Genomic DNA, 70717 nt, shown 5'->3' with positions numbered 1-70717 from the left:
GCAGTGGAGATGTCTGCTTCAGTGACAGGGCTTGAGGGTTTGTTCAAGACTTTCTTGGCGGAAAGCGATGAGGAGAAGGCTGACAAGAAGGCTGACGGGAAGCCGAAGAACCCTCCTGAGGACAAGAAGGATCAAGCGGTGCCTTCACCTCGTGACACTGAGATGTCGGACAAAAACTCTGGCGGGACGCGCGTTTCTCCTATTCGTGAGGAGACGGCTGGCACCAGGCATTCGTCCTCCACTCAACAAGAGAATGATAACTTGAAGCTTATTCCCACCCCCAAAAGGCAGAGGGCATCCTCCAGCCCTGAAGGAGTTCTCACCATGATGGAGAGGAACTTCGACGCTGGGGCCTTTATAGACTCCCAGTTGCTCCCTGGCACGGAGGATCACTTCCTTGGCACCGAGCTTGCGGGTCAGGTGAGGTGGATGTACCGTACCCTTCTCCGTGGTGCCGCAATAGCTCGGAAGGCCAAGTTCAAGCTGTCGGGGATGCAGTCGCTGCGCAGGAAGCTTGATTCTGCTGCCAAGTCCAATAATGAATTCAAAGCTCAAGTTGAAACGCTTCGGGAGTAGCTGTCCAAGATGGGGGAGAAGCTTAAAGCTGCCGAGGAGAAAGCTGCGTCTGCCGAGGAGAAATTGAAGACCTCCGATGCCACCGTGTCCCATCTAACCAAGCGGGAGATGACTTTGGAGAGCCAAATCAATGCCGCGCAAGGTCGGCTGGTCGCTTTGGAGAAGGAACATGATGTGGCCGTTTCGTCGGCTAAGGCTGCTCAAGCTGAGGTCGAAGAGCTTAGGAAAAACATAAAGAGACCGTGAAACAAGGAAAGAGCGCGATCCTGATGACTGAGGAGGCTCTCAAGGCCCAGGTGAAGATCGTGGCTCCTGATTTCGACACGTCGGCAATTGGGGTCTTTAAAACAATCAAGGATGGCAAGATTGTCGACATGCCCAAAATGTGATTTCTTTGTACTTTTTGTATGGATCTGTGATTATGTTGTAGAACTTTGTGGAACTTACTCTTGTTATACTTTAATAGTCGCTTGGTCGACTTGTGATTATCATTTTTTCTTCGCTTATCTGGTAGCATTTTCGTTTTGTTTTGTTACCGTTTTGCCGGCGTAGGCTTGTCGCTCGTGTTCGTTTACCCTTATGTTGGTAACTCGGCAAAGCCAGGTCGTGGCTTTGCTATTGCTGTAGCCGTTTGTTATGGCTTTAACTTAGTTGGCTCCCGGGGTGATCAGTCCCGGGGCACCGTGTCGTTGTCCCATTTACCATGCATTATAAGGAACATGTTGTCGTGGGACGCATAAATGGGAAAAAGTAGATGGAAAAGTAATTTTGACAAATAAACATTAATTTTTTGACAAGTAAACATTAGTCGATAGCTAAACAAAATTATTGCCATGACAAGTATTCAAGAAAGTAAATTACTGAGCTCGTCAGATCGCCTAGTCGGCGTGTTTGAGCTAAGAATAGAACCTTCTTAGGTTACCTGCATTCCAAATTCTCGGGATTTCCTTGCCATCGAGCTTCTCCAACTTGTAGGCGCCTTTGCCAATTACCTCTTTGACCCTGTAGGGGCCTTCCCAGTTTGCCGCGAGCTTGCCTTCCCCCTGAGTCGGGAGACCGATGTCGTTGCACCGTAGGACGAGGTCGTTTTGTTCAAACTCTCTCCTAAGCACTTTGGTGTTGTAGCGTAGGGCCATTCTTTGCTTTAGTGCTACTTCTGACAAATGGGCCATCTCCTTTGCCTCGTCTACTAGGTCCTTCTCTACAGCTTCTTCCACTCTGTTTAGAAGTAGTCGTGGGATCGGCTCGCCGATCTCTACGAGTATCATTGCGTCCACCCCGTACGTCAGGCGGAAAGGGGTTTCTCCCGTGGAGGACTGCTCGGTTGTACGGTAAGACCAGATAACTGAGGCAAGTTCGTCGGCCCATGCACCTTTTTTATTATCCAGCCGCTTCTTGAGGCCCAGCAAGACGACCTTATTCGCAGCCTCGACTTACCCGTTCGTCTGGGGATGCTCCACCGAAGAGAATTTCTGTTTTATGCCCAGACCGGTGAGGAACTCCACAAACTTTTTATCAGTGAACTGCGTCCCGTTATCTGAGATAACGACTTCCGGGATGCCGAATCGGGTTATCACCTGTCTCCACATGAACTTTTGACAATTGGATGAGGATATACTGGCCAGCGTTTCAGCCTCTATCCATTTGGTGTAGTAGTCAATGGCAACTATGAGATATTTGACTTACCCCGGACCAACCAAGAAAGGTCCCAAGAGGTCGACCCCCCACTGTGCGAAAGGTCGGGAGGACGTCAGTAAGCTCAGTTTGGTAGCCGGTGCTTTGTGGAAGTTGGCATTCTCTTGGCACTTGACACACTTCTTCACGAATTCTTTGGAGTCCTCCATCATTGATGGCCAGTAATATCCAGCTCGGATGAGCTTTCTTGCTAGGGCTTTGTCCCCGATGTGGTGACCACAATACCCCTCGTGGACTTCCTTGAGTACGTAGTTCATTTGGTCGGGATGCAGGCATTTCAGCAAGGGCTGGCTGAGTCCCTTTTTGAACAGTTGCCCTTGTATGATCGCATATTTGGCTGCCTCCCTTCTCAACGTTTTAGTTTCCTTCTCATCTTCAAAGAGTTTGCCGTTTTCTAGGTAATCAGTGATGGGGTCCATCCAGGAGGGACTTATCTTTGTCAGGTGGAGGACAACTGCTGGTTCTTTTGTCATGCCTTGAATGAGGGACTGGTTGCCGGCCCCCGGTTTCGTGCTCGCTAGCTTGGATAGGAGGTCTGCCCGTGTGTTCCTTTCCCTTGAAACGTGTTGGACCGCGACCTCCTCAAACTGTTTGCTCAGCTCTTTGACCTTCTCCAAGTACTTTTGCAATAGCGAGTCTCTGGCTTGGTAGCTTCCATTTACTTGCGAGGTCACGACCTGTGAGTCGCTGCATACTTCCAGCCTCGTAGCCCCGACTTCCCGAGCTAAGATCAAGCCGCCTAGAAGGGCCTCATATTCCGCTTGGTTGTTCGATACGCAAAACTCGAACTTGATTGATTGTTCGTATATGACCCCGGCAGGACTTTCCAAGATGATCCCGGCACCCCCGGACATTTGGTTGGAGGCCCCGTCCATATGGAGCCTCCACCGTATGCCCGCTTCCTCGGTCGGGTCCCCCGCTACTTCTACCAAGAAGTCTGCCATTGCTTGTGCCTTGATCGCATGTCGGGGCTCGTATCGCAAATCATACTGAGATAGCTCGATGGCCCAAGTTATCATTCTTCCTGCTAAGTCGGATTTTGGAGCACTTGGTGGATTCCCTGGTCCGTTCTCACGACCACCTGGTGACCTTGGAAGTATTGCCATAGTCTTCGGGAGGAGGTTAGCAGTGCTAGAGCCAGCTTCTCTAGTTTGCTGTATCTCAGTTCTGCTCCTTGCAGTGCTCTACTCACGAAGTAAATTGGTTGTTGAACCTTCCCTTCTTCCCATACCAAAACTGCTGCCAGCGCTTCATCCGTTATGGCCAGGTATAGGTAGAGCGGTTCTCTGACTTTGGGCTTCCCGAGCACGGGTGGTGTGGCGAGGATCTCTTTGAAATGTTTAAATGCTTCCTCACATGCCGGGGTCCATTCAAATACTATCCCTTTTTTCATAAGATTGAAAAACGGTAGCGCCCTAGCGGCCGACGCCCCGAGGAAACGGGATAGGGCGGTGAGTCTACCTGATAACCTCTGAACATCCTTGACGTAGCTCGGACTCCTCATTTGGAGTATTGTTTGGCACTTTTTCGGGTTGGCCTCGACCCCCCTTTGGGTTATCATGAACCCTAGGAACTTTCCTGCCTGCATCGCAAAGGCTCATTTGAGTGGGTTGAGCCTCATGTCGTGTTGTAGGAGGGAGGCGAACACATTTCCCAGGTCGCTTATGAGGTCCTCGGGTCGGGTGGTCTTTGCAAGGATATCATCTACATACACCTCCACTGTTTTGCCTATGAGGTCACTGAATATCTTGTTCATTAGCCTCTGGTACGTGGCCCCAGCGTTCTTCAGGCCGAACGGCATTACTTTGTAGCAATATATCCCTCTTGGCGTTATGAACGCCGTTTTCTCTTCGTTAGGCCGGTGCATCGGTATCTGGTTATAACCAGAGTAGGCGTCCATAAAGCTTAGGTACCGATATCCCGCCGCGGCGTCGACGAGTGCATCAATGTTGGGCAGGGGGTAGCAGTCATTGGGGCATGTTTTGTTGAGATCAGAGTAATCCACACACATCCTCCATTTCCCATTGTGCTTTTTCACTAAAACTACATTCGACAGCCATGTTGAGTAGTCAAGTTCTCGAATAAATCCTGCTTCGAGGAGGCTAGTCGTCTGCCCGGCCACCGCTTCCGCTCGCTCTTGCGATATTTTCCTTCTTCTTTGAGCTACCGGTCTGGCCTCCGCCATCATGGTCAAGTGATGTGACATGAGTTGGGGGTCTATTCCCGGCATGTCGGCTGGCGTCCATGCAAATAGGTCACCGTTAGCCCTGATCATTTCCATCATGGGCCCCTTTCAGGTCGTGTGGTAGGTTTCTGTTCACGAAGGTGAACTTCTCCTCTGTGTCGCCGACTCTGAATTTCTCCAAGTTCCGTTCCGGCTCAGGTCTGGGTTTGTCTTCGACTCTAGCGTCTAGGTCGGCAAGGAACACTCCCGCTGCTTCCTTGGACGTCTTCCTTAAGGAGAGACTGGCGTTGTCGCAGGCGACTGCCGTTTCCAAATCTCCTTTTATGGATCCCACGGACCCGTCGTCAGCCACGAATTTCATTACCAGCATCGTTGTGCTGATTACTGCCCCGAGATCGTTGATGGTCTTCCTCCCCAGGATGATGTTGTAGGCTGTGGAGTCACACAGAACCACGAACTCGGCCATTGTTGAGCCTCGTCCCTGCCCGTGTCCTACTGATAACGGCAGGGAGATTATCCCGTCTGGCTTGATGAAGTGGTCGCCTAACCCTACAACACCGTGCTGGTGGGTTTTCAGGTCGGCATCCCGCAGTCCCAAAGCATCGAACACATTACGGAACATGATATTTGAGTCAACACCGGTGTCTATGAGGATGCGCTTGATGAGGCCGGTTCTCACTCAGGCCATGATGACCATAGGGGCTTTCCGCGACCTCATCAAACCACTGGTCCTCCGGGCCGAATGAGTTGGATGGCGACCTCGACCTCTTGGATTTTCTACAGATGATGAGAAAATCGCCAGGACTTTGGCGTCTTTCTTGTGTGTCAACTTCGACCTTAGGGGTGCGTCTCTCGCTGTTACGACGTTCACTATGGTGAGACCTTGTTCGCTGTCGCCCTGGTCATGACGTCGCTTTACCACGCAAGTCTTGTCCTCTACCTCTCGGTCGTGATCTCGTCTTCTGGGCTCCCTGATGAGATGGGAGAATTTAGCCAGTTTCCCGTCCTGGATTGCTTGTTCTAGCGCATCCTTGAGGTCGTAGAAGTCCTGTGTCTTATGTTCGTAGCCCTTGTGGTAATCACAATAAAGGCTCTTGTTTCCCCCGGTCCGGTCCTTCAGTGGTTAGGGCTTCGACAAAATTCCCTTCTCGGCTATCTGCTGATAAACTTCTACGATGGGGACGGTGAGGGGGTGTAATTGGTGAACTTCCCGACTCGAGGGAACGGCCTGGGCGTCCTGCTTGGACCGCCGTCTCTGGCGTGTTCCTTCTGTCTTTCTCCGCTTCCGTGTTGCCGGGTTTAATTGTAGGAGGGCTGCCATTTGTTGGCAGCCACGACCTGGCTGACTTCTTCATCATTAATATATTCCCTGGCTACACTTTGGATCTCCTGCATTGTCCACACCGGCTTCGTGGTGAGGTGCTTTCTGAAGTCCTCATTTAGGAGTCCATTAGTTAGGCATAAGCTAGCAACCGAATCAGTTAGCCCGTCGATCTCCAAGAACTCGTCGTTGAACCGGTCTAGATATTTTCTGGTCGGTTCGACGGACCTCTGCGTCTCCCCGAGCAGATTGATCGGGTGCTTTGCCTTTGCGATTCTAGTAGTAAATTGGGCTAGGAAGGCGTGGCTGATATCCGAGAACCTGGCCACGGAGCCCCGCGGGAGGCTGTTAAACTATCGTATCGCAGGTCCCGCGAGGGTGATCGGGAAAGCGCGGCACCTTATTTCGTCTCCCACTCTCTCCAGGTTCATCCTGGCCTCGAAGGCCGTAAGGTGCTCCTGCGGGTCTTGGGTTCCATCGTACCTCATGTCCGTTGGCTTGTCAAAGTGCTTTGGCAGCCGGACTTCGATGATGGAACGATGAAATGGGGTTGCGCCCATTATCACTGGTCCTCACGTTCTTCTTGTTCTTTCCTCGCCGTCTTCCCGTCGACCTTCTTCCCGAACTCGATCTGTGGTGTGCCTCCTCTTGTGCCGGGTGTAAATGATGGGATCGCGGTGTCTTCTCGGGCGTCCTTCCTCCCTGGCGCTCTCGGACTCAGATCGTGGGCTAGCTGTTCGCCGGGAGTGGCTTCTCGGAGGCGAACGGGAGTAGCTTGATTCGGGAGTTCGTTGGCGATGTTCTCGATTTGTCAACCGGTGCTCCAGGTAATACATCCTGTGATGCAGTTCCTGCATTATTCTGGCGCTGTTGTCGCCAGTTCCCCCGAAGAGGCGTCTTTCTAGAGATCGTGAGATTCGTCGTGGAGGGGACCTCGTGCGCTCCCGGGAGGAAGCCACGGAGGCTTCCCCTCTGCGCTCGGTCTCGTGGCCTGTTCCTCCGGGATCTAGTACAACGTCCATTCTGGCGTTCCCACAGACGGCGCCAATGTTCGATAGGTCGGGTACCGGACGGTTCGGATTGATACTTTGGTTGGTAAAAAAGGGGGGGAATCGCCTGGTCTTGGGTTGCTGGATCGGAGGAAGTGAAACCGACTTCCCGAGCTCTTCGTGTGGAGAAGGGGTTATCACCTGCAAAGACACTCTGACGCTCTAGTCAATCAAGTGTGCAGGCGAAAAGTGAGAGAATGATGTGTGACGTACTTTGGGGGAGGGGTAGGACCCTCCCCATATATACCATATTAGAAGTGGGTCCCACAAGAGTAGACCCACCTTCCTCGAAACTTCCTTCACACAGCTGTAGCGGAGCTATCAGGGACGCGTGTCCGAGTGAGAGGTTGAGCAGCTCTAGCCCGACCGTTCGAGTCGGGTAGTCCACAGGTCGGATCGGCCCGTATACTGTTTATATATATCAATTTAATATGAATAATATGGATTCATAAAAAGTATTTATTCTGACACACATAACTTAAATAATTATTTAAATAATAGCCTGTTAACAATTTAACATCAAAAAATTAAATTTATTAATTAAATATAATTTTAAAATCAATTCATAAAATAAAATAAGAAACCGTTAGAAAAAATAATAATGAAACCATATATACATATAACATACTACTACTGTTTGGACTATAATTTTTTTTTTATTTGTGATAAAATTAATTACACAAATAAAAAAAATGTGTAATAAGACATAAGACATAAGAGTTTTATTTTTTCTACATACATGAACTAACTCTTACTTTATTAAAAAGACCTTAAATAAAATTATATTAAAAAAATAATCGAAGTTATCGAATACTTGAAGTTATTAATATATTTAATCGGAAGACATTAATTTTAGAAATGAAGGTAACAATCACTCACGTAGTCTTTATAAGGTCCACTTTAGAACACAAGGCCTCACAAGCCCCCCACACTCACTCACACATCGATCCGGTTCCGGCTCTGATACCATTTATAATAGTTCAGACCACCCGCTAGTACGATATTGTCCACTTTGACACACAAGACTTCACAGTTTTGTTTTTGACGATAAAGATGATAGCCAAAACTCCCCATACTCACTCGTTAAAATACGTCATGTTAAAAAGAGGTATCCACAACTAATAAGACATGCTTTGTTTCCTTTTCCAACCGATGTGGGATCTTACAGTCTCTGTAACAAAGCAACATTCGGAAAAGAAACGGATAGTAAAATTGGATATTTGGATTATTTATACAATTGTATGTTAAGTAAAAAAAAAGTTAAAGAGCAAAAAGGAAAAGAGTTAAATGAGAAACAGAAGCTTTAAGAAATTGGAATTATTCCAATTGATTAGATTACTATTATTAGTTTTTTTAATTGTTTTTATTAAATAATTAATATAATATTTTATAATATAGTAGAGTCATTTAATCTCTTTTCTTTTCATTTGTGTATGAATGCTCTGAATCCTGTGACCAAGAGAATAGATAAAGTGATGAGTGGGTCAAATTTATTTATTTTGTGGGAGCAAAAAATATTTTTGTTTACTATATATTATATGAAAGATTTTTAAAAATCAGTGGGAGCACTTGCTCCCCACATACTAAATGTAAATCTATCTCTGCTTCCAGATATAGCTAAATGACTTAATTAATTTTATTAAGATATTTGTGTGTATATTATAGTTTCTCAAGTGTATATAAATCAAAGTTTCATTTTAAGATTTTTTTTTTGGTGATTTGTAAAAGAAGTGCAACACGAGAACTTTTCAAGAAGTCACCCATTCTAGTACTACTCTTGCCCAAACACGCTTAATTGCGTAGTTCTGATGGGATCCGGTGCATTAGTACTGGTATGATCGCACCTAGTTTGATTTTAAGATTTATCATCATCAACAAATTTCTTGTTGCATACACAATACTAAAATGAAAGTGTAATTATTAAACTGAAAACAAGAAATTAATTAGTGTTTTTATTATGGTCCCGTTTCTACAGCATAGCAAATATGCACGTCATGCATGCATTATGCTGATATATAATAATGCATAGAGACAAATAAACCAACTAACGGAGAAACTAACACTCGTTAATAATTAGGCGCGGTGTTAATTAATTAATTAAAGCTAATGTTAAGGGAGAGTCTAGTAATTAGTCTATAATGAATAGGGGGAGGCGTCAATTGAGAAAAGAAGAGTATAGTATAGGAAGCTACCTAGCTAGTTTTATCATATACAATCCAAACACGTGAAATTTGGGGTTTGGTACTTTTTGTTGTTGTTGCTTTTAATGGATTGAACGTGCGGGTTAACTTGTGTGGGGTCATTCTCGTGAAGCCTATCTTTGCGGCTATTATCTTTTTTTTTTCTTTTCATTATTCTCTTCTCTTTTCTTTGAGGCTTGTTTGTGTGCGTTCGTGCGTGCGACTGCTTAATTTAATGTAATTGTTGTTCATGCATGCAATATTAATGGCCGCTATTCTTTACTTTCGATTCTCTTTTTCTCTTCTTCTACCTTACCCTTTTGACTCTCCATTTTATAGCTCTGCACGTAATACAACCGCCAGCTAATGAAACAACTTTCCATATCAACTATATATGTTAACTTTTAGTAGGAGTACTGTTTACCGATTGAGTCGCATTCGAATTCATCAAAATCATAATGAGAGTTTGATTGGTATGTGGATATAACACATTTTAACATTTTCTTAAAAAAGAAATAAACTTTGTTTTTATTTTTTTTTTTTTATGATTACACAATTTTTCTATATGTTTTATTTCAAAAATATTAGTCTAACATTATTTTTTAAATAATAGAAATAAGTTAATTAATATAAAAAGAGAAATAAAACAACCTAATAAATAATATTTATCTTTCTATCATATCTATAGATATAATATCAATATCCAGTATAATATATTTGCAGATTCAATTGGATAATATTCACAAAATTCAAATAAGATACGGAACAAATCAGAACCTTTTTTTTTTAAATCCCTAATCATTAGTGTTATGTTTCTATATATCCATTCTTTAATTTCTTACTAAACTATATGTATTTGAATAATTAATTGCACTCATAAAACCTTTTGTTAATTTAGTTTTTTGGTCCATGTGGTTTGATGATAATATGTATGTATATCATGGTTTTGATAATCGGACCAGACTGCCAGTCGAACCGGTTCAACCGGAGACCGGTAATAAAATGGTCCGCTCCTCTATGTAAAATTGTTGGAAGAAAAACTGCTTAAAAACTGACGTACCGGCCAAGAATCAGTCGATTGGATCGGACCAATAACCGCCCGGTTCGTATTAAACGGTACCGTTTTATTGATTTGTATTAAAAAAAAAGAAAGCAGGCCTGTCGCGAACCGAACCTCCCCCCCCATCCTTTCTTCCCCAATCATTCGTCATTGGAGAAGTCCGAAGCAAAGGGAAAAGTGGAAAACCCTAGCCCTTCGTCGCTGCTGCCGTTCCTAGATCCTCAGCGCCATCGCCTTCTTCCTCTTCCTCGTGTCCAGAACCCAGTAGTTCAGCACATCGTCTCACTCTTCATCGTCGCTGGCTTCTTGGCACCGCACCCAGGTTAGTGGCTTCTCGTCTTCATTTCCAGGAATGTTCGGTCTTCTTCTTAGTTTGAACTTTGAAGTTTTGAAATTGTTGTTATTCGGTCTTCTTCTTCGGTCTTCTTCTTCAATTTTTGTTCCATTTTGCTTGTAATGTTTTGTAAATTGTAATTACCCGTTGCTGATGAATTTGTCTTGTATGATGGCTGGTTGGTGATGGCTGTAAGATTTTTGTTCAAATTTTCTGATGAATCTATCTTGTATCTTGATTTTAATTGTTAACCACAATTTTGCTGATGGATTGATTGCTCTGTTAGTCACTTAGTCTGTTATTCTGTTTTAGTGTTTTCTAATTGTTCGATGGCTCTGATAGTGTTTGGCTGTTTTACTAGTTGCTGATGGTTCCTAATTTTTTGTTCAGATTTGTTGTTCTACTGTTCTACACTTTTACTGGTTGCTGATGGCTTTGTTTGTTGCTTAATGCTGTAAAGTGTAGACAGAATTTACTCAATTTAGATATGGTGTCTTGTTGATGATTTTTTTATTTCTCATTGTTTTGCTGCTGTTTTAATTTCGTATCTGTTTTATTAATTTCATTTATGGATAATAGTATTAATCAAGAAGCAGATAATAATACATCTGTAAATAATAACTTGTCTGTTAATTCTCCTATTTCGAATATAATGATGTTGGAATTTAATATTTAGATATTTTTTTATTATTTAATTTTTAAGTTTGTATTTTGATAACATCATATGAATTTAGTTAATGATATCTTATATAATATTTTTTAAATTTCGAAAATATTTTAAAATTTATATTAGACTATAATTATATTTTAAAATATTATTTATAATTTATTTATTATTTTATTCTAAAACGATTTTTTCAATTAAACTATCGATTAAACTAATAAATTAATAAACTAATAACTAAAACGGTTCAATAATCGATTCGATTTTAAGAACCTCTATGGATATAGTATATACGCGTGCGCTGTGCTTGTTTTATTGTGGGATATTAATGTCATATCAATTAGCTTGCCGCTTGGTTATTTAACTCTTGGAAGGAAAAAGCTGCCTCGCCTTGGTTATTTTACTCTGTTAATACTAGTTACGGTCATATTGATGATTTCTTTAATACTTTTGTTTTTATTTTAAAAAATTTTCATATTTTTTTCCATCAAAATGTTTTAAATAGTTACAAAAAGACATCTCAGTCGTTGTTTTCAATTCTCCTTATTTTTTATTTTTTTTTGTCCAACTTAAAAAATGTTCTTTCATTGATCTTGGATAAGATCATTGACACTCAAAATTTGATATCCAAACACTTCATACCTACTAAACATATACACAGCCTAAAAATAAGTAATGTACATGTTTTAAATTGTTATTACATAAAATACATACATTATCTTCGTAAATAATAATCTTAAAATGATTTAATCTTTTTTTATATTTACTCCTCCTATCAAAACAAATTAAGTAAATAACTTGAAAGAAATTAGCTAGTATTCAGTTAAGTTATATTATAAATGTATTAATATAATCTTTTTAATATGAAAAAAAGGAGAGAGATTAATGAAGCGGGTGTGTAGCTAGAAGTCATAGAATGATAGAATGATCGGTTGAAAATATCAAAATTCTAATCTAAATCTCTGGAAAACCTTTGTCAAAATGATGGACAAATAAGGAAAGAGATTAAAAAGAAATTTTATGAACCTGCTGCCATTGACTTGGAAGTTATTCAATTATGGTATATTTGTTTGATAAACATCGATCATCTTAGTTTAATTTGTAACTCATCACATCAATGGTTATTATATATTTATCAGTCAATAAGTCTTTTATATTACTATATAGACCATAGAAAATGCATGCTTTTTATTTATAAGATGATAAGTTGATAAGATACTTATTATTAATGAATTAGCTGCGCTAACTAGTCCACGAGAGCAAGAGTTACGAAAGAAAACCCAGCTGGATATTTATTTATTTATTATTTATATCTAGTCAAGTTGCACCATTATTCAGATCTCATAATCTTGAGTCAATGACTTCATTTTCCATACCTTGACAATAATTAAAACCACACAATTTATATTTCTAACAATTTTTTATACATTATATTTGCCCATTGCATTGCTTGACCAAGGCTTCATATTCTACGGTTTTCCGTTTTCGCCCCTCTCTAGAAGTTTTTCTTTTCTCCTCAAAAAAGAAAATAAAAGATAAATAAATAAAAAGAAGAAGAAGAAAAAAGAGTACGCGGGTTCCAAAATTTTTCAACATAATAATATAACAGCTGGTTTCTGTATGAAAGGGACATGGAAATTGATGAAGAAAGCTCAGCAGAACGTATGCTGCACGTGAATCGGATAATATTTGCATATCTGCAGTAATTATTTGCATTTAATTCGAATTTTGCGGATATTATCTGATCGGATCAGATCTGATTTGCATTATGATAGGATCGGATTGTAAATTTGGCAGTGATATCCGATTCGCAAATTCGCATATTCACACATCTCATATAAATAATATAGTTTAAGAAAGTAAACCTAATGTGATGTGAATTTTAGTGTGTTATTTTATGAATATTATGATATATTGTTTTTAATTTTTTATGTTATACTTCAACTTAGAATAATTAAACTTAAATCTTGTGTTATTATTTTGTTTTTGTTATTCAAAAAAAATTTATTGATAATATTTTAGAAGTAAATGGGCTTAAACAGGTGAAAAATGAGTTTTCTGGATATTTTTTTTTGTAAAAACAGCCAAACAAAATCTTAAAATAGTCTTTTTGAATTATGAAGATATACCCGATATCCGATCCGCAAGTGATCGGATCCAGTCTGAAAAAATGCAGATATCGTATCCGATCTGATCCGATGAATGCATTACAGATCGAATAAAATTTTAGCCTATATCCGATCCGATCCGATCCGTGTACAGTCTTACCAGAACGGACCAAAAAGCAAAAATATTTGATAAAAAAAATAAAAAATAACTTAAATTTATTTTATTTAATATTTATTAAATTTATTATAAATATTAAATAAAATAAATTTAGATTTTTAAATTAATTTTTTATTATCTCTTTAACATTATCCGTTTAATTACCCAACTCTATTTCCGAGCAATACTCTGCTAGAGTAGAAATTTGTACCAACTCTGAGATATGCAAATCAAATATGTTGTTGCATAGTCACCAAAAAAAAATATGCTGTTGCATAACTCTACAATTATATAGCTAGCTTTGCGCCCATGCCATATATTAAATTACAATTTTAAATAAGAACTAATTAATATCATTGGTCAATGCATATGTAAAATGCAAAAAATTGTTTTTTCTTTAAAGTCCTTAGATGTAAAATTTTTTATTTTTATAAAAATCATGGTTTAGGACGACGAGCAGGATCATATGGAATACAAAATAATTTAATTTCAATTTATCAATTTAAAAAGTTTCTTACAAAATCATAGTGTATTTTCGTTTCCACACTAAATCTTTTTGTATATGGCCATATGAGTTAGGGTTTTTCAACGATCAATTTTTTTTAAGTCTTTTATATTTTTGAAAAATTTTAAACTCGGACATAGAATTATTGATTTACAAATTAATTTATATAAAAAAAATTTAGAATTAACATTATACAACTAATATTGCAGTTAGAAATGATAATTTTTTTGGCAAAACAGATATCTACAAAAATTTATCCGCAAAAAGATAAATACAAAAAATCAGATATTGTTGCTTAGGGAATTGAAGCATTTGGAGATCTCCTTGATGCAATCGACAATAAAGCGAGCGAGGCGGTATAACAGGATGACAGGGAAGATAGAGACGGTGACGGCGTTAGGATCACGAAAGCGGAAATCAGCATGGATGCCGCAATAGACAATTTCTCAGAGGTTTGTTAGTGTTGGAGTTATGAATGGTAAAAAAATTTATACTGGCGGTGATTATTATCTACGACGAAGAAGCTAGTGGGGACTCACAAAATTCTCACATTCTCACAGGAATGGAACCCGTCCTCACTAATAAATGGGGATGGGAGTAGGATTGAGATATTTCATTTATGGGAACTCGTAAAATTTTTGAAAAAACTAACTTAAATGTTTTTTTATATATAAATTGTCTAAATAACTTCTAATTCATTTTATTTTAATTGATATGTTAAAAGTTTTGTGTATATATATATATATATATATATATATATATATATATATATGTTATTATGTTAAATTTGTGTTTAAATTATGTTTGATTTGGTATATTTAGTTGAACCGTATAAGATTTTATTATGTTTGTGTTAATTTTCTTAAAAATTAATAAAATTTAATTATTCATAGATATCCACAAATATCCGCCTTTTTTACAGAGAAAAGTAAATAAAAACTCATGACGAAGATAACAAAAATGGAGATAGAAAGTGTTAGTTATACTTCAACTCAATAAAACTATAAATCAGAATTTAGTTAAAACTAAATACACACGTGTTATATTAGGAGTACGTGTAGAGTACGTGTTTTGCTCTTCAAACGGACTTACCTAATAAAATTAAGTAACTATGTGCCAACCCAAATGGGTACAAAAATTTTTTCGCAAATCTTTCTAAAGAAGCTCACTAAAGAGAGCACTTTGCTCTAAGAAAAATCAGTTCGAATATCACGAGAACGAGCTATATTTTGGAGTCTATTTTTACACAAAAACAGAAAGTATTTTACTAAATGAAGATGGAGGAAGGCGAGACAGAAAAAGTCTCCATTTCTGTAGAAACTTATTATCATCCCTAGTTAAAGTGTGAATAAAGAATTATTTATTGGAGCTTGAATTCATGATGCCGGAGGTGGAATTTGAACAAAAAATTTTTTTTTTCAATTTTAAATTTTTTTTTCCAAAAATGTCCATGAATATCAACAGGGACTTGAATATTTAGTGAATATTGTGTATCTGTTGTTATCTTTAATTGTAGCTAATTAACATTTAACATTAAAAAATCTAAAATTCAATTAAAAAATATCTAAATTTTAAAATTAACAAAATTTTATTTTTAATGAACTTTATATTATCGAAGATGAATATGCAAAAAAAACTTTCTTTGTCTAAAGACCTTATCTCTTAAACATGCTATTATCAATTTTTTTAAAAAATTTTTATTTTATGTCTTATTACTTTTATACCCCTGGCCTGGTTGCGATAATTATAAGCAAATTCCTTTTATTGCAATAAAATTATTATCTTTGAGAAAAACAATGAACTTCATATTAAATTTATTTAACAAATTAATATAGTATTAGTTGAAATTGACTGCTATAGTATTAATTTCTAATTATTACTCATTTATTATCACTAGTTTGACTTATCTCTTGATGATCGGATAGTTAACATTTTTGCTATGCAAATTACACTCTCATGACCAGGGATGGACCTATGTATATAGTAGTACGGGTAAGTGTTCCCAGTTCAAATTTGGAAAATTACTTAATAGCATATATTTATTTATCCTCGCTAGTTTGTTAATTTTGCTTCCACTTTATTAGATGAATATACAAATTATTTTTTTAGATTTGGCTCTATATATAAAATTATAGTGTTAATTAAATTGATATCATAAAATTACTTTATTAAACTAAATTATTTTATTAGAATTAATTTTAAGTTAAAATATTTTATCAAATAATTAATATATAGATAACTTTATTTAGATCTCAAGTCTCAACCGTTATTTCATAAAAATTATGTTTATCTGTTAGTGATTTTTATTTTGAAGTTATCTTTGATTTTGGCAACCGTAATTGAAGGAACTATTTGCTAGAAATATTATAAGGAAAAGTTTAAGGCCAGCAACTTTTTTAAATTTTCGCCATCATGTAACCAGTAAATAAAAATGAGTCATTGGATAAAATTTCACACCATTAAAATCAACATTAATGACTATTTGATAACTACAAATCACAAAAATTGCTGGTCCCTAACACTCCTCATATTATAATAAAGAATCTATTTTGTCATTGTAAGAAATATTTTTTTTAATAATCATTTTAAAAAAATATGAATTATGCTCGTCTAAAGTGAACATATTGATAAAAAAAAAATTAATCGACTTTAAATTAAGATAACAAACTCGCAGGGAACAAAAATTATTATAAATTTATTAGTGATTGAAATATTATTTTCTCACTTTAAAAACTCTTATTCTTAAATCGATGATGTTTGATTGAATTAACAATAAAATTGTCCAATATATTTAAAATATAAGACAAGAAATAGATACATTTTAAATGATATTTTATAGTTTTAGATTATTAATTAAGTGACAAAACCGATTTTTTAAAAAAAATATATTTTGCAAACCTAATTTAATATAGACAGTATATATATAGCAATAGAAAAGGTTTAGAACTAACACTTTTATTTAAATTTAACCAATATTTAATTAATAAAAAAAATAAATAATTTTATACTATTAAAAATATTAATAATAACTAATTGATAACTACAAATCAGCAATAATGAACTATGATGCATGTATCATGCATGTTTATTGTACTAATGAATTTAAGTGAAAGAGAGTGGTGTAGTTAGTTGACGGGTTTACGAAAATAAATGCAATGGTATATATATATATATATATATATATATATATATATATTTTTTTTTTTTTTTCCTTGATGGTTGGTACGTGGTAGCGTAGCAATACATGCATAGTAGAGGAGTATAGTTATAGCCCTTGAAAGTCACTGGGATTAGGTTATTCCAAATCACGCGGGCCCCACCGTCTCTAACTACCGTCCGATACACAGAGCCGTGCCGTCAACTCCGTTGACCTCAGGGGACTCCCCTCCACGTGCACGTGCACTTCCTCCTTCTCCCATCCCCATACAATGCACAATCTCCTTCCTTCCTTATTCAAATAATCTTTCCATTTTTACATTACAACTTGGTAACAAGAGTACTGTCAAGTGTGAACATAAAACCGGATAAATTCGTTGCAGCGTTGGTGGCCTAAGGTTGACGTCACTTCTGCCCAAAACGGCTGCTCACTTGCCATTTCTTCCTCTTTAAAATCCTTCATCTTACTTTTCATTCACTTAAATTACTTACTTTGTTTTTTACTACTATCATCTTAGAAAAATATTTAAGGTTTAGTTATTTTAATTTATGTTAATCAATCATTTTAGTCTAATAATTTAATATTATATTTATATTTAATATTTTTAAATATTAATAATTAATTATTCATCGAAAATAATGTTATACTGATATTAATATTATTGGGTAAGAGGAGGTGGGGCCCATAGGCCATAGCTCAAGGTCGAAGGAGTGCGTGTGTGTACGCGCGAGCTACCCCCATTTAAAACCACTTCCCCAGTTGAACCCACCACTTTCTTACTTCTTCTTCTTCGTCGTCGTCTTCCTCTTTCTCTCTCTCTCTTTCTTTAATTTCTATTCGTATAAGAAATGGATAACCCACACCCCCGTGAATTGACTTTCTTACCCTCTAGGGACGTCAAAGAAGTGGATTTCTTCTCATCATCATCATCAACTGCTGCCGATCATCATCGTCATGGCACCACCACCAACAACGCTTCATCCTTCCCTCATCACCCTGTAAACGTAACTAACTAACGTTCCATCACTTTAATTTTTGTATCATCTTTATTTGTTAGCTAATTATTCATGCTATATATGCAGACTGGGCTGAACTTAACGTGTGCAACTACTGGAATTTCAACTTCAAAGGGATCACCTAATGCCGAAAATACTGAATCCGAGGTTTGTATATAATAAGCGCACGTAATTCACGAGTTCCGTGATCATACAATAATTTTTTGAGTGTTGGAAATATATTTTTCAGAGGAAAATGGTGGAAGGTGAATTACGGAGACTGCAAGAAGAGAATAGAAAGCTGAGAAGTATGGTGGATCAGATCGCCAAAAGCTATAGCCAACTGCAGGCACAGCTCTTCATGGCTTTGCAGAAACAAAAGCTTACTCATCATCAGGTTTTCAATATTTTCAACATTTAATTTCGTCAAGATCAGTATTAATTTTAATTAAATTCTTCCTTCTTCTCCTATATGACGGAAGCATTATTTGTTTGCTTGTGCCAATTTTTACTCATTTCTCTTCTCTCTCTCTCTCTTAGTCAGTGAAGGAACAAGGTAACGTGCCTCACTTAAATTAGAAAGCGTGCGGATCCTCTTCATTCACGGCCATTTTTCAAACTCTTTCTACACTCCTTCAATTCTCTATATATTAATATCCAGTACCTGCAAGTTAGGTGTATTCATTTTTTATCATCACATAACCAATAAATAATACACCACCTCCTACTATATATAAACCCATCCAGTATACATTTCTTATACAGTATATATACAAATAAAATATGTATTCTTTATTTCTACAGACGTATATATATAACCGTGATTTCAGTTTTCACATGCTTACGAATATATAACTAATAACCAGGCCAGCCAGCTGAACTGAGTGATATATATTGCATTAAAATTAATTGGTCTCATCACTCTTATCTCTTTTAATTATTTAAAATGCGATATTTGAACTAAAAAAAATGTATACATCATGGACTAATAAATTTAAGCTAAGTTTTTGTTTGATAAATTTCAAAGGATAAGACAAGAAAAAGAGAGGGCGAGGGGCAATCTATTTTCATAAGAGACAATCAATCATCATTCACAATAACAAGTACGCGTCTCATTGACTTGGTCCTCACATATCAAAAAGAGATCTCAATTATCTCTTTCTTCTATATATGAAGTTCTTCATCGTTTATATAACACGTAATGTGTTCAACAAATAAAACGAATTTCAATATTGGTATATTTATTATTACAATAAATCAAACCTTACACTCACCTTTACTTAAAATATCAGTTTATTATATGTGGGAAGTGCTAAGTAATTCCAAGTAATAACACATAGATGTGATTGTGGGAACAGAATACTGGTGTCAAGAGCAATGGGATGATAAGTGGAGAAAAAGCTGTGGAGGGAGATGGAAGGGCGAAAGTAGAGATGAAGAATAACGATGCTTCGGTGTCTGGTGATGAAAAGAGAGAAAGAGAGGTATCAGCATCAAACAATAATGGTAATAATGCAGAGGAAGTAATGTCAAAGAAGCATGATGAGAATGATGATCATAATGAAGATGATGAAGATCGTTTGACTAAGCTTCATTTGGGAAAGCAAGTAGCAGCATCTGCTACAGAAGAAGACGTCCTTGAGCGATCTTCTTCTCAGAGTTGGGGATCATGCAAGACTCCCAACTTAGAAGAAACCAAGCTTCCTTCTTCTGACCTTCCTTTCAGGAAAGCCAGGGTTTCAGTGCGCGCAAGATCAGAAGCTCCTCTGGTAATTATATTATCCAACTCTAAACTTTTAAATCAGACGTGTATAAATGGTTATATCTCTAACACAAATGAAACGCAGATTAGCGATGGATGCCAGTGGAGGAAATACGGACAAAAAATGGCTAAAGGTAACCCCAGTCCTCGAGCCTACTATCGGTGCACCATGGCTGCTGGATGCCCAGTTCGGAAGCAGGTTCAAAGATGCGCAGAGGACAGTACAGTCCTAATAACAACCTATGAAGGTAACCACAACCACCCTCTTCCGCCGGCAGCCACCGCCATGGCAAACACGACTTCAGCCGCAGCAGCCATGCTACTATCAGGATCAACCTCATCATCGTCGAAAGAAACCCTAGCAGCTTCAGCAGGATACTTCTCTTCATCAATGCCCTACACATCAATGGCGACGCTATCAGCTTCCGCGCCATTTCCCACCATCACTCTCGACCTCACACACAACCACCACAACGCACTCCAACTCCACCGTGTGGTCCCTCCTCCCGGTGTTACCTTCCCTCTCCCATTGCATGCAGTTACTCCTCCACATCAGCTTATAGCAGGGCACCCTTTCTTAATCTCTCACCACCAGAAGCTGATGCCTCCTTTGGTTCATCGACAACAACCACAGCCTTCCAATAATTCCCCGTCTATGGTGGAGACAGTGAGTGCAGCCATTGCTTCGGATCCAAACTTCACTGCGGCCGTGGCTGCGGCACTCTCATCAATCATTGGAAGCAGTAACAATGGTGGAAGTGCAAGTACCGTTATTCACCCTAATGCTATTTCTGTTTCACCGAATGGATCACCGCAACTTCCTCAGTCATGTACTACATACTCTACCAACTAGCTTCTTCCATTCAACACGACACGTGTCACCGCTATCCTGCAATTTTATTTTCTTTAATTTTCTCATCATAATTATATTGCCTAGTTAACTTAAAAGTTAAAACCAAGGTATATATGTACAGAAATTAAAGAGAATATTACTTATTATACTCTTTCTATTACGCAAACAGATTAAAGAGTTAAGTTACTGCTCTCTCTCAATGCCTAATTAACTGAATAATAAGCAATATCTATAGCTGGCTATATCGTTGAAACTCATGTTATGTGGCTTTTACACTGAAGAAATGAAGAATCAAGAAGCCAGATTTTCTAAAAAGAGAAAATATTGATTTTGGACTCTCTCTCTTTATTTGGCAAGGATTCATCAACTAATATTTTGACAAAATAAATAAAGGGTTCAAGTCTTGACTATGATGTTTTAGTCGATGTCATGGTTAATTTATCTTAGACTTATTATTATTTGAAGTGTGAATAAACTCAACCAGATAAGAGCATACAATTTCTTCGGACCAATATTGATTCCCCGATTTTTAAAATTCAACGTTCGTTCATTCAATGATGAGATATGCAAAATTTGAAGATCCCGAAAGGATATCCATTATCGAGGAATTCTTGGTAGTGTCATCTACCAGTTTGTCTAAAAAGATATATTTATATTATTTACAAATGTTTGCATGCAGAAATTCGATATATTGGATCTTGAATCTGACCATTGTTTTACCCCGTTATTCTAAATGCTGGCATGCATTTGCTACTGCTTTTCTCTATTGGAACATTATTTTACAATTATATTAAGGGAAATTATAAGGTACAGATATGAATATACAGATATTCTATTTTAATCAATAACATAGCGACACGTAGTGTCTTTTCTAGTGCAATGAGAAGTGGCTTCACAAAGTATTAAATGGCTTAAAGTTTCACAGGAGCTAATTATTATTGCTAGCTCATAGACTTGCACACATAGTAATAATCAATTTTTGTTTTTGTTTTTTTTCCGTAGGAAGAATAGGATCATAGTAGTTAAATTAAATACTACTTGAGAGCCAATGAAAAACATTAAATTTCTTGTAGCAAAAATCAAGTGTATATTAACAATTTAACATTGGCTTGTTCACAATTGCCATGCTATTTGTTATATTAAAATTTTTTGCTTTGATATAATTTAAATAATTGTTTTGAAGATTATTTTTGAGGGAAAAAAAAAAACGTTTTATCAGGATTTCACACAAAATTTAGTTTTTTATCTTCATAAGATAAATAAATTCAAATGTTCAATTTTAATTTGAACATCTTAAATAATTTTAATTTTCTTATTTAAATATGCATAGCACATTTTTGTCATACATTTAATAAATACTAAATTTATGTTATCGTAAAAAAAAATTACAAAAAAGTATGAGTTTTTATGCAAATATTGATAATAAAAAAATTAATTAAAATTATAATCTATATCTAAAGATGAAAACAAATCAGTTTTAATTTTTAAGTGGTATTTGAATGTTAATTTTATTTGGCACAAAATTATTGATTAAATATTTATTATGAAAATAAAATTTTTTTGGGGATAATTTGGTTTCATTTTTGTAATGATCAATTATGTTTATATTTTTTAATAGTTGAATTGCTCCTTTAGTATTAATCAACATTAAAGGTGATAAATATTTTTTTTGTTGAAACTTATAGTTAACAGTGCATTGTAAATAATATTTTTTTATAAAATAGTGTTATAAAATATTTTTTTTAAGTATTCTCAAACTAAATAATTATTCAAATCACTAAAAGATTTAAGAATATTAGATATTATTATTGCATCAAGTCTTCTCAAACTAAGCTTAATCACTAATAGACCGGATATAAAAATTCAATAATTTTATCTATGAACTACACATAAAAAATTCGAAAGTTAACTTCAAGACATAATAAAATGTAAGAATTTCTAAAAAATGTGTTTACTAATCAAAAGAATTCAAAAGAATCATAAAAGTGTGTTGTTCAAAAAATACTCTAATTAAATATTTATCATTTTAGTTCTAATATTTTATTCTTTACTTTGTAAAATCCCTTCTAATTTCATAAGAGACTTTTTGTAGTTATTTTAAAAATATTTCAATTTATGATTCTTTTGACTAAAATAATCGACATAATATTTTAGTGTTTTAAAACTTCAATTTAAATTTCTAATTTATAATTCAATAAAAAATCATGATATTTTTGTCTTTTTAAATTAAAATTTAATTTTGATACACTAACAATGTAAAATATTTTATATAGTCGTTCAATTACATTCTTTTTTTTAATGATTATTCATACTATTAATGTAAAACGTAGTTATTTTTCTAACATATTCCTATATAATTGGATATGCATGTATAAAATTATTTTACAGTATTAAAATAAAATTATTTAAATTCATGCTAAATGACATTTTAGTCTCATCTTTATTTTAGTATTCTTAAAAGTTGAATTTTATAATTTTTAATATAATTAAATAATCTTAATTTTAAAGGGTTAATTTTAATGTTTGTAGGATTAATCTTAAAATATTATTTTAATTCTTTTAGAATTAAATAAAAGTTATTTTAGAATTTTAAATATTAAATTTAAATTCATAGTTGCTAATACAATCAATCAACTTCAGTTAATTATATAAGAATAATTTAGTATTTTTAAATTAATGCTTAAAAGGATATCTTAATTCTTTAAGAATAAACTAAATGGTATTTTAGTTTTTTAAAATCAATCTTCAAAAATTGTTTTGTTCTTTTAAAAATTAATTATGAAAGTATTTTAATCTTTTTAAAATTTAAAATTTTAAAATGAGTTATACTACGTGTATACCAAAATTAACTACCAAAATCAGGTATCAATATAAAATATATGTTGAAATACAAAATACACATTAAAAATAAATTAAACTACACATATATTTATGCACAAATATATTAGTAGCTGATTTTAGTGTACAAATAACATTGTTGTTTTGAAATATGTTTGATGTGGCATTTTCATATTGCCTGTTTCTTGTATTAATTTTTCAACTAATTATTTTCTATTTTTATTTAAATCTTATATAAGAGAAAAAAAGATTTTACAATTTCAAATTGTATTTACAATTAAATATATTCTAAAAAATGAAAAAGAAAATCAATTATTCTCAACATGCTTTTTTTATCTTTTTTTTTTCCTAGTTCAATAGACTTGTTTTATATGATTATTGTTTTCTGCTTTTAAGTTAACCCAACTTTTTTTTTTCTCACTTTCTTAATAAAATCCAAAATTCGTGATCCGAGTCCAAGGGACACTTGCTATATCCAAGCCAGACTAAATAGATGCTCACTCAGAGCTAATGAAGAATAATTAAGCCAACCAAAGAATATCCAATACATGTGTAACGAAATAAAATAAAAAAATAGAATATCTGTAAATATTGATCTGTACTGTAGTGCGACCCTTATATTAATTGTATACTAAAACCAGTTATGACCGTTAATATAAAATATATATTAAAATATAAATGGTAGAAACTCAGGTGCAGTCGATTTCACGTGAAGTTGATAGTTGAAAATTGTTAGATGATTTGACTGATTTGACTAAATTTTCATCTAACGGCTCTCAACTATCAATTTCACGTGAAGTCGACTGCACCTGAGTTTTAACCAATATAAATATATATTAAAAATAAATTAAATCATATATATATTTATATATAAATAAATTAATAACTAATTTTAATAAATAATTTTAATTTACAAATAATATTTTTATTTTTCAATTAACATATACCAGTAATTTTAATGTATAATCACTAGTATTTTTAGCCAACAGTCTTATTTAGTTTGTGTTTTTGTTTTTTATTTTTAATATTTTTTATTTTTAGAATTTTATAAATAAAAAAATAACAAACTAAAATTTTATTATTTTTACTTTTTTTGTAAAATTTAAAAAATAAAAATACTAAAAATAAAAAAGAGAAATTAAAAATACAAATAAAATACATCTTAATATTTTTAGTTCAGTATTCTAATATTATATTTTTTAAAATATTACTAACTAATTAGCAGCAAAAAAAAAAATTATAATATCATGTAATATTACGGTAACATATATAGGAACAGTTATTTAAGATACGTACATGTAAATGTAATAATTATTTAAAGAATTTAGTTATCTTATCTCTTAGTGTTAACCATATAATTTAATGATATAATAATTTCTTTTGATATATTCTATGTTGAAAATGTAAAAATTAAATGTCATCGTTTATAGTACTTTTAAAATATATCAGATTTATTTTAAAAAATCATATTTATTTTTGAGATAACTAGTAAGTAAATGTGTGAACTTTATATAATGATATGCTTAAAGTTTAGTGAAACATTCAAAAAGTTGGTGAAATATAGTTTTTCATCATCGTCAACCAAAGGAAAAAATGTTGCTGAAAGTTTCAATTCATTCTTCGCAGGCGATAAGAAATGAAATAACTACGTACTTGAATTTTGGCCGCCACACCTAATATTTTAGCAACAGTAGTGTTGGCATCATTTTTTTTTTTTTATAGTTTTTTACGCATTTTTGTAGTATGAAAGATATTTTTTCTATTTTTTTCCGATCATTTTAGTATAAATTAAAAATTATACAAATATAATGTAGATAAAATGGTACGTATAACATTTGTTTTTGGTCCTGGTACCTATAACATTTAATGTTGCTCGAAGTGTTTTATTCTTTTGGGGATACACTACCTAATTTTTTGGTTTTTATTCCAACAGGGCCTATCCCAAAGAAAGTACAAAAACTAGAGTGGTCTGGGGAATCTATGTTTTCGGCCTAAATTCGAGGTTTATTGTTTTTGGTCAGAGGCCCAAATTCCAAGTTTAATTAAAGCTGAAACTCAGATGGCGGGGTTCTGAGGCCCAAAACTAAGCCCAATGGGACTACGGTGTTTGTTGGCGCTGCATGGCGCGAAGTGTCTCCACTGTGAAAATTGTCGGTACAATGTTTTTCAGCAACTCACCTAAAGTAAATTTTATGATACTTATAATTTGGTGTTTAATTTTTATTTAACTTAATTTTTATAATAAATTTTAAATATTTATTAATTATTTATTTTTATATTTTTAAAATTAAACATTAATTTTTAATTTTTTTTAATAAATTAAGTAAACACTTTTAAACACTATTGCAATCACTGGAATGTTAATTGCAATATGAACTTGAAACATATCTTTTAAGGGTGGGCGTGTGTGCAATCATCAACAAAGATGCAACTGAATTCTCTCCTAGATAGATAGTACATACTACATAGCTAAAGTATCTTGAAAATTGGGATTCTAACCTTAATTGATACTACTATATTTCTTGATTCCTTCATTGTTCATTCATCCCTATAATTATATTGATTCACCAGTTCCAAGTGTACTTGGGATGTTCATCTTTTGTGACACTTGGATTTCTTTATGATTTACACCTGCCTAGTATTGTTCCAGTCAATTTACTTCTAATTTCTAAATATATGGCTCACTAAACATTTTTATTATATTTTTTTTAAAAATGATATTTGTACTATTTTTATATATATTTTCTTAGTACACATTTATTTTATGATATAAAATACATATTATTTAGTATTACTATTTGATTTATCTTTTTTTCAATTAATAAAAGTGTACATAAGCAGAGATCATTAAGACTTAAATATCCATCAACCCAAAAAATAAAAATAAAAAACTGAAAAGAAACTGACAAATAGTAAGTTATCTGATGGTGATGATGACTAATGTGCTTTAATTTTTTTTTCATTGTAAAGAAGAGGTATGAAATTGATTAGATTCCACTTTTCTAGGAAGCTTGTTTATTGGATTCCTTATTCAAATCTAAGGATGCAGTAAAAGGGAAGCAAGTCAGCAACTACCTAGGACTTGTGCAAATTCTCCAACATCAAATAAAGTTGCAACAGAAAAGGAATTTAGAGTGGTTACAAACTAACTAACAGCATCTCATTCTCTTATCTATCAACAACCAAACACATTCTTTTCCTTCAAAAAATAAATGGCAACACAAAATTTCTTATCTTTTTCTCTCTCTCTCCCCCCCCCCCCCCCCCCCCCCCAAAAAAAAGCCATATGTATCTAGAAAAAAGAAAAGACATGAAATCATTCAATTCAACTTCCTATTTTATGATAAATCACTCAAATTATTGTTTACTGCACACAAGTTACAAGAAACAATCATCTCTCTCAGTATCTTTCCGCAGATGCACAACCACAAGATCAGCAACTCCCAACTCAACATTGTATGTCACCTGAAATTTGTCCTGCTGAAAAAATGCACCAATCAAATTTCAGCTATAAAGTGACCTTTTTTTTTTCGGGTAGCATATAATGCTATAAACTCCACAATTTACCAAGATAGTAACCAAGCACCTCTTGTTTGATTATTTGAACTTTGCAGGTGATTGGATAAATTGTAACAGTCTGAACAATGCTCTGGGAATATTCTCTCCTTGAGAGGCTTGCAAGCTTCCGGCGAAACGAAATCGGAATATCCTTGGACATTAGAGCAGTTCCATGAATAGCTTGAGCTCACATTAAGGATGATGTTTGATAGACAGATGTTTACAAAGTTGTCTCCTTCTATGCCTTCTAGAAGGCCGGCGCGCTTGATGTTTTGGCCAATCACATCCTTGATTGTAATCTTTTCTATCAATGGTAATGCATTTGGATCAAATTTATCATCAGGATGATCCCCATATGTACCAGTGAACCTGATAGCAATGTCAACATTTTCTAAAGTCATGTTAGAGACAAAGACATTTCTAACATAACCACCTCTCCCTGGAGAAGTCTTTATTCTGATGGCGCTGTATGAATCGAAGAAGCGAATGTCTTGGGCATGGACTTCTGATACACCACCAGACATCTCACTTCCAATGGCAATCCCTGCACTCGTTGCCGTCCTCCCGGTGAGCCTGTTGATGATAATGTTTGTGCTGGGACGGCCGAATGCTATGCCATACTCGTCCCAGCCACTTTTGATGGCAATCAGATCATCACCCGTGCTTATATAACAGTCTTCAATGCATACATTGTCTGAAGAATCTGTCCACATTTTAGAGTTGTATGTGAGAATCTTAATTACAAGGACATAAATTCTATCACAACTATGCTATGTGTACACAGAAAAATCGGCTACCAAATCAGTCACTCGTATATAATATATGTTTAAATACAAAATACATGGTGGCTGATTCAGTGACTGATTTTTCGTGTGTACGTAGCATTTTTTATTCTCTAACAGGATGGATATTATTAGAATATGTGAGAATCTTAATTCACCTGGATCAATCCCATCTGTGTTTGGAGAATCAAGAGGAGCAAGGATCTTGACTTTCTTAACTGTAACTTGGCTGTTCATCCAGAAAAACAGTCTCAAATCTCCCCCCTAAGCATCAAAGCCCCACTATTGCACAGCTTTTGAATGGTAATGGAAGAAGTACTTGAAGTGCAGAAGAAAATAAGAAATAAATAACATAAACTCAGTCCTTCCATAGAAGACAAACCTGCAATATACAGGGTGGATATTCCAAAATGGAGAATCTAAGAAGGTTAAATTCGAGATGAGAACCCCCGCCGAGTTCATCAATTCTACCAAATGGGGACGCGTATAATCCAAGGTTTTGTTCCTAAACAGGCTCCACCATATACTCCCTTGACCATCAATTGTTCCATTGTTACCTTCATTGGAACACTTACAGAATCAATAAACTAGCTAACATGTACATAGAAGACAATCATTTGATGAATATTATCAACCTGTTATAACAACATCAGTCAAATCTTGTCCATAAATGAGGCTCTTGTGCCTTCCACCCGGCAACTCCCTTCCTCGCCCATATGACGGTAGAGGATCAACAACTGGCCAATCATCGGGGTTCTGTAATAAGTAGCAGGGCATGCCATTAAGATATCTTAGAAATCACCTATCACTCTACCAGCTACCGATTAAGACAATAGAATTTGGATTATCCTACTCCAGCATCTAACCAAATTAAGAAACAATGTCTTACTGTGGATCCAAGAATTACAGCATCTTTGTCCAACCAGAGAGTTAGATGGCTGATGAGATCAAAACTACCGGTCAACCAGCGGCCAGCCGGGACAAAGAGCTTCGCTCCGCCTTTGTCTGCAAATGAATTAAGGTAAAATATTGCATTCTGAAATGCTTTTGTGTTGAGAGTGACCCCATCTCCAACCGCGCCAAATTCTGTAATACTAACGCTGTGAGGTCTAACCTCCAAATTTGTCTGCTTGCAAAGTGAGCTGCTCCACACTCTCCATGGGCCACAGCTGATTAATGTAAGTACCAGAAGCACACCCACAAGCTGCAAGAGAAAATGTTTAGCCATCAGTAACTACTATGAAGCTGCACCTAAAAGTGAGAACCTTCCCCATTTTGGAGCCTTATCAAGCCATGATGACTACAATATTTCACATGCTTCTTCAAACAACAGTAGCTAACAGGGCAATGATTATTAAACACTATGAAGTTCAAGCAGGATCTAGACAGGGGTATTCGATTAACTCAAGAATTTCAAATTGAGAAGCTGTAGAACTACTCAGATCAACTACATTTCATCACAGTGCATAAAAAATCTCAAATTTTTCACAGAAAGAACACCACCCAGTTTAGCAGTCAGTAACAAAGTGCAACTTGTTTGAAAACGAGGGATAACAATCAACTAAAAAATGCACTAAAGATAAAGAATAGCTGATCCATCTGCAGTTTAATTCTTGATCTGTGGCTTCTAGATCTCAATTAGGCCATCATCCACTAGTAACTACAAAGCATGAGAGTGAATTAAAAGAGTATAAAGCAAGTACTCACTGTAGAAGTTCTCCTCATATGACTGAGATCCACCTTTCCCTTTTGAAGGGCACCTCCAAATTCCAAAATGCTGCTACTATTGATGAAAGAGACCCAGAAGAGAGAGAGAGAGAGAGAGAGAGAGAGAGAGAGAGAGAGAGAGAGAGAGGAAGATGAGAGGAAGGTTTGGTTTATTGAATTAGCAAGGTGTGAAATTGATTGGGTGGGTCATTGAGAAAGAGAGAGAGAGAAAGAGCAAGAGAGGGTAAGCAGTGATAATAAGAACCACACAAGTATAAATCATTGACAGAAACTGTTACTGCCCGCCAAAACAATAAGCAGTAGGACCCTCCTTCTTCTGTCTTCTCTTCTTCAAACTATGCAAAAAACTAGCACTCAACTCAAGTACAGTGAACACTACTCTCTCCCTTGAATTGCAAGTGTAACCGGTGATGAATGAATCTTGTGTTTCTTGGCTTGGGACACAGACAAAGTAATAAGTTGTTTTCACACAACAATAATTGACCTTTGCATGCATCACAATTCACAACACAACAGTGTTGTTGTTTTATTTTACTGTTTATCTCTTCTCTCTAAGAGACTAACTTGTAAGCTCCGTCAGATCCTTTAAATCACTTCATTCTGCTAATCATTTGCTCCCTCTTTTTCTTAGTCAACATAGTAATTAAACACTTCAAAAGCTGCTAAAACCTATGACTACTTTCTTTTCTCTTTATTGTTATTTGTCTAGATTTGATTAATATATGTTAGAGCCATGTGGTGTGGGGGACAGTAATTTTGAAGAAGAAGAAGAAGAATGGATGATGGTCAAATTTGAGAGGGATAAAAATAAATTAAAGGAAGATTGGGACAGACAAATTTTTAACCATAAAAAGCAAAACAGGTTTGTGTTTGTGTCCTTCGGAGTTATGGCTAAGTGTCCCTCTTCTTCATCTTTCTTTGATTTTAGTATATCTTTTTTAACTAAATCAACCAAATAATTATTATTAATTTATATATAATTACATTATAATATTTATTGAAGAATATTTTAGTCAAATAAATTATTTTAAATTTACAAAAAAAAAAAAAGAGAATTGTCTAGACATCTTATAAAAAAAAATATTTTTATATCATCTAATAATTTTTAACTATAAATTTTACATGCTAACTTTTATTCATGTTTAATATAAAATTCGAGCATGGAGGTTGATTGGACCGGAATGAACTGTGTCGTTTATTGAGCAACCAGTAAAAGAAATGAAAATGAGTTTCATCGTTTTCAATCCTAAGATTAATAAATAAATAAATAAACAAATTCAATGTGAACCGTCCATGATAGCGGTCTTAGCTCGTTTTTTATTTGTTACAGCTTTGAGCTTCGCGCTGGGAAACAAGTAACACAAAAATCAAATCATTTTTGCAGTGAAATACTTAATATCATTTTCTCAAGGGAGAGACACAAAGTTTGGTCATAAATCTAAACCTCAATCATGTGAAAAAGCTAAGGTTCCCAAAGTCAGGTATCCTATGCCCCAAAACCAAACGGTAACTAAAACCTATAAATATATTAAGGAATTTCACATATAACATGACGAGGCTCATTTTATTACAATATAAAAAAAAATTAGCGATATGACGATGAATGAATTTGACAAACACATATGTATGTATCATAAGTGAAAAGGTAAACCAACTTGTCAACACCAAAGTGTCATTGATCATGATGCATTACTTCTTCAAATATTATGATAATTTACTTCTTTTACAAAATAAATTAGTCAAGTGCATTCAAGAGAGGCCATTTTTTAACTTAGTTATATAAAGTTTGATTTTAATACATTCGTAGGTATAACATAAAAGGTTTTGATTCTTATTAGATTACCTTAAAAGGTTATAACAAAACATATATATTAATGAGAAATGATTTTGCAATTAATTGACCATATACAATACTTTATATAGTGACAAAGAAGCAAAATTAGTTTCATTCTCTTATGTATTGGGTGTTTTTATGAATTTAGTTTAGGAAGGGAGAGAAAGATGATAGAAGTTAAGTCCCATTTGTTTGAAGTTTATTATAATTTAAATTTCTATTGTGGCCTAATTGTAATTATTTATAAACTATTAATGATTTAATCTCATCCGTTAATTCTAATGTTTGATGGACGCATTAGATTTAAAGATAATAATACATAAAAGGTGGTTCTCTCTCTACCTCAAGACACACGACGTTTTACAGTTTTCACTCACTGAAAATACCGTGAAACTGCTATCCTGAAGAAAAGGAAAGGGAGAGAAACCAGTGTTGAAGATCAACTCTACTGTAACCAATACTCTGCAAAATCAGTCTTAAAGTTCAACTCTAGCGTAATCAGGATATGGCAACCAATCCAGGTATGAAAATCACAACTTTTAAGATCCTAATTAATGCTTCCGCTAAACTGAATTGGAAGATTGATTATTCATTGTGAGAGGAGGTTGAAAAAAAAGATGTAGGGTGATTTCTCACCGAAAGATGATAGCTTATGTATCCTCTTTAAGGAGGATACCAAGGCTCTGATACCATGATAAAATTGTGAAAGAATAAGAAAATAAAAGATGAAGAAATTTTATTGATTGTTGATTGATTGAATTGTACTGAAGTGTTTGTAAACTATGAGGGTAAAATTAAATATATATAGAGTATTGTCCTATGAAAGATAAAAGCAAATAAAGATAAGATAAGAACAATTAAAGATAAGATAAAGATAAGATAATAAAATAAGAAATTTAATGTTTACATGTGGTATTAGAGCATGTGTTTTGAAAGTATGTGATTTTCTATGATCTAATTATGATATCCACGGTGTTTAATGTTTCTGATTAATTATTTATAATTGGATTTTAATTAAGTGGGTTTCAAATTTCATGCCATCAAAACTGTATATTTGTGGTTGTATATGTTCTATATGTTTTCTTTTGAATATTTTAATTTGATCATAAATTATACTCATGTATGAATTTAATCTTGAGTTTAAGTTTAGTATGGATGACAATTATGAAATTATTTTAAGTACGTAATGTACTCTAATTTTATGAAAAGTCTATAAATATTTTATTTATAGTATTAAATTTATTTAGAATATTTACTGCTTGTGTACACCAAAGTGACCAAGTTATAACGTAAAATGCCAGTATATTTAATAATGTGTTAATTAATTTTAATTAGATTTACCTAAAGGAAATCTCTTCTATTATTAATAGACTTGAACGAGAAAATTTATTATTCTTAGGTCAGATATATGTATTCTCCAAAGATGGTATATGTATTTGGCAGAGAATTTTAATCTTCAAGTATGATAAATATGACATTTATTTGTATATTAATATGTTAGTGTATTATAGAATTTTACCTAAAGGTGAACTGTAATATGCTTGTTATGTTCTGTAATCTGAGTAGATAATAAAATTAAAATTAATCTGAGCATTGTATGATTAAATGACAGGTATTTCAATTCATTCGCAAGCTTCATCTGTTACCATGTTTAATGGCTTAAACTTCTCTGAATGGAGTGAACAAGTGAAGTTCCATTTAGGTCTTTTGGATCTTGACTTGTCACTTTTGGAATCACTGATGATAATGATGAGGATGAAAAATATGCACTTAAGACATGGGAACGTTCTAACAGATTAAGCCTTATGTTTATGCGAATGACTACTGCAAGCAATATTAAGACTACCCTTCCACAAACAGAAAGTGCTAAAGAATATCTTGCGTTTGTGGAAGACCGCTTCTGTTCTGCTGATAAGTCACTCGCTAGTACATTAATGTCACAGCTCACGGCCATGAAGTTTGATGGGTCTAAGAGCATGCAAGAGCATACTATTGAGATGACTAATATTGCTGCAAAATTAAAGACACTGGGTATGACAGTTGATGACTCCTTTATGATGCAATTCATTCTGAACTCATTACCTTCTGAGTATGGAGCTTTTCAAATTAATTATAATATCATGAAGGAAAAATGGGACGCTAATGAATTGATTGGAAAGCTCATACAGGAAGAAAATAGACTTAAGAATTGTGGTGGTCATTCTGTCAACTTGGTTCAAGGAGCTGGCAAATCAGAAAAGAAATTAAAGACAAAGCCCAAGAATTTTAAGAAGAAAGGACATGCCAATGCAAAACAGTATCATTTCTGTAAGAAGGAAGGACATTTCCAAAAAGATTGTCTTAAACGTAAGGCATGGTTCGAAAAGAAAGGTATATTTGAAACATATGTATGTACTTATGAATCAAATTTAATTGATATTCCTCATAATTCTTGGTGGCTTGATTCTGGTGCTACAACTCATGTATCTAATATAATGTAGGGATTCCTTACGATCCAAACCACAAGCCAAAGTAAGATGTTCCTCTACATGGAAAACCGTGTGAAAGCGCCAATTGAAGGAATAGGAACTTATCGTTTGGTGTTGGATATAAGCTTTCATTTAGATTTACCTAAGACTCTTTATGTACCTTCAATGTCTAGGAATTTAATTTCTGTTTCAAAGTTGGACAATTGTGATTTTTTTTAATGGTGGACATAGTTGTTTTAATTTATTTAAAAATTCTAATATTGTTGGTTATGGTGTTCTAATTGATGGCTTATATAGATTAAAACTTCTTGATCAATTTTCTGAATCCTTGCTTATTGAGTACCAGAATGACGTAGTTAGGCCAAATACGCCTAAAGAAAGTTCTGCATTCTTGTGGCATAAACGCTTGGGTCACATATCCAAGGAAAGAATAGAAAGATTAGTAAAGAATGAGATTTTACAAAATTTAAATTTTACTGATCTTGGTTTATGTGTGGATTGTATTAAGGAAAAACAAACCAAACAAAACAAGAAAGGTGCCACAAGAAGTAGTTAGCTTCTTGAAATTATACACACTGATGTATGCGAACCTTTTGATGCTCCATCTATTGGTGGAGAAAAATATTTCATCACTTTTATTGATGACTTTTCACGTTATGAATATGTCTATTTGCTTAAAGAAAAGTCTCAAGCAGTTGATGCTATTAAGATTTATATTAAAGAAGTTGAAAGGCAATTAGACAAAAAGGTAAAAGTTGTTAGGTCAGATAGATGTGGTGAATATTATGGAAAACATAATGAAACAGGACAATGTCCTGGTCCATTTGCAAAACTTCTAGAAAGACATGGCATATGTGCACAATACACAATGCCATACACACCTCAACAAAATGGTGTGGCAGAAAGGCGTAATCGAACATTAATGGATATGGTTAGAAGTATGATGAGCAATTCTTCTTTACCCAAATTCTTGTGGATGTATGCATTAAAAACTGCCATGTATTTGCTAAATAGAATTCCTAGTAAAGCTGTTCCAAAGACTCCTTTTGAGTTATGGACTAATAGGAAACCTAGTTTACGACATTTACATGTTTGGGGTTGTCCAGCAGAAGCAAGAATATTTAATCCACAAGAAAAGAAATTAGATTCTCGAACAGTGAGTGGCTATTTTATTGGCTATCCGGAGAAGTCTAAAGGGTATATTTTTTATTGTCCAAACCATAGTCCAAGAATTGTAGAAACTGGTAATGCAAAATTCTTTGAAAATGGTGAAGTTAGTGGGAGTGAAAATCATCAAAATGTAGAAATAAAAGAAATTAAAGTTAATGTTCCTATACATATTAGTGTTCCTTTATCCACACCTACTCAAAGAGTTGTTCCAACTATTGTTGAACACATTAATAGTGATGAACAAGATTTAAATGATAATGCTCCCAATGAAGAAACTAACTCACAAATATCAGAAAGAAATGAGTCTCAAGAAATACCATTGAGGAGATCTCAAAGGGAAAGAAAGTCAGCTATTCCAAGCTATTATGAAACTTATTTACAAGAAGAAGATATTGAAATATCTAAAGATCCAGTTTCATTTACACAAGCCATAAATAGTGATGATTCAGAAAAATGGATTGATGCCATGAAAGAAGAGTTAAAATCCATGGAAGATAACAAAGTTTGGGATATTGTTGCATTGCCAGAAGGTGCTAAATGTATTGGTTGTAAATGGGTCTTTAAAGTTAAGCGAGACTCAAAAGACAATGTTGAACGATATAAAGTTAGACTTGTTGCTAAGGGATTTACTCAAAAGAATGGTGTTGATTATAAAGAAACATTTTCACCTGTTTCTAAGAAAGATTCATTGCATATCATTATGGCACTTGTGGCTCATTATGATTTAGGGTTACATCAAATGGATGTAAAAACTGCCTTTTTGAATGGTAATCTTGATGAAGAAATTTATATGGATCAACCTGAAGGTTTTCCAACTGAAGGAAAAGGTCGTATGGTGTGTAAATTTAAGAAATCAATATATGGACTAAAACAAGCCTCACAACAATGGTATATTAAGTTTAATAATACCATTCTTTCTTTCGGTTTTGAAGAAAATGTTGTTGATGTATGCATATACCAAAAGGTCAGTGGGAGTAAGTTTATTTTTCTAGTCTTATATGTTGATGATATTTTGCTTGCAACAAATAATTTGGGAATGTTGCGTGAGACTAAAGAATACCTTTCTAGAAACTTTGAAATGAAAGATATGGGAGAGGCATCCTATGTGATAGGAATTGAAATTTTTCGTGATAAATCACAAGGACTGTTAGGATTGTCTCAGAAGGCCTATATAAATAAAGTTCTAGAGATGTTCAACATGGAAAAGTGTTCCGCAGGAATTGCACCAATTCAAAAAGGGGACAAATTTAGTCTTATGCAATGCCTAAAAAATGACATAGAACGGAAGCAAATGGAAGGAATTCCATATAGTTCTGTAGTGGGAAGTCTTATGTATGTGCAAACTTGCACAAGACCAGACATTAGCTTTGCAGTAGGAATGCTTGGAAGGTATCAAAATAATCCTAGAATGGATCATTGAAAAGCTGCAAAGAAGATTTTAAGATATCTTCAAGGTACAAAGGATTATATGCTCATGTACAAAAGGTCTAGCCAATTAGAAGTAATTGGTTATTCAGATTCAGATTTTGGTGGATGTGCTGACACAAGAAAGTCTACATTTGGCTACTTATTCTTATTTGGAGAAGCTGCCATATCATAGAAAAGCTCCAAGCAAAGCGTTGTGGCAACATCTACTATGGAGGCAGAATTTGTAGCATGTTTTGAAGCTACAAATCAAGCTTTATGGCTGTAAAATTTCATTTCAGGACTTGACATTGTTGACTCAATTGCTAGGCCATTGAAAATTTATTGTGATAATTCTGCAGCAGTATTTTTCTCAAAAAATGATAGATATTCTAAAGATGCCAAGCATATGGAAATAAAGAACTTTGGCGTTAAGGAGGAAGTTCGGAAACAAAGAGTGTCCATAGAACATGTTAGAACAGAACTTATGATTACTGATCCATTGACTAAAGGATTGCAACCAAAGACATTTAAGGAACATGTACATAGAATGGGTCTTGGTTCTTCTGAATGATGCTAACACTCTGAGCTCACTATGTTTATTTATGTGTTTTCTGAACATTGATAGTTTGTTGTTTCTAGTTAAAGTAATATTATTGTATGAGTTATAACATAATGATCTAGAAACTTTATGGGACCGATATAAAATTGTGTTATTTATGTAGCTTGTGTAGTAAGATGCTAGTGGTTGTAGTATATGGAAAGAAATGTGTTTCATATTAAATGCATGACTGTCATAACTCACACAAAGTATTTTACCATATTAAAGCAATTATGTAATGTGTGAGAATATGATTACACTTAGGCCAAGTGGGAGAATGTTGGAAGTTTATGATAATTTAAACTTCTATTGTGGCCTAATTATAATTATTTATAAACTATTAATGATTTAATCTCATCCGTTAATTCTAATATTTGATGGACGCATTAAATTTAAAGATAATAATACATAAAAGGTGGTCCTCTCTCTGCCTCAAGACACACGACGTTTTACAGTTTCCACTCACTGAAAATACCGTGAAACTGTCATCCTGATGAACGTTTGAAGGAAAGGAAAGGGAGAGAAACCAATGTTGAAGATCAACTCTACTGTAACCAACACTCTGCAAAATCAGTCTTAAAGTTCAACTCTACCGTAATCAGGACTTGTTATGGCAACCAATCCAGGTATAAAAATCACAACTTTTAAGATCCTAATTAATGCTTCCGCTAAAATAAGTTTACACCATTTACAAGTTTTATGATTCAAAAAATGAGGATTTCGGAGGTTATGTTAGTTCTCAAAAACCTTTTAATCCTATAAGCGCAATGACATTAATTATGTTTGTTGTATCCTGTGCTATCCTTCCATAAAGCACTTCTCTCCCCAACAAAAGTTAGCAGTTGTTTATACTTTCATTATGCACGGAAAAATACATCCAACATGCTTATGTTGCATCATTTGATTAGTGCTTTCTGGTTTGGTAATTGGCATAGTTAGTAGAGTAGTTATCATTCAAATTCAGGTGGGCAATTCATGTTTTGTCACTCTAATTAATGATAGAATCAAGTCACCCCCGACACTGTCCCAACACACATTAAATGGATTTGCAACATTCATATCCTGAGATTAGACGATAAAGTCAATTATCCTTAAGATTAATCATTAAGAATTTAGATGTTTTAAAGTGAGAAAGTTGATAAAATAGTAAAGTGATAAGTTTTTTTTTTTAGTTCAAGTAAAGTGAGAAGTTAATCACCATTGATTTTGTAATTTTCATTAAATATATGCCGCACTATCTTAATTTAAAAGTGATTAACTCTTCTCTTTATCAACTTTCTCACTTTAGAAGATCTTAATCAAATTATTAAGGTTCACTGAATCATCAACTCTATTAAGTAAAATTTTTTTACCATCTTTTTGTCTTTCTTAATTCTCTTTCTAGGCCCTCTATCTAATGACAAAATTGTTAAGTATTATAATTCTATTAAGCCCTATTTCCTCAACTTTACATCAATTAAGATGCTTACATGTTAACCAAAAAGAGTTGTTGCTGTGTCATCCTCAATTGACCAACATATTATTGGAGTTGCACACAAAAAATTGACACAACTGGATAGACAAGGTTCAATATAATTAGAACTTCTATAAATCTTATTATTATTGTTAAATCGAAGGAGAAGAATGAATTAGGTTTCCAAACAATTACCAACAAGGGAAAAGACAACAACGCGAGAGTGATTAGATTAAGATACATTTGTCCTTTTCACTTTATATAGTCATATTATTTGTGTTCCTCTGTTCAAGATGTCACATGGCACAAGAGGTAAGAGCTAGTTTTGAAGGACCATATCGCAATGATCGGACAAAGGAAAAGAAAAAAAAATATCGTAATTTAATTAGGTACACTGATAATTGACATAAATATTGAGGAAATATCAGCATGTCGAGTACAGACATATAGAGACCTATCAACTTTTTCCATAAAATATTTGACATATTGAATTGTTGTGCAGGTGTTAACGTTATGGTCTTATATAATAATATATGGAAGCCATTGCCCACCTAGAGAACAAAAAGAAAAAGAAGCCACCGCTAAGTGCTATCAATATGCATCTCAATTTGATTGGTTTACGAGGGGTTGCTTCTTCTTTTGTTGGCATGTATAGTGCACTTCGTAACGCATTCAATTTTGACAAGGGGATTTTTAATACTTGCTTTCTCCTCCTGTCTTCATTTGGGTTTTGTTTATGCTTTTCTAAAAGGCACATTAAGAAATATATAATTTAACATTTTAGAAAAAAATTATGCAAGCAGTTATATTAAGTTATTTTTAAAATTTTATTTGTAAAGCAGTATAAACTTAAATTAATTTATTTAAAAAAAAAAGCAATTTTAACTTAATAATAGGGTAAAGTAAAGTGCTATTTTGATAGTTTGAATTACTTACCTTCTTTAAAAATTGAAATTATCCAAAAAGGAAAAAAGAAATTATCCTTCATGCTTACGATTGTCGTTGATGTTGGAGTAACTAATTGCTGTGAAGTCGAATACAATATTAATGAACTTGACTAACGTGAAAGTTCAATCCATAAGGTGTCATTTTGAGGAGAGCTCCCCAATCTGATTTTCGCTGATCAAACATTACATTCGTCATGTCCACAAAGAAAAAAAGATTACATTCGTGAAGATAAGGAGAGAGAAAAGGAAAGAAAATAAAAGTTAAACAAATCGAACAAAATCCACGAAGAACAACTGCTAAACATGTTTGTGGCTAGTAAAAAAGGGTCAAACTCGAGAACGTGGAGTTCATCAATTTGTGTTAGGCTAGTTATTAACAATTAATAGATGCTGTATATCATCAGTGAGTCAAGTAAATGATGTCATGTTCAATTAACTGCAGTTTTTTAAGTAATATGTAGTACAAAATCATCGAACAACCAACAGCTGAAAAAGAAAATAACCAATTGAAAAAACTAAAACTGGTGTGTGCTCAACAAATCCAGACAGGGCACCCCCCATATAAAAAAAAAGTACCACAAACTAGTAATCTAGTAACTTCTGCCCCAATATGACCATTTCTTCGCAGGTTTTTCTGACGCAAAGCACTTGGTACCTATTAAAGGCAACATAAGGTGTTACTATTCAAAATAAAAAAAATCGTGAAAAAATATCAATACGAATTGGCTAAAAGCTTAAGATAGATTTTAGAGGGCAGTTGCAGAAAACAATTTTAAGATTATTTCTAACACAGATTTGAACGACAAGGCTTATACCTTCTGGGAGTTCTGGCTGATCAAAGGGACTACAAAGTGTCTTAGCTGCTCCCATCTCACCCTTTGTCCTTGCTTTAACATCAGCTTCCACCGCCTGAAGTAATATAAATTGATAATTGATACCAGAAAAACACCAAACCATCCAGCATGAATAGTGTCAGACATTTTGAATATTGAACATAAGATAGCTAAATGATGTCCCTTGAGAGAAAAAATATGTATTGCAAAATAGGGTGTCAACACTCAACAGTATCATCAAGAGATTAGAGAGAAGCAAGTACTATAGTATGTTCATTATTAATAGCTAATCAAGTGCATTGTAAGACAATTATGTAATGGAAGTGATCTAGAATTGGAACGATTAAATGCTTTAATATTTGTAAATCTGACAACGAAGAAAACCTACAAGTACCAACAGATTGGAAGTTTTGAAATAGAAAAATATATCGTTACCATCCTGTAGGGGCAGTTTTGATATATTTTTTCATTCAACCCTTTTTGTGACAATATGCATCTTAGTTAATCATGATACACCTGAATAAGTACATGGCACAGATAGTATAGACAGATAAAAAAAGAAATGCCTCAAAAATCTAAAGCTGGAAAGGTGATCATCAAGACATAATTTAGAACATAAAATTTGGACAAAAACAAAAAGAACTTCATACCTCCTCGTCACACCAAGGAGCTAATATCATTTTTCTTTGGTTCAAAGCTTGTACAAATTCATCCCAAGTATGTACAACCTCAATGCATTCATCTCGTTTTTGTTTTGCAACATCAAAAAGGTTCTGTTGAACAGTGTCAAGTAACTTCTTAACTTCATCAACCAAATTGTCATTTGCAATGTCTATTTTTGCTCCATTATCACGTCGAACAGCTCTAGCCTGTGTGAAATTGGAATAGATTTATTTGGTTTTCAGCTCAAAACTGAGATTGATGAAGCAACATAACACGAGAATTGGTGCAGAAGTACTAAAGAATTGAAAACCTGCTTATTTGCTAAATCCTTTGGCCCAATTTCAATTCTAAGAGGAACACCTTTCATTTCCCAGTGTGAATACTTCCATCCAGGAGAATAGTTGTCTCTAAAATCTGACTCAGCACGAATACCTGCTTCACACAATGTATTTACAGTTGCAGTACAGGCATCAAAGATTCCTTGAGTATTAGCATCTTTGTAAGGCACCGGAATCACAATAACTTGGACTGAGGCCACTTTAGGAGGCAGCACTAGTCCCTTGTCATCACCGTGAACCATCACCATCACCCCAATCTGTTCAAAACAGTCAAAATCTTAGATGCAATTTGATGTGAAGGAACCCTCAGATGACAGTACATTCAAGATATCAAAGCTTACAGTTCGAGTACTATAGGCCCATGAGTTTTGCCAGACCATTGCTTTTTCTCCCTTTTCATTTTCAAAGTTTATCTCGAACATCTTAGCAAAATTTTGGCCAAGACAATGAGAAGTAGCACCTTGTACTCCACGTCCAGTGTTTGGAATAAATGCCTATCAAAGGGAGCATTACAATTTATATACAAACTTTTTCCATTCAGAAAAATAGCAGCATACGTGCATGTGTCTCAGACATATACCTCAACACTGGTAGTGTAAAGTCCACCAGCAAACTTCTCCATCTCACTTTTCTTACCCTTAATGACAGGAATGGCTAAAAACTCTTCATATATGCGCCTATATAATTCCAATATCTCAAGAACCTGAAATAGTAATACTTTAGAGAACTTTGGAAGTAGTTTTCAAAAGATGCTACTGAAACTGGAATCGCATGTGCTGAAGTCAAAAAGTAGGGACTTATCAATATCAGCATATGATATTGCACCAGATGTGGAATGGTACTACATAGCCAATGTATGTTCTTTTGTTATTTGAAGAATTACCTCAGCATCTGCCTCTTCCTTAGTTGCAAAAGCAGTATGTCCTTCCTGCCAAAGGAACTCTCGACTCCTGCAATCAAAATATGCATTTATGTAAAACAACAATAAAATGGAGTTTTGAATGTGATAGCAACAAGGGCCCAAGCTAAATTACTGAAAAATAAGTTCATTTAAATCAATCACTATTGCTTGTATTAACAACCAATTCACCAGAATTAGCGAGTCATCATTAGAGGAACTTCGATTCATTAAAAAACCATACAAAATTTTACAGTACAACAACATTGGAAGGCTGGATATTTGAAAATTTGAGGCCTAGCTTGGTTGGCTAGTATCATACTTTGAACATCATATTATAATATGGAGAAAGGAGTACAAGCTAAAATATAAAGCTTCTTGCTACCTGATGAATGGTGTGGGGTTGCTGAACTCCCATCTAACAACATTACACCACTGATTAAGTTTCAGAGGCAAGTCACGGTGTCCCCTAATCCACTTGGAGTAGTATGGATACATGACAGTTTCACTAGTTGGACGAATGGCAATGGGAATTTCTAAGTCGGTTTTTCCAGACTTTGTCACCCAAGCAACCTGTCAAAGAGTAGCACATTAGAGAAAGTCATTCCAGAAGGCAGAGAAGGTTTGTAGTTCCTTCTGCCGCAAGTCATAAATAATTCCTCATTTCAACACATCAAAATCTCATCAGCTATACAATACACGGAGGTTGCTACTTAATATTGTGCCAGTAAATCAGATCATCTAGCCATCTAACAATGGATTTCAGCTTGCAATAATCTTCTATAATGTCCCCATTTCAGAGGGGGGAAAAACAAATAATTCAAACAAATCTTAAGAGTATACATTAAACAGCCTAACCAACAAATTAGAAAATTCTCACCTCTGGTGCAAATCCCTCAACGTGCTCCTTCTCCTTTTCCAAAACTCCGGGAGACACAAACAAAGGGAAGTAGCAATTCTTGATTTTCATCTTCTTTATTTCAGGATCGAAGAATCCCTGATATAGTTGATGAAATAAAAAAGAACCTTAATACAGCTAGTTGTGCAAATCATACACAAATAAACATGATCTATGTTAGACTAACACCAGTTGTTTGAAAAACACCACTACTGCCATCCAACAACACTGACAAATTAAGAAACTCACTTGCATGATCTCCCATATTGCCATTGCCCAAGGCCTCAGAATGTAGCAGCCAGAAATGTCATAGTACTCAATCATTTCGGAATTAACAACCACCTGTGCAAATTAATTCAAACAACTGAGACGAGAACACAGTGCAATAAGAACAGATCTGGCACAGCAAATTCCACCGAACTCAAAGTCCAACGCAATAGAACACGTGAAACTAAGTTACAAGATGAGGGATAAAATACCTCGGAATACCACTCTCCGAAGTTATCAGCCTTGCGATTCGTGAGTCCTAATCCAGTCTCTTTCTTCACCTCCTTCTTCTTCGCACCTGCGAGGATTTGGCCATAAGAATGGAAGCTAAAATCCGAAAAAAATGAGAAATGACAAAGCGTTTTAACAGTTTCTAGCCACAATTACCAGATTGCTTTGAGCCAGAGTTTTTCGCTTCACTCCCCGCCATCCTGAACGACGAGAACCTGTAACACGAAAAAAACACGAAATGACGATTGTAGCTGAATTGGAATGAATCGAAACGGCATAAGTGTGTTTCTTACCGATTGCCGAGATGCCGCCGGAGGGGGACAAAGCGCGCGAGAGCGATTTTGTGGCGTGAGTCTCTTTAGGGTTTTCGCTTTCAGCGGCTACTAGGTTTTCTTCTTTCAGATAAATCGCGCCTTTCTCTCAGGAATTATTATTTTCTTTTTTTTTTTTTACAGTGAAGTGTTATTCCCAATTCTGTTTACAGTTTCTATGGCTACTACTACATTATTGTATTGTGCTTCTGGTCAACTACTCCTGCAACTTGTTTACTATTTACTAGTGTACTAATTTAATTAAAGGTAATTAATTATCATTAATTGAATTATTGCAACGAAGCGTTTGATCTGATCTGTAATCGCTGCTTCTTGTCCCTAAAGTCAACCGAAGTGGCCCGCAAAATTCTTGCCCTTGTTCGAGCTTTGTATCTTTACCAAATTAATAAAATAAATAAATAAACACATCTAAATTTTATTGGTGAGACATAAATAAATGGTAGTAATAGAAGTGATCTCTTTCCACCACTAACCACCAATGCTTAATGAGGTTAATGAGGCCATTGAGGGGGTTGTGTGGGGAAAAAATGTCACTTTATCACAACATATATTTTCAAGAATATAAATGTAAGAGTTTTAAATAATCTATACCCATGAAGGTTTGATAAAGTATTTTAATAATTTAAAGGATTTAAAATGTATAAAAACTTAAATACTTCAGTTAAGTTTCCTTCACTTTGAAAATGTGTAGTTTTAATGTAGTAATCATGTTAGTAAGCATTAAAAAAATGTTAAAAGGTAAAATATGATCTTTCAACTCCGTTAGAGTCCATTAAACTTTAGTAGCTTCGTACATGCAGACCATAATCTAAAAATGTCAAGTTAAATACTTAGTACATTTCTTCTTTTTCCTTTTGTTTTTTTCAAACGTTTCTCTTTTTGTTAATTCTTTTTAAAATTAAATCAATCCAGCTTAAAAAGTTTGTGGTCAAAAACCATAAACCAAGAGATTAAGGATAGCACAAGCAGTCAATAATTGTTATCGATATAAATTAAGTGAAATCCTTTATTGTTCATGTAAATTGTGAAAAATTCTGTGCACCACAATCATTCTCTCCAACCAAAACGAAAAAGCCCCACTATTTTTCTCTCCAATTGCAACTTGCAATTGCATAGATGTTTCTCGGACATGAACAAAATGAAGTTGAACATGGCACTGAAGCGAAAGATTTTGGGACATGAGAAACATCATCATCTAAACAAACTTCGCCTCAAACAACTAAATAAAGAATCAGCAACGAGTACCGTGCTGATTGGAAGATGCAGCAAAATCAAACCACAAAAATGGCCCTACATCAGCTTGGCTCAGGTGGCACAACTTTCAAGCTTCGCATCCATTCGCAGAAACTAGGATCATCAAAGTGAACAAAACTGCTCTTCAGCTTCGTTCGCTGTTCTGATGTCAATGACTTAAGTTGCGGGAATCTTGCCTCCTGCGAAAACATGCATCATTCAACATGCAATGTATGCCACCATAATCTAATAATAAGCAAAACCTTAGTTTTGCAACGAAGAAGTGATAGTGATGCTAACCTGCTCATAAGGAGGATCCTTGTGTGCTGGTATGAGGCGAGAGACGAAATATCGAGCCTGCGAGCTACCCTCCTGTTTCAGATATAAATTTTCTGTTATAATTAACCTTCTAAGCAGAAGATGGAAAATGGAGATATGCAAAGAAAAATACACTTTGTAGTCGGGATTAGCAGAGAATGTTAACCTTAAATGCAAGTATACGAGGCGCTGGGAAACGGAATTCTGTCAGCTCTTCAGCCAATGTCCGGCAAGCTGCTAAAGCAGCAGCACTTCTTCCTTCATCAGCTGCAAGTTCAGCACCCTACAATACACTCATCAGTATTAAATAAATGAATAAATAAAAACAACCCAAGAAAGAACAAAAAAGAACAAGAAAACGGAAAGTTTTCAAAACAGGGAAAAGCATGCCACTAGCTACAGCAGCATCTAATAATGGCAGCCGTGGCCTGGCAGCAGAAAATGCAGGAGCTGGATGGCATTCCCACTCATAAAAAGGACATAGGAAAGAAGAACGGAAGATGAAAACAGGTTAAAAGGAAGAAAGTATACATGTACATACCCTGGTGCTATTGAAACAACATGAACAACCATGACCAGACACAAATATTGTTTCTAAATTCTAAAATGTACTGATCTTTCAAGTCCACTATGGCGCATATTACCCGCTTCGTGTATTACTGATCATATTATATACATGGCACGAGGCTAATTTAAAACATAATTTCTGATCATTGGCACAACAGTGCGTTAGTAATAATAATTGGTTTGGATTAGCACCATAACAATGCCCTAAAAAAAATGCAAATCTCTCACTAAGAAAACTCCATGCTAAAATGAATAATAAGAGACATACCAACCAAATGAAGACATCAGTGCCATGGTCAAGTACAACAGCAGCATCAGACTGCATTGCAAGATCATAAGCTGGTAACTCCTCGAAAGTTCCTCCCTCCCTATGCATTAGACAACGAGGAGCAACCATTCGGAGTGACAGATCAAAAGATGCATTCAGAAACAAGTTCCTCAGCACAGACCTTTCATCTTCATGACCAATAATGCTTCCCAATAGTGGTCCTCTCCTGAGATGGAAAAGGATCTCTGGTAAAAGGGAAAGCTCCTTTGGGAAGCAGTGAAGTTTAGATTTGGGTACTTGAGGACCAAACTTTAGAGCAATATCCTTGATTCTTTCATCTATTGTTGCCCGCATATCAATTGCGTCTGAATGGCTTTTAGCTCGTAACAAACTTCTTTTTGCAATTAGGACTGCAGCAACTTCATCTTGAACACTCTCAAGATATCCCGAAATACTATCTACAGTGGGCAGTCTAACAGTGATAACCCTGGATATATCAGCTTGAAACACATTTGAATACTGAATAGCAAACTGGAAAAATACATAATCACTTTTGATATCTCCTCTAGTTTCCATTGAGAGAGAGAAGCTCTGTGTTTCTTCAACACTTAGCATCTGAATATAAATGGCTGTATCATTTTTAAAGGTTTCATGGGTGTCTACATGTGATTCTTCCCCAGGGCCAACAACTTGAGTTATGAGAATATCATCTGATGTGCGCAATTCTAACAAACCATGAGAACCTGCTGACCTGGCAGACGCCCTTTGCAAATTAACACCCAAGGCTTCCCCGAAATCATCATGGAGCACCAAAACACCACCTGATGCTTTAGCAAGAGGTTGTAAGATGGGAACTCTTACGGGACACGTTCCAGCACATAAAATATCAATAACAGTATTGTGTCGATGAGCCTCTCGACCAAGATTCTCCATCCACTTTATTGCTGTCTTTTCCATATAAGGATAATTAGGGTGATTAAAAGAATGAGGAACTGATCCAGGTCCGTAAGTATTTGGTCCACCGGCACAGACAACAATTCTACTATTGCCCCCTGATCTTTTAACTACCCCTCGTGACAGATCAGCAGATGGGCCCTGAATTATAGCAAGAGCAACCTCAACAGCAGTTCCAAGGCATCGATCTCTAGAAGCTTCTGGTATGTTTAACTTGTAGGGCCTCAATGATGAAAATATGGAATGTGCTACAGGTAGTGAGGCATGCATTGCTGACAAGTATATGCCAGTACCATAAATCAATCCTTTCAAAGATTCTTGGGTTGGTGACTGGTCCCCAGGAAGCACGTCAGCAGATGCAATTGACTCTTCTGAAAAATCATATATTGACACAGTACGGCCATATAGTACAATTCCTAATCTTGTTGTTGGAGGAAGAGAATCAACAAAAGCATGCAAGGAGCTTTGTAGATGCTGTAAGTGGGGTTCATCTAAGCATTCATCTATAACAAGAACAACTGGGGCAGACATTCTGGAATCTGAAACTGGAACAAAACCAGGTCCCTTGTTCCCAGTTTGAACATAGTCAACCATCGGGGAAGATAGTTCTGGAAATCTGTGAAGATCTTCCTTACTATGCCCAATGTACTCGCCATCACTTCCATTCAATTTCCTACATATAACACACTGCCACTGACCTGATCCAAGCAATATGTTGCAATATATATTTGCATAAGCTCCACAGCTTTGACATCGATGGGGATCACGCTGAATAACTTGAGGGCCCGTTGAGACCTCCCTCCCAGGAGAAACCAATGCCCCAAAACCCAGACTGGGCACATTAGCTTGTTTCTTCTGTTTCAATACCTACTTATCAAATGGAAAGGAGGTTATAACATAATCTGATTACCAAATAATAATATTAAATTTAAAAATGCAAGGCTAGGCTGTAAAACCAAATAAATGATAATGTACCTTATGAGCTGAGAAAAGAACAAAGGATGACTCCCCGGCGGGAAGATGGTCCTCTATGCTATCAGAAACTTGGTGTTGCAACTCAACCGATCCATTTGAAAATCGCGGTGGCGATGAAGTCGGCAAAGATGATCCTGAAGAGAAAGCAAGTGGCTGAGGCGAGGCAGGTGATGTGCGAAAAGGAACAGCTGCCGGCCGGACAGGCGATGTAAAAACAGGAGGCCCCGGCGGGGTGCTCATGTGAGGAACAAGGCTGCCAGATTTAACTCCATTGGCTGGGGACGACGAATTTGGGGGTTTAACCGAAGGGGAAGAAGCTTGATCTTGCTGCAATTGCAATATGGGGGGAGGAAATCTAGGTGGTGATGCAAAAGGTGGAGGGGGTGGTATGGGACTCTTGTCAGGGGTAGGACTCTGTCTATCCGGGTTTGAAGTGGTATACCCAACATTAGGTTGTGTTGGGTTAGCCATTGAAATTCAAATCAGACACAAAACGCAACAATACTTACAAACCCAGTATCAAGAAGTAAACTTTACAGTATTACAGATACAAATGTATGAGTGATACAAATCAAAGACTATACCAAGAAAGAACAGAGACCAGCCTCAACAAGATTCTTGTTTCAGCCCACAGAATTTGCATGAGGAAAACGTAAAACCTTCCTAAGACCTTAAACCCCCAAAAGAGATGATAATGATTCCCAAGGAAAATTCTACTTGACCTGGTTTAATCGGCATCATAGAAGGGGGAATTCTTTCCTTCCCTGAACGAATTCAGGTGAATAGCCAATCACCAACCATGAATCAATCAAATCTCTTCACAATTGAAGCTTCTTCTCTGGTATCCCCCCCTGCAGATAGCAAGTAATCCAGCAGTACCCAATCGAATGAGAAAAGGAAACGATCCAACAGACATTCAAGAACTGAGCTAGGGTTTTGAATGGAGATCAAGATTTGCTCTCAAAATTGGGAATGATAACGGTAATAAAAAAATAAAGAAAAAAAAATCATAGAGAAGTATGTACCTGACAGAGGTGAATATCAAAATTGTAGACTTTATGGTACCGTAAAATACCAAGCTAGGGATTATTCGGAAAAATGGGGGAATGCTATGCTTATGAATGTTATGTCCCCTCCTCACTCTCTTTCTCCAATTGTGTGAGTAATTCGGAATGGGGTGGTTTATTCTTTATTATTATTATTATTATTATTTTGTTGGTTTTTATTTTATTTTTGAGAGACAAGTTAAAAAACCAACAGCGCCTCCTCACAGTGAAACTGAAACCTCCTCAACCTCGGATTGTTGCTCAGGGCAACTGTTGTTAGCACCGCACCTTAGACCTTCCTACGACACTCCTTCACTTCGAGCCAGAGAAGCCACCGCCACTTTTTTTTTTTTTTTTTTTTAAATCACGTGACCCTTTCTATTGTCCTGGTCTTATCCTCCTTTTATATTTTAGCGAATTTATTCTTTACTTTTATCTCATAAAATAATTATATATTTAATATATAGTTATAATTTTGTATAAAAATTGTTGAGTTTAAAGAATTAACAAAAAATTAATTGATGATGACTAAAAATTATTATTGGACTAAAAATTTAATTATGTATCTGATTAATTTACTTAATTATGCAGGAAATTAATATAAAATAAATTGATCCAATAATAAGTTTCAGACTTATATATACTCATAACTCAAGAGAATATTTGTTATTTACACCTATAATTTTTCATTAAAAACAAAAGCAAGCATAAGGCTTAAGTAAAGAAAAAAGAAAAAAAATCTTGTAATTTAATATTTAATATATAGTTATAATTTGTATAAAAATAAATTTTTAAAATATACATCAAATATACACAAATGTTATATAAGTAACTTTAAATTTTATAATCTTATAATAATAAAAATGATACCAAATATAATATTTTATATTTAAATAAAAATAAAATAACATTTATATTATATTTAAATATGTATATAATTTAATTTATTATACAATAATATAAAAAACAATTTATTCTTTAATTCTCGAAACACATTTAAATTCTTACTTCTTTTCAATATAACTAGTGTATGTGTATATATCCGTGCCATGTATAAAAAATAATTATTTTTTTATTTATGTCTTATATATGTTTAATGAAAAAAATATTCAAGAATATATATCAATTTTAAATTAATCTTATATATTTTTTGTTATCTATCCAAAAAGTAAACAAAAGTGTATAATACAAAAATTAACAAAATACTTTAATTAAATAAAAAACATAATATGTAATAAACAAATATCTTAATTATTATAAAAAAAAATATGTGTATATATTTTTTTGTAAGCAATCAAAATTTTAGTTTATATCTTTAACATTAGTTTATATAATAATAATAATAATAATAATAATAATAATAATAATAATAATAATAGGATTGATTTACTTTAAAATAGAAAAAAATTAATTAATTCTAAATTAATTTTATTATATAGTTTAAGAAAAAAATAATTTTAATTATGTATGATTGCTGTATAATCTAATTAATATAATAATATATGACAGTTTTCTTTAATTAATAATTTTCTTTCATATTAATATTTCTTAACATTAATTTTACTTAATTGATTAAAAATATAATAGGATTGTTATATTTTAAAATAAAAAATAATAATTAATACTTGTTAGAATATAATTAGGATCTATTAGGATCAATTAGTATTATTTAGTATATCTGAATATTTATTATAGGAGATTATGTCTTTATTATTTCGATTCTCTTAGCACCTATAAATTTCCTTCTATTATGTATCATTTTCACATAACTTGAATTGACAACACACTCAATAATATACAAATCCTTTATCTAGTTTAGTCTCTTGTTTCTAACATGGTATCAGAGCCATGGTATCCTCTTTGAAGAGGATAGGTTATTTTCCTTGCGGTGAAATCACCGTAGTTTTTGCATTTTTTTTTCTATGTCATTCTTCTTTCCTTTTGTCACTCCTTTGATGCTTTTTCACATCATCGACTAGCATATTTTCTCTGTCTTGTATTTTTTCGAGTCGAATGATCAAACACCATTGTCATCTGCTGCTTACCTATTCTCATGAAGAAATCATATAGTTTTCGCTCTCTTTCGACAGTTCCGTCTGCGTTCTCTCGTGACAGTTCCGTCTGCGTTCTCTCGTGACAGTTCCATCTGCGTTCTCTCGTGACAGTTCCGTTTGTGTTCTCTCGTGGCAGTTCCGTCTGCGTTTTCTTGTGACAGTTTCGTCTGTATTTCGTCTGTGTTTCCTTGTGGCAGTTCTATCTGCGTTTCTTTCCGGCAGTTCCGTCTGCGCTTCCTTCAAATAGCGGCAGTTCCGTCTGCGCTTCTTTCAGACAAGCGGCAGTTTCGTCTGCGCTTCCTTTCGACAGTTCTGCACCCGTTTTATCAGTTTATGTAGTTTTTTTTCTCTTTATTTCATTGTTTTAAATAAGTTTCAAACTCAAGTTATCACTTGAGTTTGAGGGGGATGTTAGAATATAATTAGGATCAATTAGTATTATTTAGTATATCTGAATATTTATTATAGGAGATTACGTCTTTATTATTTCGATTCTCTTAGCACCTATAAATATCCTTCTATATTGTATCATTCCACATAACTTGAATAGACAACACACTCAATAATATACAAATCATTTCTCTAATTTAGTCTCTTGTTTCTAACAATACTAAATAGATTTGATTATATATTTTAAGAATAAATAATTATAATTATGCATGATTGATTTATAATATTAATAATATCCGACAATTTTTTTTAAATGATAGTTTTTTTTCATATTAATGTTTCTTAATATTAATTTTATGTAATTAATTAAAATAATTATGCGTCCGTACAATAACAGTATAACAGAAATGATGTACTTTAAAATAAGAAAAGAAAATCTTAATTAATACTTAATTAATTTGATGATCTATCTTAAAAATAAATAATTATAATTATGCATGATGGGAATAAATAACAATATATGATAGCTTATTTTAAATGATAATTTCTTTTCATATTAATGTTTCTTAATATTAACTTACATAATTGAATAAAATAATTATGAATTTATAAGATAATAGTATTATTTTGGGACTTACCTAGAATTGGATGGTTGGACTCGAATGGAAGGTCCAAACATTGAAGGAAGGTGGCCTCCGACTTGTTCCTGCCTGGAAGCCACCGTCCGAGTTGTATGTTTTGAAGAATGGGGGGTGGTACAACGTCGCGTTTTGTCAACCGTCGCGTCCATTTGGGTTTTGCATTTACACGCGGGGGACAGTTACATTGGTAAAGGCGCGCTCTTTTAATGATTGCGTTGTTTTACTGTTATGCCCCTAGTGTGTTATAAATACTTTTCCCTCTTCTTTCTTTCTTTTGTTTACTTTCTAAGAACTGTTTCGCTCCTTCGCTCTTTTTCTTACTCACAAAATCTTCAAGCTCTCTTTTGTTGCAGTGTTCACCTTTCTATCTTCTTCTTCACAAAGGTTAGTTTTTTGCATCTCTCTTTTACTTTTTATAATATTTTTTATACTTAATATACTGCATGCTTTGAGAGTAAGATTCCTCTGTGATATCTTTACTATAGTAAGAAGATTTTTCTTTTGAGATTTTGCGCTTTCTTTTTGCGAAAGTCTTTTTGGCAGTGACTGTCGGTTCTTCCTGCTCTTTTGTTTTGAAAAGAATTATCTTTGAACTGGCTTTTGATGATTGGACTGGCTTTTAATGATGCCCTTTTTCTTTGTGTAATGTAGGTATATTTCCTTATATATTAACTTTCTGAAAATGTCTTCCCAAATCTCAGAAGCCCTTTTGAGATGGGTGGATACTTCTGTCCTCTCTGAAAACTTTTTAGTGGATGACGTTTTTATAACTGAACTCCGAAAGCACCATAGGATTTGTAGCCTAGATGCTGATGAACCCAAATATGAACTAGTGGCTCCGGGATCTGAAGACCGAGTTTGTTGTGAGAGGCTTAACGACTCTAATCCCCACTTTATTTTCATGTATGATTGCCTTTTTACCCGTTTGGGGGTTACCTTCCCTTTTTCTGATTTTGAGATGGAGGTTTTGTTCCACTGCCGAGTAGCTCCTACCCAACTCCACCACAATTCTTGAGGTTTCTTAAAAATATACTAACTTGTCAGCCAAGAGCTTGACTTCCCGACTTCTTTAAGAATCTTTTTCTACCTTTACCACCTGACCAAGCCTTTTAATAAGCAGAATAAGTAGCAATGGGTTTCTTTCCGAGCTATACAGGGTCGGAAGGTTTTTTCTATGTTTGATGAGTCCTTCCATGATTTTAAAAATTCCTTTTTCAAAGTTCAAGCTATCGAGGGTTATCACCCCTTTTTTCTGAATGACAACCATGAGCCTCGCTTTCAATTATACTGGGCAGAGGCAACCCCCGTAGAGAAGTACAATATGGTTGATTTGGACGAGGTGGAGGAGGCAGTGGTCGAGTTTTTCCAAGAGGCTTGGGGACGGGCTCCCAACCTCGATACCAAGAAATTTCTTCTCGGTTCTCCGAGTTATGTCCGGACTGAGCTAGGTAGCCTTTAATTTTGATTTTGTAGTCGTTTTCTAACTCTTCTGGCTTGTGTTGTTTTGCTTGCGTCCGAATTGTGTGCTAATCATTTATAATTTCCTTTTTCAGAAAAAACGAAAAGTGGGTCGAAGGTAGCTTACCAGAAGGTGCAGGAGGCCAAGAAGAATGCTCATGCCCGGGCTACTGCTTAGGAGGCCGGAGCTTCCGTCACTCCACCTCGTCGTCAAGTCTTGGGTTTGTGGACTTCTTCTCAGCCCATTTTCGTAAACCCTATTCCTGCTCCTCCTTCTGCTCCCCCAATTCAATCCACCTCGGAACCTGAGAAGAAGAAACGTAAGACTATGGAAGCCAGTTCCTCTAGTGTTGGGGACACCGACTTTGATGGGCCTAAGTTTACTAGGAAGCACATCCTTCCCTATAGTCAAATTGCTATGGATGATGCTGATATCCGAAATCATCTTCAGATCTTAATCCGATGGGGAATTCGGATTGTTGGGGGTCTGTACCTCTCTTCTTGATGTCTTTGACAAAATTCCATTGAGCGCTACTCAAAAATCTTTGGAAGATCTCCAAGGGAAGATTGTCACGTATCAAGAGGATGAGAAAAGGTTGCAGGAGGAGAATGATAGACTGAAGGAAAAGCTTGCTCAGACCTGGGAGAGGGAGAAAAAATTGATGGGCCAGTGTGCTATGGCTGAGGGTCTGAAGAGGAAAGCTGAACAGAACTATATTAGGATCTTTTTCGGCCAATCTTGATTTGAAAAAGGAGGTTGAGCAGCTTCGAGAGAGCTACCAGGACTTGGAGGACTACATTGTTGAGGGTACTGAAGAGGTGTTTACGGTGCTGAAACAACAAGTCGGAGTCATTGCTCCCGACTTGGATTTATCCCCTCTTCACCCTGACAAGGTTGTTATTAATGGAGAGATAGTGTCTCCTCCTCGTCCTGAGACTGACTCCGAGTTAAAGAAGGCAGGGCAGCACATCATTGAATCCCCTCCTCGTGAGGTTGATATGCCGACTTCTTCCGCTGCTCCTGTTGTGACTTCGACCTGTGATTCCGAAGAGATCCCTCAGACCCTTCTGACTTCTGTGGCCGAACCAACTTCCTCTCCTGCCGATGACCCTAATCCTCTTCTTGGTCCCCAATGATTTAAGCTATTTAAGGCCTGGCTTGTGGGTCCTTTTATGAACTCTTTATATTTGTTTGTGTATCTTGCTGGTAGTACCTTGACATTTGGTCCTTTTATAGGGCCTTTAATAACAATTTTTATTTCGTTTGGTCCTTTTTTTGGATAGGACCTTTAACAAAATCGTCGTTTTATGCATGTGATGTTGTTTTTTGGCAAAAAGCTCTTGCTGCTTCGAGTTTTATAAAGCTTTCTGAAAAACTTTTCGTAAAATGAAAGAATATTATCTGAGTTAGATAATTTTTCTACTGCCCAGCGTGGTTGGAGGAAAACTTTTCCTTGCCTAATCTTTCTGTTTTGGCCAGGCTTTTATGAAAAGCCTTTTCCCCTGGTCTTTTTAAGGGGCTTTAGTATCTCTTTGTTTTCCATTGGCTTAATCTTTTACGCTCAACTTTGTTTATTGAGTAGTTATTGTAACTTAGTTTATTTTTGCAATGCATTTTGATCTGCTCGGGCTATCCGACTTATAAGTCGTTAGCTATCTTACTTCCGAGTTGTTATGATCGACTTTTATAACCTCTTTACACTGACTTGTACCTCGTCGCTTTATCTTGCCGACCATGTAGGTCGGTCAATGGATTTTCGTGTTTTTCTGAGCTTAAGTCAGTGCGTATCGTAGTAATGATAAATGAAAATTTTAAAGAGAAAAGTAAAGAGATAGAAAAAGAGATGTTATTACTAATGAAATATGGTTTCATAAGGGTGCTTTTGCTACTAAGGGAGTGACTTATGGCTTTTCTGCCCATAGCCCTCACTTTGATGCCTCGTTAAAACCCCCTTCAAGAAAATCCTTCTTGGGAAAAAACCATGAAGTCAGAAAAAAGAGTACATCAGGGAGTGAGATTCGCTTCTAGCTGTAATATCTCTTCATATTGCAAGCGTGCCATGACTTTGGGAGCTCAAATCCTCCTAGGTCGGACACTTTGTAGTATCCTTTTCTCAAGACCTCAACTATCTTGTAGGGTCCTTTCTAGTTAGCAGCGAGTTTTCCTTCTCCTGACTTTTCACTCCGATGTCATTTCTGATGAGTACTAAGTCGTCTGAGGTGAAGCTTCTTCGAATGACCCTTCCGTTATACCTTGTTGCCATCCTTTGTTTTTAATGCTGCTTCTCTTATCTGGGCTTGTTCTCGAACTTCTGGGAACTATTCGAGTTCCTCTTTGTGTGCCTAGATGTTTCCGACCTCATTATAAAATCTCACCTTAGGGCTCTACTCAGTGACTTTTGTGAGGATCATGGCTTCAATGCCATAAGCAAGTCAAAAAAGTGTTTCTCCAGTGGTTGAATGAGGTGTGGTTTGGTAGGCCCATAATACCTGAAGAAGCTCTTCAGCCCAGGCTCCCTTTGCTTCTTGAAGCCTTTTCTTTAACCTGTCAATATAACTTTATTGGCTGCTTCTACTTGTCCATTCGCCTGGGGATGCTCAACCGAGGTGAATTGGTGCTTGATCTTCATGCTAGCTACCAAGCTTCTAAATGTAGAGTCAATGAACTGTGTACCATTATCAGTTGTGATGGAGTGTGGAACTCCAAATCGGGTGATAATATTTCTGTACAGAAATTTCCGACTTCTCTACGCCGTAATAATAGCTAACGGCTCTGCTTCTATCCACTTAGTGAAGTAGTCTACCCCCACAATGAGAAACTTTACTTGTCATGGCGCTTAAGGGAAAGGCCTGAGTAGGTCCAGTCCCCACTTTGCAAAAGGCCATGGAGAAGTTACACTAATGAGTTCTTCTGGGGGAGCGACGTGAAAATTTGCATGCACCTGACAAGGTTGACACTTTTTCACGAAATTGGTGGCATTTCTTTGCAGTGTTGGCAAGAAGAATCTAGCTCGGATAACTTTTCTGGCCAAGGATCTTGCCTCGAGATGGTTCCTGTAGATGCCACTATGTACTTCGTCCAAGACTTCTTCCGTCTTAGAGGTCGGGACATATTTCAACAATGATGTACTTATTCCCCTTCTATAGAGGACATTTCTCACCAAAGTGTAGTTTTGTGCTTCCCTCCAGATCTTCTTGGCCTCTTTTTGTTCCTCAAGTAAGGTGTCGAATTTCAGATATTCGATCAGAGGAGTCATCCATCTGAGGTCTAATCTGGAAACTTCTAAGACGTCCACCTGATAAACCCCCATTTTTAGGGTTTATCTTGTGCTTAATTTAAGGGATTTTATGACCTTTTACCCACATTTATTCAATGAAATAGCATGGTTTCATGATTGTCTCCTAATTTGTGCTTAAGTGTGAAAACATGCTTTTTAGGCCCTTAATTGCTAATTTTGATTCACCTTTGATTCCACTAGATGCCTTGATATGTTTGCTAGTGAATTCAGATTGGAAAGGCTAGGAATGGATCAAAGGGGTGGAGAGGAAAAGCATGCAAGTGGAGAACTCATGAAGAAATAAGGATTTGGGATGCTGAGATAGACGCGCACGCGTGAAACGATGAGGTCGCATGGCGACGCGTACGCGTACATGACGCGTACACGTGGATAGCAATTTGTCAAACGAGGTGTACGCGTCATGTACGCGCACGCGTCGGTGCTCGCACGTGACCCACTTAAGGTGAATCCGCTAGGGGCGGTTTCTGTGCTTCCCAGGCCCAAATCCAACTCATCTCTGATGCAATTTAACCCAAGGATTGAAGGGGAATCAACACACATGAATCTAGTTACCAATTAGTTAGTTTAGTTTAGTTTTGGAGGAAAAGTTAGTTTCTAGAGAGAGAAGCTATCTCTTCTCTCTAGAATTAGGTTAGAGGTAGATTAGGATTTCTTATATCTAGGTTAATTTCATGCTTTGATTTACTTTTCCTTTTGTAATTCTTGTTCTTTTACATCTCCTCTCTCTAGTTTAGCATTTAATTCTTGTAATTCTCTACTTTTATATTGATGCACTTTTGTTTCTTCTATTTCTCTTTAATGCAATTTATGATTTATATTCCTTTGTTGTTGAATTGCTTTGTTGTTGTTTAATTCCTTGCAATTAATAGTGTAGATTATTGTTTACCTTTATTGCCTTCTATGTGTTTGTTGAAATGCCTCTTTTAGGTATGAGTTAGATTTTGTTCCTCTTGGCTTTGGTTGAGTAATTGGTGACTCTTGAGTTATCAAACTCTCTTGTTGATTGATAATTAGAAGCTGCTAATTAACTTGAATGCCACTAAAGCTAGTCTTTTATCATGATTAGGCTAGGACTTGTGGAATCAAGCTAATTCATCCACTTTACTTTCCTTCATAGTTAGAGGTTAACTAAGTAGGAGCAATGGACAATTCTCATCACAATTGATAAGGATAGCTAGGATAGGACTTCTAGTTCTCATACCTTGCCAAGAGCTTTTCTAGTTTTTAGTTTTTATTTCTTTTGCAATGTACATTTCTTGTTTCTTATCTCAAAAACCCCAAAGATACTTCATAGCCAATAACAAGAACACTTTATTGCAATTCCTAGGGAGAATGACCTGAGATTTGAATACCTTGGTTATTATTTTTAGGGGTTTGTACTTGTGACAAACAAATTTTTGTATGAGAGGATTCTTTGTTGGTTTAGAAATTATACTTGCAATGAGAATTCATTGAGGAATTCTAAACCGTCAAAAATCCATTCATCACCACCTTGGTATCTGCCTTTGTGATTGAGGGTTCTTGGAGAGTTTCTTGGATCAGGCTTCTATTGTTTTCCCCCGGTTTGGTACTTGCTAACTTGGAGAAGGCTCTGCTGTTAAGTTTCCGAGTTATGTGTCTGACCTCGATTTCGGGAAATTGTCTAAGATACTCCATAATTTTTTCTAATTACCTTTTCATATTTAGATCTTTAGCTTGATATTCTCCATTAATTTGAGAAGTCACCACTTGAGAGTCAGTGAAGACTACTACTTTGGTTGCTCCGACTTCATTGGCTAGCTTTAGTCCAGCAATCAGAGCTTCATATTCTGCCTGATTGTTGGAGGCTGGAAACTCAAATTTCAAGAAGACTTCTATTTGAGTTCCTTCCTGATTAACCAATATTATGCCAGCACCGTTTTTGACTTTGTTGGAGGAGCCATCCATATATAACTCTCAGATCGTGGAGGTCTCCTCTTGATATCATGCGTATTCGGCCACGAAGTCGGTGAGACATTGGGCTTTGATGGTTGTCTGAGTTTCGTATTTCAAGTCAAACTCGGATAGCTCTATTGCCCATTGAACCATTCTGCCCGCAACATCCGTTTTTTTGCAGGATTTGCTTCATGGGCTGGTTCATCCGAACTCTGATTATGTGAGATTGAAAATAAGGTCGAAGCCTTCTAGATGCTATTATTATCAAGGCATATGCGAAATTTTCAAGTTTTTTATACTTTAGTTTGGGGCCTTGTAGCACCTTACTTGTAAAGTAAACAGGATGCTGCCCGACCTCATCTTCTCGTATTAATGCTGACGTCACGGCCTTCTCGGCGACAGCTAAATATAATATGAGTTCTTCCCCCGCTTTTGGTCGATAAAGAATAGGAGGTTGGCTTAGGTACTTTTTGAACTCTTGGAATGCCTCTTCGCATTCAGGAGTCCATTCGAACTAGCATCCTTTTCTTAGTAGAGAAAAAAGTGGTAGGAATCTTAATGCTGATCTTGCCAAGAATCTGTATAGAGCTGCAAGTCGGCCGTTCAGCTGCTGGACTTCCTTTAAGCAGGCTGGGCTCTTCATTTCCAGGACTGCTTTACACTTATCGGGGTTAGCTTCAATCCCCCTCTGTGTTAGCATGAATCTTAGGAATTTTCCAGCCTCCACTGCAAAGGTGCACTTATCGGGATTTAATCTCATCCCATGCAATCTCATGGTGTTGAAGACTTGCGAGAGATCATTCAGGAGGCTAGTGTCATCCTTGGTCTTCACCAGCATGTCATCCACATATATCTCCATTAATTCTTCCAAGTGAGGTGCAAATACCTTGTTCATCAGCCTTTGATACGTGGCCCCTGCATTTTTTAATCCAAATGGCATGACCACGTAGCAATAGTTTGCTCTTAGCGTGATGAATGATATTTTTTTCTTGGTCTGGCTTGTACATCGGGATTTGATTATATCCCGAGTAGGCATCCATAATTGACAAATATTAATATCCCGAGCTAGAATCTACTAGGTTATTAATATTGGGTAGAGGATATGGGTCTTTTGGGCGTGCCTTATTAAGATCGGTGTAGTCAACACACATCCTCTATTTGCCATTATGTTTTTTGACCAACACCACGTTTACCAGCCAGGTCGGATACTTGACTTCTCTAATAAAGCCTGCCTCCAGCAGGGCTTGCACTTGCTCTTTGACCACTTGAGCCTGTTCAGATCCTAGCTTCCTTCTTCTTTGCTGAACAGGTCAGGATCCCGGATGGACTGCCAATCTGTGTGACATGAGTTTCGGGTCTATCCTAGGCATGTCAGAAGCTTTCCAAGCAAAGAGGTCAGAATTTTCTTGTAGGAGCTACACCAGCTTCTGCTTCAGATCCTCCGTTAAATTGGCTTTTATGTTGGTGTTTTTCCTAATCTTCTACCCGATTTGTGTTTCTTCGGTCTTTCCTCTGGGCTGTGGTCATAATTCTTCTTTAACTCGGACTCCCCCGAGTTCAATGCTATTGACTTCTCTGCCTTTACCTCTCACGTTCAGGCTTTCATTATAACACTTTCTTGCCAGCTTCTAGTCTCCTCTGATGGTAGCGATCCCTTCTAGTGTTGGAAACTTCATACAGAGATGGGGTATAGAAACTACTGCTCCAAGCCAATTTAGGGTTGTTCTGCCTATCAGGGTATTGTAGGCAGAAGCTACATCGACGACAATAAACTCGATAGTTAAGGTCTTGGATTTCATCCCCTTTCCAAAAGTTGTGTCTAAGGGAATGAAGCCCAGCGGCTTAATGAGAGTGTCCCCTAATCTGAAAAAGGTGTCAGGGTAGTCCCTTAGCTCTTTCTCGTCCAATCCCAACTTGTCAAATGCTGGTTTAAATAAGAGGTCAGCTGAGCTCCCTTGATCCACAAGGGTTCTATGTAGATGAACGTTGGCGAGAATCATAGTGATTACTACCGGATCGTCGTGTCCGGGCATAATGCCTTGCCCATCCTCCTTGGTAAATGAGATAGTTGGGAGGTCGGGCCCTTCACTCCCTACTTGGTAGACTTCCTTCAAATGCCTTTTTCGAGATGATTTGGTCAACCTTCCTCCCGCAAATCCTCCCGATATCATATGAACGTGTCGTTCGGGGGTCTGGGGGTCTGTGGGGGCGAATTTCTTCATCCGTGACCTTCATCATCTCTTTTTCTTTTCCTATGATTGTCCGACGTTTCCATGAGATATCTATCTAGCCGACCTTTCCTGCCCAGCTTTTCTATCACATTTTTTAGTTCGTAACAATCATTAGTGGAATGCTCATACAGCTTGTGATACTCACAGTATTCATTACGACTTCCCCCCCCCCTTTTTTGTTCTTGATGGGTCGCGGGGGAGGAAGCTTTTCAATGTGGCAAATTTTCATGTATACGTCGACTAGGGAGACTCGTAGAGGAGTGTAAGAGTGATATCTTCTAGGCCTTTCAGATTTGACTTCTTCCTTTTTCTTGGGATCCCTCTCTTTTTCTTTTGATTGTTGGGGATGCCCTAGCCGCCAACTCAGTTTCATAACCTGGCGTTTTCCTCCATATTGATGTACTTTTTTGCTCGTTCTTGTACATCACTCAAGGAAGTCGGGCGTCTCTTTGAAATGGATTGGGAGAAGGGTCCTTCTCGAAGTCCATTAACGAGACCCATTCTCATTGCTTCAATAGGCAAGTCTTGAATTTTCGAGTATGCCTTGTTGAATCTTTCCATATAGTCTCTTAATGACTCTCTGACCTCTTGTTTTACTCCAAGTAGGCTAGGTGCATACTTGGCTTTGTCTTTTGGATTGAGAAACGCGTAAGGAACTTGCACGAGAGGTCGTCAAAGCTGGTTACCGACCTGGGGGGAAGGCTATCGAACCACTTCATGGCCGCCTTAGTCAAGGTCGTCAGAAAGGCCTTGCAGCGAGTAGCGTCCGATGCGTCAGCTAAGTACATCCAAAATTTAAAGTTACTGAGTTGATGCTTTGGGTCAATCGTCTTGTCATACAGATCCATGTCAGGGCTTTTAAAGTTTTTGGGAACTTTAGCCCTCATGATATCCTCAATGAATGGATCTTCTTCTCCTAATGGGGTATCCTCTCGATCTGTGCTGGAATCCTTATTTCGGAGGTTGGATTTCAGCCTTGAGAGCTTTTTTTCAAGCTCTCTTCGTCATTCGATCTCTCTACTTAGGCTTCGTTCCGCTTCACGCTGTCGCTCCAGCTCCTGTTCTAGTTGCTCGAGTCGACCTTAGTGGCCGTGTAACAGTCCTATTAAACCGGTGGAGTGATGTTGCCCATCTTTTCTGGGGTGATGAACCTTGGAGAAGATTCTTTTTGGTCCCTGGGTATTCGAGGGACCTTCATCGTGCTGTCCTTCCGCTCCTTGTAGGGATATTATCGCTCTGTCATTGTTGATCGCGTCCTGATGCTCTTGTTCAGACTCAGATGCGGTGTATCCATCTTCATGCTGGTCGTCCACCATTATGCGATGATCTACAGGTCCCTGGCAACGGCGCCAATGTTCCGGGGATTACCTAGAACCGGATGGTTGGGCTCGAATGGAAGGCCCAAACATTGAAGGAAGGTGGCTTTCGACTTGTTCCTGCTTGGGAGCTGCCATCCGAGTTGTGTGTTTTGAAGAATGTGGGGTGGTACCTGCGAAGACACTCCGATGCCTAAGTTAGCAAGGGGTTAAGCAGGTTTTGAATATATTGGAACTTAGATTTACCTGAGTGATCTGTGTATTTATAGGTGATGGACCAATAACCATCGTTGAAGTAGTTCCACCTCTGATGGTGGATAATCATCCCTTTATCTTAGGGTTGTTAAGATCACTCTTCTAGAAGTGGGTGAGAGATTTAAGGAGGCAGTTACTTGTTTAAATAAGTGTCATCTGCCAGCTCATGTCGAATCCAACCTCTTTGGAGAGGTCGGGTGGATCAGTAAAGGCCAACCCTTTGGATTGGGCCTGGCCATTAAGCTGGACCAGGATATAAACAAATATATAATAAGATTGATATAATTTATAATAGAAAAAGAATATTTTAATTAATGCTAAATTAATTTGATTAACTATTTTAAACATAAATAACTATAATTATCCATGATTGGTTCAAAGTAAAATATTAATAAAAAATTTTAGTACAACTAATAATACATTTTTCTCTTTTATATAAATATTTTATTATAATATTAATAAAAAATTTTGGAAAAAAATATACGAAGTAAAAAAGGAACAAAAATAAATTAAATAAAATACTTTGACTCTAACATTTATATTTATAAATGATAAAAAAAAACACAAATATAACATTCAATCGTACGAAAATTTATAATAGAAATTGTGCAGAGAATTGAACATATATATATATTTTCCTAAAACATTATATATTCATGTAAATCTTATTAGTTGTATAGGTATGTTTATTAAAACTAAATAGACAAATTCTGACCCATGAAAAAATTAATTGTTTATTTCCATTAAAATTGACTCATGAAAATTTGAGTAATATTTATGATTTTTATTAATTATTAAATATATAAAATATGATTTATTTTACAATTAAAATGATTATTATTTTTATTAGGTAATATAAGAAAAATATGATTTAGATTTATTAAAATCATTAATAATTAGTAGAATTTTAGTTATTAAATGATAATATATATATATATATATATATATATATATATATATATATATATATATATATATATATATATGTTTGTTGCTCGTGTGTCAAACGGGTCGGATGTGCTAAATGCTCAGGGATGATGAGAAAACTAGATTCGGATCACCTTCGTGCGTCTGGATCTTCAGGACCAGTATGTAGGGGAGAAGGTCGAAACTCGAGGTCCTCCCGAGTTGACGATGTGGAATGAAGAGGGGGGGATGCCACCTGCAAAAGGACTCTGACGCTCTAGTTAGTATCCGTACAAAGGTGGCAATTAGGGTAGAGGTTAGGTGACGTATTTCTGGGAGGGGTAGGACCCTCCCCTTATATAGTCTGCACTAGGGCAGGTCCCACAGGAGCAGACCCACCTTCGAGGAAGCTTCCTCCTCAACTGTCAGGTACCTCGCGAGAGGGGTGGTGACATTCGGGCCGCCTCCCGGTTCGGGTCGTATAAGGCCGGCGGGTCGGCCGGTACGTCGGGTTCGGGCAGTGGGCCAGCTGGGCTGGACCAGAATAGTGCCTCAACGCGCCAGCTATGATCGTGAACGCCGTTGTTGGCGCATTCCCTTTTACGCTCTCTCTCTAGTTGGGTTTTCGTGGAGCCGGCCGCTCGTGATAGGGGTATGCCTCCTACGCACGAGTGGGCTTCGTCTGTTTATAGGAAACATCAATTATCGCCTCGTTCTTCGCACCTGACATTTAATGCCATTATAACTGATTTGAAAAGATGGGGAAAAGACCATTACACCCCCGCCTTTTTGCGCTTCCTCTTCCTGCGGTTATCATCCTATTAGCCTCAAAACTCCTTCGCCTTCCCCTCTTTCTTCATCCCCTTCCTATTCATTCCTGCGTTTGCCTCAATTCTTTGTTTCACTCTTCGAATTGATGTTAAAGAATCCCTAGCGCATATTACATCTGATCATTGCTCTTCTTCTACTTATTTCTTGGTAAGTGCTTCACATCCTATTACTATTTTACTGCATTGCTCTTGTGATCCTGCTACTTTTTCCATTTTTCTTTCTGCTGTGACTTGTTTTTATGCACTTCATGCTAGGTAGTTGTTAGAAGGGGTACCATTTAGGCTCATTGTTTGTTTTTTGGTTTGCCATGCATTAGATTGCCATTAGAATTCTGTCCAGTAGGCTGTAGCGCTAATAGGCTGTAGTGATAATTTTGCTTCTTCTGGGTTTCCAACCTCCCGAGCTTATTAACCAAGTGGTGCCCCCACTGTAGGTATGGCACAATGCCCCGCCGCAAGAGCTCCCGTGGACCGATACGTCTGGATTACCTCAGATGTGAAGGACACCCCGTCGCAAATAACTCTAAAGGAGCTCACAGAGTTTCGCCAAACCGACCAACTTTGCGGGGGAGGTCCCAAGGAAGATTGCTATGATGTGTTCGTTCCTACAGACCGGGAGCGGATATGTCACCTTAACTTAAACACCCCCCGAGTCGTTGACTAGATCTAGGTGTACAAGGTGATGTTTACTAGCCTGGGGGTTCACATTCCCTTCTCCCCCTTCGAGATGGCACTACTAAATCGGTGCGACGTGGCGCCGTCGCAGTTGCACCTGAATAGTTGGGCCTCCATCCGATGCTTCGAGATGGTATGCGAGTTCTTGGAGCTGCCGGTCTCGATGGAGGTCTTTTTGTGGTTTTCGTTTTGACTAACCCCTCCAAAGAAATGAAGGCTAAGAAGGGATACATGTTCTTTCGGGCAGCCCAAGGTAGGAGGATCTTTGGCTTGTTCGAAGATTCCTTTCACGACTTTAAGGGGAAGTACTTTAAGGTACGTCTCGCGGAGAGCCAGCATCCATTCTGGCTAACCTTGGAGGGAGAGCACCATATCCCAACCTATTGGAGTTTTGGCGTTGGGGCCAACGCCTTTACGAAGGTGACCTACAAAGGCTTGACCCAACAAAATAAGAACGTTGCTGACGTGCTGTTGGCCATTTTTGGCAAAAATAACGTTAACCTTCATCTCTTGATGGGTGATCGGGAGGTGGCTAGGGCTTATATAGATAAGTTGTCGAGTAATTATTACTGTAGATTCCTCGTGTTTGTTATTTTCTGCTTCATTTTGTAACTCCTCTATCTTCTCTATTTCAGTGCCCATGGCTGCCGAGAAGACAGGCCTTGAGGATTTGATGGATTAGTTTCTCCCTGGGCAAAGTGATAACAGCTCTGCCACCCAAACCATCGAGGCGCCGCCTTCTCCTAATCCTAAAGTTCAGTCAACACCTCCTCCTCCTCCTCTGGGACCCAATTGCCCTGGCACCGCCGTAGCTCCTAGCAGTAGCGTGGTCCCTCCTTCCAAAGAGGAACCCGCCGATGGGTCTGGTGGTCCCGATCTAAAGATCCTTGATAACCCTCGGAAGGGGAAATCTCCTTCCAGCTCTGAAGGGGTGCTTACGGTGATGGAGAAGAACTTCGACGCCGCGGGGTTTATCCACTCGCAACTCACGCCGAGCACCGACGAGCTCTTCCATAGGGGAGATCTAGGTGCTCAAGCCAGGTGGATCTACCGATGTATGCTTAGGGCTGCGATCATTGCAAGGAGGGCAGATCCTGTCCTGAACTAGGCTGGGTTGTTGGAGGGGAAGTATCGCTTGTCTCCTCAAGAGGTCGCCAGCCTGAAGGCTGAAGTTGAGGCCTTGAAAGTGAAGCTGGGTGATACCGAGGAGAAGTTGAAAACTTTCGACGCGACCGTGGCCCGCCTTATCAACCGAGAGATAACCCTAAAGAGTCAGCTCAACTCTTCCCATGGTCAAACTTTCGTGGCAGAAGCCAAAGATGCCAGCCTGGAGGCAAAGTTGGAGGAGGCCGTTAAGTCGGCGACGGATGCTAAGACAGGTTGCGGGGCTGAAGGAGGAGGTTGCTGGTTTGAAGAAGAGAAACAAAGAGACGGTCAAGAATGCTCGCGAGGTGATTTCTGGGACCGAGGAAGCGATCAAGGCCCAGGTCAAGTTGCTTTCTCCTGATTTTGACACCTCGGTGATTGGTGCTTTCAAGACTATCCGGGATGGCCAGATTGTTGACATCCCGAAGAAGTAGTGTGTACTTACTTGTACTTTTTTGGGCCGCTCTGGCCTTGTAATGTATTGTTTTGAACACTGGTAGTTTGTGTAAAACTGTTTGCCGTTTTGTTTGATGGCGATAATTGGTAAAGCCAACCTGTGGCTTTTATGTTTAATTATTTGGATTGTGACCCTTATTTTCATAGCCGCTTAGTGTAGTGATCACGACTTCAATAGCTCCTGGGGTGATCAATCCCGAGATGCCGCAACGTTATCAACTGGTCAGTTAACAAGCTAAAACAACTGAATAACACGTAAAAAAGGGTAAAACGGGAATAAAGGAGATATGATTACAAGATTTAAACAACGCGTAATTAGAGCATGCTAAGTGACGATTTAAACAAGTGGGATAAGTAAACAGGAATGAGTAAACATGGGATAAGACGGGTGTTCGGGTCCACTTGAGCTTTTGAGAGTAGAACCTTTTTAAGTTTGCCACATTCCACATCCTAGGCACCTCTCTTCCGTCCAGCCATTCCAGCTTGTAAGCTCCGTTGCTGATTACTTCTTTTACCCAGTAGGGGCCTTCCCAGTTGGCTGCCAGTTTCCCTTCTTCGGGGGTTGGCAGGCCCACATCGTTTCGTCGTAGAAACAGGTCATCTAGTTCAAAACTCCTCCTTAACAACTTGGCGTTGTATCGTAGGGCTATTCTTTGCTTCAACGCTGTCTCCGACAAGTGAGCCATCTCCCTGGCCTCGTCGATCAGATCCTTTTCCACAGCTTCCTCAACTCCACCCAGAAGTAATCGTAGGCTCGGCTCCTGCACCTCCACGAGAATCACTGCATCAACCTCATAAGTAAGTCAAAAGGGGTTTCACCAGTGGAGGATTGCGGTGTCGTTCTGTAAGACCATAAGACTAATGCGAGTTCGTCTGCCCATGTTCCCTTCTTTTGGTCAAGTTGTTTCTTGAGACCTTGGAGGATGACTTTATTAGCGGCTTCAACTTGGCCGTTTGTTTGTGGATGTTCTACTGAGGAGAATCTTTGTTTTATCCCTAGTCCAGCGAGGAACTCGCCAAACTTTTTATCCGCAAACTGTATCCCGTTGTCCGATATCACGACCTCAGGAATTCCAAACCTGGAAATCACTTGCCTCCATAAGAATTTCTGATAATTTGTTGAAGATATGCTGGCCAACGACTCCGCCTCGACCCACTTAGTGTAGTAGTCAATGGCCACGACCAGGTATTTAACCTACCTAAGGCCTACCGGGAAGGGTCCCAAAAGGTTAACCCCCCACTGGCTAAAAGGTCGGGGGGCCAAAGCAATCTCAATTCCGCTGCCAGGGTTCTATAAAGTTGGCATTTTCCTGACACTTTTTGCATTTTTTTACGAATTCTTGGGAGTCTGCCATCATCGAGGGCCAATAGTAACCGGCCCTGACGAGCTTCCGGGCTGGGGCCCTTCCACCAATGTGGTGGCCGCAACATCCCTCGTGGACCTCGCTCAATATGTAGTCCGTTTGATCGGAGCGTAGGCACTTTAGAAGGGGTTGGTTCAGTCCTCTTTTGAACAATTGACCTTTTACTATCACGTACTTGGCCGCTTCCCTCCTTACCACCTTCACAGCCTTTTCATCCTCAGGGCGCTTCCTCTTCTCAAAGAAGTCGGTAATTAGGTCCATCCATGAGGGGATGTCGGATGCTTGGGCTATGTGCAAAGTGACCGTCGGTTCCTTTAGCAATCCTTGGATCAGGAATCGGTTTCTTGATCCCGATTTTGTGCTTGCCAGCTTTGACAGGAGGTCGGCTCGGGTGTTCCTTTCTCTCAGAACGTGCTACACCATGACCTCATCGAATTCTTCACTCAAATTTTTGACCCTTTCCAAGTATTTTTGTAACAAAAAATCTGTCGCTTGGTAGGTCCCATTGATCTGAGAGGTGACGACTTGGGAGTTGCTGTTCACCTCCACTTTGGATGCCCCAACTTCCTTTGATAAGAGCAGACCTTCTATAAGGACCTCATATTCTACCTGGTTGTTTGAGGCTGGGAAATCAAACTTGATAGACTGCTCGTATATCATTTCGATCGGGCTTTCGAGGATTATCCCTGCCCCCCCGCCCCAAATGTTTGGTTGGAAGCTCCGTCAATGTGGAGTTTCCACCGTGTGTCCAGGATCTCGTGAGGGTCTCCCGTTACCTCCACTAGGAAGTCGGCCATCGCCTGGGCCTTAATCGCGTGTCTGGGCTCATAAGGCAGATTGTACTGAGACAGCTCAACCGACCAAGTCATCATTCGTCCTGCTAGGTCGGGTTTTTGCAGAACTTGGCGAATCGCTTAATCCGTCCTGATGGTGATCCGGTACCCTTAAAAGTACTGTCTCAACCTTCGAGACGAGATCAGGAGTGTGTAGGCTAGTTTTTCCAATTTGCTATACCTTAATTCAGCGCCTTGTAGCGCTTCGCTAGTGAAGTAGACCGGTTGTTGGATCATTCCCTCTTCTCGGATGAGGATGGCTGCCAAGGCGTCATCCGTTACAGCTAGATATAGAAATAATGTCTTGCCCTCCTTGGGCTTACTTAGGATCGATGGTGCTGAGAATATGTTTTTGAAATGGTTGAAAGCTTCTTCGTAAGCCGGGGTCCATTCGAAAGCGATCCCTTTCTTCATGAGGTTGAAGAAGGGGAGGGCTTTGGCTGCCGATTGATGAGCGGATAATTTATACGCTTTTTGGCATTGTTTTTAGGTAGTTTTTAGTATAATTTAGTTAATTTTTACTATGTTTTTATTAATTTTTATTCAAAAATTACATTTCTGGATTTTACTATGAGTTTGTGTATTTTTCTGTGATTTCAAGTATTTTCTGGCTGAAATTGAGGGACCTGAGCAAAAATCTGATTCAAAGGCTGAAAAAGGACTACAGATGCTGTTGGATTCTGACCTCCCTACACTCGAAATGGATTTTTTGGAGCTACAGAAACCCAATTGGCGCGCTCTCAATTGGGTTGGAAAGTAGACATACAGGACTTTCCAGCAATATATAATAGTTCATACTTTGCCTGAGTTTTGATGACGCAAACTGGCGTTCAAACACCAACTTCCTGCCCTATTCTGAAGTTAAAGGCCAGAAACAGGTTACAAACCAGAGTTAAACGCCACAAACAGGCTACAACCTGGCATTTAACTCCAAGAGAAGTTTCTACACGTGTAAAGCTCAATGCTTAGCCCAAGCATACATCAAGTGGGCCCGGAAGTGGATTTCTGCATCATTTACTTATTTTCTGTAACCCTAGCTACTAGTTTAGTATAAAAATTACTTTTAGTGATTTATTTCACATCTTTTGATCATTTTTGAGACTATCTTTGTATCACTTTTGATCATTGATCACGTTTAAGGGGGCTGGCCATTCGGCCATGCCTGGACCATTATCACTTATGTATTTTCAACGGTGGAGTGATGAGTTTTTTGGTGAAAAATAAATTTCTCCCAAAACACACAAATCTAACCGGCAAGTGTACCGGGTCGTATCAAGTAATAAAAACTCACGGGAGTGAGGTCGATCCCACAAGGATTGAAGGATTGAGCAATTTTAGCTTAGTGGTTAATTTAGTCAAGCGAATCAAGATTTGGTTGAGTGTTTTGTACTTTGCAGAAATTAAATTGCATGGAAGTAAAGAGAACAGGGAATTAAAGTGCTGAATCTTAAAGAACAAGAAATTAAATAGCAGAAACTTAGAATGCAAGAAATGTAAATTGCGGAATCTTAAAGTGCAAGAAATGTAAACGGCTGGAATTGTAAAGGGAATTGGGGACTGGATTTGCAGAATTTAAACAAGGAAAAGTAAATTGCATCAAGCAGAGAAGTAGAAGGGAATTGGGATTGAATCGGATCCGAAACAGAAAAGTAAATGAACATATAAAGCAGTAAACAGAGAATTGAAATGGGAAATCAGATCTCAGGACCCAGAGACTAGAAAGCCAAGTCTAGATCTCAATGCC

At 36.7% G+C, this 70717-nt stretch overlaps 6 protein-coding genes and 2 pseudogenes across 12 annotated transcripts; 2 read left to right on the top strand and 6 right to left on the bottom strand.

The window, feature by feature from the left end:
• Window positions 1-2009: 2009 nt before the first annotated feature.
• LOC148571219 (uncharacterized) lies at window positions 2010-3775 on the bottom strand. The gene is made up of 3 exons (XM_088507237.1): window positions 3503-3775; window positions 2274-3455; window positions 2010-2153 (listed from the first exon to the last, which is right to left on the bottom strand). The coding sequence occupies exons 1-3, from the start codon at window positions 3773-3775 to the stop codon at window positions 2010-2012; spliced, it is 1599 nt and encodes a 532-aa protein (XP_088363363.1).
• A 4778-nt stretch (window positions 3776-8553) lies between these two features.
• On the bottom strand, window positions 8554-8672 carry LOC148571218 (5S ribosomal RNA; annotated as a pseudogene).
• A 9090-nt stretch (window positions 8673-17762) lies between these two features.
• On the top strand, window positions 17763-20781 carry LOC148571217 (putative WRKY transcription factor 47). 2 transcript variants are annotated; one of them, XM_088509083.1, is made up of 5 exons: window positions 17763-17995; window positions 18074-18154; window positions 18237-18383; window positions 19345-19755; window positions 19834-20781. In XM_088509083.1, the coding sequence occupies exons 1-5, from the start codon at window positions 17840-17842 to the stop codon at window positions 20599-20601; spliced, it is 1563 nt and encodes a 520-aa protein (XP_088365209.1). In that variant the 5' UTR covers window positions 17763-17839; the 3' UTR covers window positions 20602-20781. The 2 variants fall into 2 exon arrangements, with proteins under 2 accessions (XP_088365209.1, XP_088365210.1); XM_088509084.1 differs by having other exon boundaries at window positions 17764-17989.
• A 5740-nt stretch (window positions 20782-26521) lies between these two features.
• On the bottom strand, window positions 26522-29928 carry LOC148571216 (putative polygalacturonase). 6 transcript variants are annotated; one of them, XM_088509089.1, is made up of 8 exons: window positions 29487-29628; window positions 28894-28983; window positions 28669-28784; window positions 28415-28535; window positions 28162-28336; window positions 27938-28008; window positions 27007-27700; window positions 26522-26919 (listed from the first exon to the last, which is right to left on the bottom strand). In XM_088509089.1, the coding sequence occupies exons 2-8, from the start codon at window positions 28937-28939 to the stop codon at window positions 26901-26903; spliced, it is 1242 nt and encodes a 413-aa protein (XP_088365215.1). In that variant the 5' UTR covers window positions 28940-28983; window positions 29487-29628; the 3' UTR covers window positions 26522-26900. The 6 variants fall into 6 exon arrangements, with proteins under 6 accessions (XP_088365215.1, XP_088365216.1, XP_088365213.1 ...); XM_088509090.1 differs by having other exon boundaries at window positions 27026-27700; XM_088509087.1 differs by having other exon boundaries at window positions 27026-27700; window positions 28669-28983; window positions 29487-29928.
• Window positions 29929-36177: 6249 nt separating this feature from the next.
• Window positions 36178-36957, top strand: LOC148571215 (secreted RxLR effector protein 161 pseudogene; annotated as a pseudogene).
• A 2831-nt stretch (window positions 36958-39788) lies between these two features.
• Window positions 39789-44055, bottom strand: LOC148571214 (proline--tRNA ligase, cytoplasmic-like). The gene is made up of 13 exons (XM_088508829.1): window positions 43806-44055; window positions 43669-43727; window positions 43494-43579; window positions 43264-43356; window positions 42997-43113; window positions 42502-42689; window positions 42102-42168; window positions 41799-41921; window positions 41560-41712; window positions 41191-41475; window positions 40868-41086; window positions 40200-40293; window positions 39789-40039 (listed from the first exon to the last, which is right to left on the bottom strand). The coding sequence occupies exons 2-13, from the start codon at window positions 43709-43711 to the stop codon at window positions 39975-39977; spliced, it is 1533 nt and encodes a 510-aa protein (XP_088364955.1). The 5' UTR covers window positions 43712-43727; window positions 43806-44055; the 3' UTR covers window positions 39789-39974.
• A 771-nt stretch (window positions 44056-44826) lies between these two features.
• LOC148571213 (protein transport protein SEC23 A-like) lies at window positions 44827-49584 on the bottom strand. The gene is made up of 6 exons (XM_088508828.1): window positions 49185-49584; window positions 48160-49010; window positions 46231-48051; window positions 45562-45678; window positions 45378-45449; window positions 44827-45277 (listed from the first exon to the last, which is right to left on the bottom strand). Exons 2-6 carry the CDS (start codon window positions 48628-48630, stop codon window positions 45140-45142), a joined length of 2619 nt encoding a protein of 872 aa, XP_088364954.1. The 5' UTR covers window positions 48631-49010; window positions 49185-49584; the 3' UTR covers window positions 44827-45139.
• Window positions 49585-60589: 11005 nt separating this feature from the next.
• On the bottom strand, window positions 60590-61183 carry LOC148571212 (uncharacterized). Its single transcript, XM_088507236.1, has one exon. It carries the CDS (start codon window positions 61181-61183, stop codon window positions 60590-60592), a length of 594 nt encoding a protein of 197 aa, XP_088363362.1.
• Window positions 61184-70717: the final 9534 nt, after the last annotated feature.

Source organism: Arachis ipaensis, chromosome B3 (genome assembly GCF_059453495.1).
Source record: "Arachis ipaensis isolate K30076 ecotype BB chromosome B3, ASM5945349v1, whole genome shotgun sequence".
Classification (NCBI taxonomy): Eukaryota; Viridiplantae; Streptophyta; class Magnoliopsida; order Fabales; family Fabaceae; genus Arachis; species Arachis ipaensis.
This window is presented reverse-complemented; position numbering and strand designations above follow the sequence as displayed.

Excerpts from the sequence above, each read along its gene's own strand:
- LOC148571219 (XM_088507237.1), bottom strand. The coding sequence starts at position 3,775 with ATGAGGAGTCCGAGCTACGTCAAGGATGTTCAGAGGTTATCAGGTAGA. Across the intron at positions 3,456-3,502 it reads AAGCGCTGGCAGCAGTTTTG|AGCACTGCAAGGAGCAGAAC; the intron begins GTATGGGAAGAA and ends CTTCGTGAGTAG. Across the intron at positions 2,154-2,273 it reads ACCTCTTGGGACCTTTCTTG|GTGATAACCCGATTCGGCAT; the intron begins GTTGGTCCGGGG and ends ATGTGGAGACAG.
- LOC148571217 (XM_088509083.1), top strand. The coding sequence starts at position 17,840 with ATGGATAACCCACACCCCCGTGAATTGACTTTCTTACCCTCTAGGGAC. Across the intron at positions 17,996-18,073 it reads TCCCTCATCACCCTGTAAAC|ACTGGGCTGAACTTAACGTG; the intron begins GTAACTAACTAA and ends CTATATATGCAG. Across the intron at positions 19,756-19,833 it reads CAAGATCAGAAGCTCCTCTG|ATTAGCGATGGATGCCAGTG; the intron begins GTAATTATATTA and ends AATGAAACGCAG.
- LOC148571216 (XM_088509085.1), bottom strand. The coding sequence starts at position 29,007 with ATGGCTAAACATTTTCTCTTGCAGCTTGTGGGTGTGCTTCTGGTACTT. Across the intron at positions 28,337-28,414 it reads GACTGATGTTGTTATAACAG|GTAACAATGGAACAATTGAT; the intron begins GTTGATAATATT and ends GTTCCAATGAAG. Across the intron at positions 27,701-27,937 it reads CACAGATGGGATTGATCCAG|ATTCTTCAGACAATGTATGC; the intron begins GTGAATTAAGAT and ends AAATGTGGACAG.
- LOC148571214 (XM_088508829.1), bottom strand. The coding sequence starts at position 43,711 with ATGGCGGGGAGTGAAGCGAAAAACTCTGGCTCAAAGCAATCTG. Across the intron at positions 42,169-42,501 it reads AACCCCACACCATTCATCAG|GAGTCGAGAGTTCCTTTGGC; the intron begins GTAGCAAGAAGC and ends TTTTGATTGCAG. Across the intron at positions 40,040-40,199 it reads TCAGCCAGAACTCCCAGAAG|GTACCAAGTGCTTTGCGTCA; the intron begins GTATAAGCCTTG and ends TGCCTTTAATAG.
- LOC148571213 (XM_088508828.1), bottom strand. The coding sequence starts at position 48,630 with ATGGCTAACCCAACACAACCTAATGTTGGGTATACCACTTCAAACCCG. Across the intron at positions 45,679-46,230 it reads CTGATGTCTTCATTTGGTTG|GGTGCTGAACTTGCAGCTGA; the intron begins GTATGTCTCTTA and ends AGTGTATTGTAG. Across the intron at positions 45,450-45,561 it reads CTCGTATACTTGCATTTAAG|GAGGGTAGCTCGCAGGCTCG; the intron begins GTTAACATTCTC and ends TATCTGAAACAG.
- LOC148571212 (XM_088507236.1), bottom strand. The coding sequence starts at position 61,183 with ATGAAGAAATTCGCCCCCACAGACCCCCAGACCCCCGAACGACACGTT.